The 72,089-nt window shown below is 35.9% G+C and overlaps 1 long non-coding RNA gene across 2 annotated transcripts; it reads right to left on the bottom strand.

The window, feature by feature from the left end:
• Window positions 1-34,170: 34,170 nt before the first annotated feature.
• Window positions 34,171-70,890, bottom strand: LOC143685950 (uncharacterized). 2 transcript variants are annotated; one of them, XR_013176817.1, is made up of 4 exons: window positions 70,760-70,890; window positions 58,585-58,695; window positions 58,392-58,500; window positions 34,171-34,398 (listed from the first exon to the last, which is right to left on the bottom strand). It is a non-coding gene; the product is annotated as an uncharacterized LOC143685950 (long non-coding RNA). The 2 variants fall into 2 exon arrangements; XR_013176818.1 differs by lacking the exon at window positions 34,171-34,398 and adding an exon at window positions 45,233-45,284.
• Window positions 70,891-72,089: the final 1,199 nt, after the last annotated feature.

Below are 72,089 nucleotides of genomic sequence, written 5' to 3'. Positions count from 1 at the left end.
TGGGTCCAACACCCAGGGAAATCTGACTAAATGCCCAGACGCCAGCAGAAGATAACGGATCACGCTCAGAAAATTGAAAATATGGCCCAGTCAAAGGAACAAACCAATAGTTCAAATGAGATACAGGAGCTGAGACAACTAATGCTGAAGATACGAACAGAAATGGAAAACCTCTTCAAAAACCAAATCGATAAATTGAGGGAGGACATGAGGAAGACATGGGCTGAACAAAAAGAAGAAAAAGAAAAACTGAAAAAACAAATCACAGAACTTATGGAAGTGAAAGATAAAGTAGAAAAGATGGAAAAAACAATGGATACCTACAATGGTAGATTTAAACAGACAGAAGATAGAATTAGTGATTTGGAGGATGGAACATCTGAATTCCAAAAAGAAACAGAAACTATCGGGAAAAGAATGGAAAAATTTGAACAGGGTATCAGGGAACTGAAGGACAATATGAAGCGCACAAATATATGTGTTGTGGGTGTCCCAGAAGGAGAAGAGAAGGGAAAAGGAGGAGAAAAACTAATGGAAGAAATTATCCTGAAAATTTCCCAACTCTTATGAAAGACCTAAAATTACAGATCCAAGAAGTGCAGCACACCCCAAAGAGGTTAGACCCAAATAGGCATTCTCCAAGACACTTACTAGTTAGAATGTCAGAGGTCAAAGAGAAAGAGAGGATCTTGAAAGCAGGAAGAGAAAAACAATCCATCACATACAAGGGAAACCCAATAAGACTATGTGTAGATTTCTCAGCAGAAACCATGGAAGCTAGAAGACAGTGGGATGATATATTTAAATTATTAAAAGAGAAAAACTGCCAACCAAGACTCCTATATCCAGCAAAATTGTCCTTCAAAAATGAGGGAGAAATTAAAACATTCTCAGACAAAAAGTCACTGAGAGAATTTGTGACCAAGAGACCAGCTCTGCAAGAAATACTAAAGGGAGCACTAGAGTCAGATACGAAAAGACAGAAGAGAGAGGTATGGAGAAGAGTGTAGAAAGAAGGAAAGTCAGATATGATATATATAATACAAAAGGCAAAATGGTAGAGGAAAATATTATCCAAACAGTAATAACACTAAATGTTAATGGACTGAATTCCCCAATCAAAAGACATAGACTGGCAGAATGGATTAAAAAACAGGATCCTTCTATATGCTATCTACAGGAAACACATCTTAGACCCAAAGTTAAACATAGCTTGAAAGTGAAAGGTTGGGAAAAGATATTTCATGCAAATAACAACCAGAAAAGAGCAGGAGTGGCTATACTAATATCCAACAAATTAGACTTCAAATGTAAAACATTTAAAAGAGACAAAGAAGGACACTATCTACTAATAAAAGAAACAATTAAACAAGAAGACATAACAATCATAAATATTTATGCACTGAACCAGAATGCCCCAAAATACATGAGGAATACACTGCAAACACTGAAAAGGGAAATAGACTCATATACCATAATAGTTGGAGACTTCAATTCACCACTGTCATCAATGGACAGAACATCTAGACAGAGGATCAATAAAGAAACAGAGAATCTGAATATTACTATAAATGAGCTAGACTGAACAGACATTTATAGGACATTACATTCCACAACAGCAGGATACACCTTTTTCTCAAGTGCTCATGGATCATTCTCAAAGATAGACCATATGCTGGGTCACAAAGCAAGTCTTAACAAATTTAAAAAGATTGAAATCATACACAACACTTTCTCGGATCATAAAGGAATGAAGTTGGAAATCAATAATAGGCGGAGTGCCAGAAAATTCACAAATACGTGGAGGCTCAACAACGCACTCTTAAACAACAAGTGGGTCAAAGAAGAAATTGCAAGAGAAATTAGTAAATACCTCGAGGTGAATGAAAATGAAAACACAACATATCAAAACCTATGGGACGCAGCAAAGGCAGTGCTAAGAGGGAAATTTATTGCCCTAAATGCGTATATCAGAAAAGAAGAAAAGGCAAAAATGCAGGAATTAACTATCCACTTGGAAGAACTGGAGAAAGAACAGCAAACTAATCCCAAAGCAAGCAAAAGGAAAGAAATAACAAATTCAGAGCAGAAATAAATGAAATTGAAAACATGAAAACAATAGAGAAAATCAATAAGACCAGAAGTTGGTTCTATGAGAAAATCAATAAGATTGATGGGCCCTTAGCAAGACTGACAAAAAGAAGAAGAGAGAGGAGGCAAATAAATAAGATCAGAAATGGAAGAGGAGACATAACTACCGACCTCACAGAAATAAAGGAGGTAATAACAGGATACTATGAACAACTTTACGCTAATGAATACAACAATTTAGAGGAAATGGACGGGCTCCTGGAAAGACATGAACAACCAACTTTGACTCAAGAAGAAATAGATGACCACAACAAACCAATCACAAGTAAAGAAATTGAATTAGTCATTCAAAAGCTTCCTAAAAAGAAAAGTCCAGGACCAGACAGCTTCATATCTGAATTCTATCAAACATTCCAGAAAGAATCAGTACCAATTCTCCTCAAACTCTTCAAAAAAATCGAAGTGGAGGGAAAACTACCTAATTCATTCTATGAAGCCAACATCACCCTCATACCAAAACCAGGCAAAGATATTACAAAAAAAGAAAACTACAGACCAATCTCTCTAATGAATATAGATGCAAAAATCCTCAATAAAATTCTAGCAAATCGTATCCAACAACACATTAAAAGAATTATACATCATGACCAAGTAGGATTCATCCCAGGTATGCAAGGATGGTTCAACATAAGAAAATCAATTAATGTAATACACCATATCAACAAATCAAAGCAGAAAAATCACATGATCATCTCAATTGATGCAGAGAAGGCATTTGACAAGATTCAACATCCTTTCTTGTTGAAAACACTTCAAAAGATAGGAATACAAGGGAACTTCCTTAAAATGATAGAGGGAATATATGAAAAACCCACAGCTAATATCATCCTCAATGGGGAAAAATTGCAAACCTTCCCCCTAAGATCAGGAACAAGACAAGGATGTCCACTATCACCACTATTATTCAACATTGTGTTGGAGGTTCTAGCCAGAGCAATTAGACAAGAAAAAGAAATACAAGGCATCAAAATTGGAAAGGAAGAAGTAAAACTATCACTGTTTGCAGACGATATGATACTATACGTCGAAAACCCGGAAAAATCCACAACAAAACTACTAGAGCTAATAAATGAGTACAGCAAAGTAGCAGGTTACAAGATCAACATTCAAAAATCTGTAGCATTTCTATACACTAGCAATGAACAAGCTGAGGGGGAAATCAAGAAACGAATCCCATTTACAATTGCAACTAAAAGAATAAAATACCTAGGAATAAATTTAACTAAAGAGACAAAAAACCTATAGAAAGAAAACTACAAAAAATTGTTAAAAGAAATCACAGAAGACCTAAATAGATGGTAGGGCATACCGTGTTCATGGATTGGAAGACTAAATATAGTTAAGATGTCAATCCCACCTAAATTGATTTACAGATTCAATGCAATACCAATCAAAATCCCAACAACTTATTCATCAGAAATAGAAAAACCAATAAGCAAATTTATCTGGAAGGGCAGGGTGCCCCGAATTGCTAAAAACATCTTGAGGAAAAAAAACGAAGCTGGAGGTCTCGTGCTGCCTGACTTTAAGGCATATTATGAAGCCACAGTGGTCAAAACAGCATGGTATTGGCATAAAGATAGATATATCAACCAATGGAATTGAATAGAGTGCTCAGTTATAGACCCTCTCATCTATGGACATTTGATCTTTGATAAGGCAGTCAAGCCAACTCACCTGGGACAGAACAGTCTCTTCCATAAGTGGTACCTAGAGAACTGGATATCCATATACAAAAGAATGAAAGAAGACCCATATCTCACACCCTATACAAAAGTTAACTCAAAATGGATCAAAGATCTAAACATTAGGTCTAAGACCATAAAACAGTTAGAGGAAAATGTAGGGAGGTATCTTATGAAACTTACAATTGTAGGCAGTTTTATGGACCTTAAACCTAAAGCAAGAGCACTGAAGAAGGAAATAAATAAATGGGAGCTCCTCAAAATTAAACACTTTTGTGCATCAAAGAACTTCATCAAGAAAGTAGAAAGACAGCCTACACAATGGGAATCAATATTTGGAAACGACGTATCAGATAAAGGTCTAGTATCCCGAATTTATAAAGAGATTGTTCAACTCAAGAACAAAAAGACAGCCAACCCAATTACAAAATGGGAAAAAGACTTGAACAGACACCTACCAGAAGAGGAAATACAAATGGCCAAAAGGCACATGAAGAGATGCTCAATGTCCCTGGCCATTAGAGAAATGCAAATCAAAACCACAATGAGATATCATCTCACACCCACCAGAATGGCAATTATCAACAAAACAGAAAATGACAAGTGCTGGAGAGGATGCGGAGAAAGAGGCACACTTATCCACTGTTGGTGGGAATTTCAAATGGTGCAACCACTGTGGAAGTCAGTTTGGTGGTTCCTCAAAAAGCTGAATATAGAATTGCCATACGACCCAGCAATACCATTGCTGGGTATCTACTCAAAGGACTTAAGGGCAAAGACACAAACGGACATTCGCACACCAATGTTTATAGCAGCGTTATTTACAATTGCAAAGAGATGGAAACAGCCAAAATGTCCATCAACAGAAGAATGGCTAAACAAACTGTGGTATATACATATGATGGAATATTATGCAGCTTTAAGACAGGATAAACTTATGAAGCATGTAATAACATGGATGGACCTAGAGAACATTATGCTGAGTGAGTCCAGCCAAAAACTAAAGGACAAATACTGTATGGTCCCACTGATGTGAACGGACATTCGAGAATAAACTTGGAATATGTCATTGGTAACAGAGTCCAGCAGGAGATAGAAACAGGGTAATATAATGGGTAATTGGAGCTGAAGGGATACAGACTGTGCAACAGGACTAGATACAAAAACTCAAAAATGGACAGCACAATAATACCTAATTGTAAAGTAATCATGTTAAAACACTGAATGAAGCTGCATCTGAGCTATAGGTTTTTTTTTTACTATTATTATTACTTTTATTTCTTTTCTCTATATTAACATTCTATATCTTTTTCGGTTGTGTTGCTAGTTCTTCTGAACCGATGCAAATGTACTAAGAAACGATGATCATGCATCTATGTGATGATGTTAAGAATTACTGATTGCATATGTAGAATGGTATGATTTCTAAATGCTGGGTTAATTTCTTTTTTTCCATTAATTAATAAAATATATATACATATATATAAAAAGAAATATCTCAAATCAGAGACCTAGAAAAGAGATCTAGAAAATTTAACCCAAAGTGAGCAGAAGGAAGGGAATAACAAAAATGACTGTAGAGATAAATTAAATAAAGGATAACAACAAAATAAACAATAGAAAAAAATCAGTGAAACCAAAAGTTGGTACTCTGTAAAGATCAATAAAATCCACAAACCTTTAGCAAGACTGACAAAGTAAAAAAGAGATGATACAATAATTAATATCAGAAATGAAAGGGAAAACATTACCACCAAACTCACAGAAATACAAGCAATCATAAGAGGGTACTATGAACAACTGAACATTAACAAATTAGAAAACCTAGATGAAATGAAGAAATTCCTAGAAACATACAAACTACTTATATTGTCTCAAGAAGAAACAGAAGATCTCAACAGGCCAATATGAAAGAGATTGAATCAGTAAACAAAAACCTCCCGACAAAGAAAAGTCCTAGATCACATGGCTTCTCCGGTGAATGCTGCCACATATTCCAAGAAGAATTAATGTCAATCCTGCTCAATCTCTTCCAAAAATTAAGAGTAGTGAACACATTCTAACTCATTCTATGAGGCCAACATCACCCTAATACCGAATACAGATAAGGATACCACAAGAAAACAAAATTACAGGTTAATATCTCTTGTGAGTAAATGTAAAATTCCTAGACAAAATACTTGCAGACCAAATCCAACAGTATATTAAAATAACTATGCCCTATGATAAAGTGGGATTTATTTCAGGTTTGCAAGAGTGGTTCAACATAAGAAAATCAATTGATCTAATACACTGCATTAATAAAATGAAGGGGGAAAAGCACATGATCATCTCATCTGACACAGAAAAAGTATTTGACAAAATCCAGCACCTCTCCTTGATACAAACACTTAGAAAACTAAGAATAGAAGGAAATTTCCTCAACATAATATGAAAAACCCACAGTTAACATCATACTCAGTGGTGAAAAACTGAAAGCTTTCCCTCTATGATCAGGAATAAGACAGGGATGGTCACTGACATCACTGTTATTCAACATTTTGCTAGAAGTTCTAGCTACAGTAGTAAGGCAAGTCAACATTTTGCTAGAAGTTTTAGCTACAGTAGTAAGTCAAGAAACAAGAAATAAAAGGTACCCACACTAGAGAGGAAGAAGTAAAACTTTCACTATTTGCAGATGATATGATCCTATATAGAAAGTCCTGAAAAATCTATAACAAAGCTACTATAGCTAATAAATGAGTTCCACAAAGTAGCAGAATACAAGATCAACACACAAAAATCAGTAATGTTTCTATACATTCATAGCAAGCAATCTAAGGAGGAAATCAAGAAAAAAATCCACTTACAATAGCAAGTAAAATAATAAAATATATAGGAATAAATCTAGCCAGAGATGTAAGATGTACAAAGAAATCTACAAAACATTGCTAAAAGAAATAAAAGAAGACCTAAATAAACGGAAGAACTTTTTGTGTTCATGGATTAAAAGACTACATATTGTTAAGATATCATATTCACCCGGACTGATTTAGAAATTCAACACAATCCCAATCCAGATTCCACCAACCTTCTTCGTAGAAATGGAAAAGTCAATCATGAAATTTATATGAACATGTAGGGGGCCCAAATAACCAAAACCATTTTGAAAAAAGAACTAAGTTGGAATGCTCGCACATCCCGATTTTAAAGCGTATTACAAAATGACACTAATAAGCCATGGTACTGGCACAAGTACAGGCTATGCCATATTGATCAACAGAAACAAACTGAGAGTTCAGAAAGAATCAATCACATCTATGGTAAGTTGATTTATGACAAGAGTGCCAATTCCATTATATGGGAAAGAATAGTTTCTCTAACAAATGGTTCTGGGAAAAGTGGATATCCATATGCAAAAGAACGAAGGTGAACCCTTATGTTACAACACATGCAAAAATTAACTCAAAATGAATCAGAGACCTAAATATAAGAAAAGAGAACTATAAAACTCCTGGAAGAAAACTAGGAAAGCATCTTCAAGACCTTGTGTTAGGCAACAGTTTCTTACACTTTACACTAAAAGCATCAGCAACAAAAGAAAAAAATGGATAAAAGCGACTTTGTAAAAATTAAATACTTTTGTGCATTAAAGGACTTTATCATAAAAGTAGAAAGATAATTACAGAATGGGATAAAATATGTGGAAACCACAGAATGGATAAAGGTTTAATATCTAGAATACATAAAGAAATCCTTCAACTCAACAACAAAAGACAACTCAATTAATAAATGGGCAAAAGAATTGAATAGACATTGGTCCAAAGAAGTTATATAAATAACCAATAAGCTATGAATAGATGCTCACATCATTAGCCATTAGGGAAATGCCAATCAAGACCATAGTGTGATACCATTTCATACCCTCTAGAATGACTATTATTCAAAAAAAAAAAAAAACCTAGAATAACAGGTGTTGAGAGGGTTGGAGATAAAGGAACAGTTGTTAATTGTCGGTGGGAACGTAAAATGGTGAAGTAGCTGTGGAAAAACATTTGGAAGTTCCTCAGAAATTGAAGTATATAATTATCATGTAACCTGCAATCCCAGTACTAGGTATACACCCAAAAGAAATGAAAGCAGGGATTCAAACAGACGTTTGCACATGGATGTTAATAGTGGCATTATTCACAGTTGCCAAAAGATGGAAGAAACCCAAGTGGCCATCAACAGATAAACAAAGTGTGGTATATACATACAATGGAATATTATTCAGCCCTGAGAAGGAATGAAGTCCTGATCGATGTGGCAATATGAATGAACCTTAGAAATATCATTTTGAGTTACATCAGTCAGACAAAAGGACAGTTACTGTATGATCCCACTGAAATGAAATATTTAGAAGACATTAATTCACAAAATCAGAAATTAGAATACAGTTTATCAGGGGCCCCGGTGGGAGTAGGGAATGGGGAGTCAATACTCAATCGGTACAGAGTTTCTGTTTGGGATGATGGAAAAGTTTTGTTAATGGATAGTGGTGATGGGAATATGACACTATTAATTTAAATGTGTTAAGTGGAAATTTTAGGTTAGATATATACTAGAAGAATAAAATTGTTTTAAAATAACATAGGAATGCATACACACAATAAATCTTATTGCTACTATGGACTATTATTCGATAGTATAATTATAATAATATTGTTTCATCAATTGTAACAATGATTATTAATTATGTTACCATAACACAAATTCTAAGTGTTAACAGGGAAAACTGTGTGTGGGGGACACATGTGAACTCTATTTTCTGCATAATTTTTCTGTAAGTTAAATAAAAACAAAACAAAACAAAACAAACTAAAAATCCTACAACAGTTCTCCATTCTTCAAATTGTTTTCCCAGAAGTCTCAGTGTCTGGAGAACCTATAGTATGTCTAGTGCTCGCCTGAGAAGCATCATAAATCAGAAGTACCTGGCTACTTTAGAGGGCAGTGCTCTGAACCATGGGTCAAGCAACGGTGGGGCATGGCAGCAAAATTTCATGTCCATCTGGAGCTTATATCTCCCCTTCCAGATCATGTTCTGGGGACTTAGACCTCAGTAATCTCTGCCTACTTCTAGGTCCTAAAAATAGGCCTCTTTCCTGGGTCTATCCCACTGTTTTTGGACACTTCTATGCTATATGAACTGCTAGGTGAAGGAATGGTCTGTGGGAGGCTGTTTGTAGGGGATGTGGATGAAGTTTATACACACACACCTGGGTATCCACAAACATGTGTACTAGTGCAAGACAGTGCTGGGGTTGGGAAGAGAAGTGGAGAGCAGCTCTCACTTTCTGCCGTGCAGTGGTATGGAACTCTGAGAAACTGAGAATTCTCGTTTCCAGTCTGGCCTTCCAGGTCATGACGAAGTCAAGTTGGGAAGATATATCTTATTTAATAGTTTGCTAGCTAGATTTATAGTTTTTAAAATACTTAAACATATGGCTTTGTCAGTCAGATTGCCAGACTTAGTGGATAAAAATGAAAGATACCCAGTTAAATTTGAACTTCTGGTGAGCAATGGGTAACGTTTTTGTACAAGTATATCCCATGCAATAGTTGAGACATACTTATACTAAAATAGCATTCCTTATTTATCTGAAATTCAAATTTTAACTGGTTGTCTGGTATTTTGTGTGACAACCCTAAGTATAAACCCAGTTTAGTCTGACTGGGTAGCATAACATTTTAGTCTGACTAAACCTGAACAGTTCAGCCACACAGCAAGGTGTCACGTGGGGATCATCTAATCAAGCTTGATGCTAGTTCAGAAATGTAATAACCAAGCTATTAAACTAACTTAATATTCTCAATTAAGAGGAAATAACAAAATATGTCTGTGGGACATGGGTAACACCTCTCTTTTATTTCCTTCCTCAACCCCCAGCTTCATCCCAGCCCTGAGTCTGCCTGGGCGAATCTTATCTTAGTACTGACAGCTTGTCGTGACTGTGTTTTCCTATACTGCAGAGATAAAACCCAGTAGGGCCATTCTCATTCACCCCAATAGAGAAGAATAAATCCTGGTACTTCCACGATGTAGAACAAGAAATTTCTCTATTTCTTCTTTCTCTCCCTTCTGCCTCTCACACTAACCAAGAAGGATATGGTTCTAATAATCTCCCACTGTTTTCTCCCAATATGAAACATCACATGTAAATTATGTAGTCATAACAGTACTACATAACAAACCAAAAAACTTAATGACTTATAATAATAAGATTTATTTGACTTACAAAAGTAAGATGATTCAGGCTGAGCTTGGCTGGGCAGTTCTGGTCTCTGCTGGCTCATATACATGTCTGGCATTTGGCTGGCTGGTGGCCAGGCAACAGGGGCCATGGACCATGTATTTCTCATTTTCCAGAAGTCCATCCTGGGTATGTTCTCATGGCAGTGACAAAGGCTCAAGAGCACAAGTGGAAACATGGATGATTTTATGAATTAACATCTTCTAAATATTTCATTTCAGTGGGATCATCACATGGCTAAGCTCAGAAGCAAGGAGCAGGGAACATATTCCACCTCTTAGAGAAAATGTAGTCAGGTGCCAAAGGGTATGGATATTGGAAAGGGTGAAGGGGCCACTAATGCAATTAATTTATCATACATAGTCCATGTGAAAATAATTAAAATTAATATTGATGACTAGCTTTTATTGAATACCTGAACTCAGGTCTCTTTGGCTCTGCTTTCATGTATTAAGTCAGTGTTCTCCCTTTACTAATGTGGAAAGAACCTCTCGACTCAACATAAGACTATTAGAACTATCCACATCTGAGGGACAACATATTCTCCATCTTACGCATCTTGGAAGCATCTGTGAAAAACTAGACTAGCACCTCTCTAAGGAAGGTCTAGCAGTCTATCTGCTTGAAACTGAACACAGTTTGAATTTTAATATTCATAAATTAACTTTCAGTCTGACCAGGCAACTGTGGCACTGCTTTTCACTAAGCCCATCAAATTATAAATCTATTTAACCATTTGTTTTTTTTACTAAACTTCTATTAAATACACAATATGCACTGCATAGATAATGTAACACAGAATGGAACGGAAAAGAAGGACTTCATCCATTCCTAATTTAATTGTAGCAACTTGATGATAACTAATGAAAAGACCAGAAGGTAATCATTTCCTCTCTTGAATGAAGAAGAGTTTTGCAGCTTGACTGCAACTGTCTGTGAATTTCAAGCTCCATTTGTTGAAACATGAAAACAGTAGATGTGACTCTTTTGGAATCACTAAGCAAAATTGTTTGGAAACTATTGGAGAAATTTATATTCATTTCACCATCTCATAATCATTATCTTTCATCATTCCTTATAACAAAACAAATATCCTGGATTTTATAAAATTAAGGCAGAATAAAATTGAATTATTAAGGATTTCTCTGATGTTTCTGGCAATTAACATTTAAATACAGACTTCAATTATCCATAGCACAAAACTGAGAAAAACAATTACATTTAATTAAATTTATAACTCACAGTGATTGAATATAAATTTAAAAAGGATTTGGCTACGAATTTTAGATTTACATATCAAATCACAATTTTAATATTTTCATTTTTTCTATATATATACAGAAATATATGAACTCACATTCTGGAATTATGTACCTAGTCTTAAAGAAATATATTATCAAACATATAAAATGTAGGAAGTTTTAGTGCAGTTACCTGAAGTGCAATATTGCCTCTGAAAATGTTATTTTTTTATTATTTTGAAAATGCTTATTTTTGAACATTTACTTTGAATTATGTGAATTGCCTCTTTATACCAACTAAGTATGCAGGATAATCAGAATAGTTTTCCCCCTTTAATTTGGCCACATAGATTAGAATCTAAAAAGTTTTGTAAAGAAAGTCTGTTATGAAATAATGAAAGAATCTTGGACTTAGTATCATGTGTCTCAGTTTTGAATTTCCAACAGTTACTAGCTGTATGACCTTGGGCAAATCTTATGAGAGCTTTGTGTTTGTCTGCGGTTTCATGAAACGATTGATAGAAAACAATGATACACTGCAAGAATTCAATAATTTTTTATCGAACAGCTGAAAGAAGAAGCATACAGCAAAACAATAAAAGATGTGGTTCCTATCTACATTTTGCTTTGGGAGCATCTTCTGGGTTTCACTGGCAATTGACTTTTACTGGATTCTGCCATAAAGAAGGTTTGTAGTCTCTCTATTATCCATCAACATGGATAAGCAATAAATATAATGGTGGTTAATAGCAAAAAGTATTTTGGAAAACCATGTCTCTAAAAATAATGAGACTATTCCATCAATCTTCTCTCTAAAATGTAAATGAGGGATTTTTTCTCAAACAGCTTTCATACAAATACCTTGTATTATTAGAAACAATGATTTTTACTCATGCTTCTGAATTTTTATGGGTCATAAACACTTTGAAAATCTTCTAAAACCTTTGATCCTATACTGCCCCCCTAAAATGTATTTCTACATATTTTATATTGATTTATTTACTTATAAAGACATGTAATAAGTTAAAACATAGGTCTATTAAAGATTTAGAAAATGTGCATACAATTTCAATAGGACTCATTAAGCTGTCTGAGGTGACAGACCTCTGAGGTCACAGTCAGATATTGACTCGTTCTACATTTCAACCAATTTGCTGGCTTGACTATAGGAGTAATTTGAAGTACAACTATTTTTTTTCCTTCTCCATTTATGCTATAATGGCATTCACAACCAACCAGAAACTCAATCAAGAAGAACAACATTCAAAGTTCATATTTATATACAATGGATAAACAATGATACGCTCTTTTAAACATCTTTTTAAAATTAAGAACATTTTTCCTAATCTAATAGAACCAAGGGGAGAGTGGCTCCAATGTCTAATACAAATAAAATGTACAGTGTGTGATTCCTAAACAGGGCTAATGGTTCTTACAAGAAGAACCACCACCCCTGTCCCTTCCTGTGGTAGACAATGTTGGATATTTACTCGAGAGCCGGCCTCTTTAGAATTATCTCCTACCATTAAGAAGGATAAAAATTCTAGAGACTTGGTTTCCTAGTTTTACCTATAGCTAGGGCACAGGCATGTGATCCAGTGCTGGCCAATGAATACTTACTTCTCCTTGAATAGTGTTAATGGAAGAATAAACTGCCTCCCTTCCTTCCTCTTTTTTGGATGTGGGTCTATAAGAATGACACTTGAGCTACTGCAGCTATTGTGTGGCCATGAGTTCAAGGTCAAGAGAAGCTGCCTGAGAGTCCAGAAAACTGTAAGTGTGGGCCATTTAAGAACCCTGATCTGCGTATCTACAGACTCCTTACTGTGCGAGAAAAATTAAGCTCTGCTTATAAATTCACTTTTAGGTAGGTATCCTATTACTTGAGGCCAAACATACCCTAATAAACTTCCTACCTCCTAAAGTTCTATAATTAGCTCACCACTGTACCCACGAAGAGGTAAAATACCTTTTTTATTTCATGAAAGACAATCATATCTCTGAAATGACAAATACCGTGGTAGAAACTATTGAATGTTAAGTAGTGAGACAAAGAGCTCCTATGATGACTTTCTTTGTGCTGGTTCCAAAATGGAAGTTTTTTCCTCTTTCCGTGTCAGGCTCCCCACCATTGCCCGACCCCTTCCCTTCCCAATCCCATTCCTTGGTAGGGGGATCAGTTAGAATGAAGGTCAGACCCTTCCGGTACAATAGCAAATGGCCAAGGGAGTGTCTGATTTGGAGATGGAGTGTTGTGTACTAGCCAAGTGAGATGAGGAGGCCAGACTGAGACAAAGTGGACTGAGTCCAAATGACTGAGATTTAGGAAAGGGGTGAAAGGTGTGGGCAGAGGGAGAGACAACATCAGATAATAAAAGCTCGAACTAGCAGCGCATAGCAGGTGAAATGTGGATGAACTCCGGATGAATTCGAAAGTCCTGATTTTTTGCGTGTTCCCCTAGTACATGGTGTGTGGCTATGCTGACTTTCTTTAAAAGCTTTATACAGGGCGGGCAATGGTGGCTCAGCAGGCAGAGTTCTCGCCTGCCATGCCGGAGATCCAGGCTCGATTCCCAGGGCCTGCCTATACAAAAAAAAAAAAAATGCTTTATACGGAAGGTGATGAAATCCTGACAGTAATTTATCTCAGAAAGGCCCCACAAAAACACCCAAACCAAAACAGTCACGCTATTGCCTACAAGGAAGTAAGAATAGGCTGTATTTTTCTATTTCATAAATCATTTAGAACTCATTGCAGTTCTCCACAAAGTCAAGAGGCTTTAAAAAGTTAATGAGAAATACATAAGAAAAACCCATGGTGTATTATTTTGGAATACCCTGTAATGTCCAGGGTTTGTTACACAGAGAAAAAGCCTATTTCAATGGATTTCATTTTTATTGCCCATGATATGCATTCAGGAAGCACCTTAAGCCTTCTAAGTTACTAAATATAAATTATTGTTAACTTAATTTGGCTGGCAAATAATATTGTTTCAGCACTAGAATTTTTAAAGCTTATTCTTCTATAATTGTGACCTCAAAAGCTTTCCATTCATTGTTGTAAATCCACAATACTAAAGAAATTAAACTCTGGTATACATTTTGGTCTTCTGGTCCACAGCCCATTTGATCCAAAGGACTGGATAATCAGTTTCATCCTTCATCATGACTCCTTGTGTCCACTTTTGCCCTGGATCCTTGTAAGTTCAATTTTATTTTAACTGTTGTTTAACTTCATGTGAAAATATATTTTTTCTACAACTGTACTAAAAATCCCTTGAAGGTAGAGACTGTGTTACATATTTCAGTATTATCTACAAGATGTGCTGTGTAATATCATTTCCTTCAGATGTCAATATGTATAATATGAATAAAAGAGTTTCTTTTTTTTTCCTAAAGTAGGAGACTTTAATTTAAAAAAAAGAAAGACAAATTTCTATACTGCATATCTCTTTAGAACATTTTAAATGCTAATACAACCTTGTGTATCTGTCAGCTGGGAACATGTATATAGAATTACCATCTGTGGTAGGTCCCAGATAAGCCATGTCCTTTAACCCTCATTCAGTATTGTTGGCTGGAGGCTTTTTGATTGTCCCCATGGAGATGTAACCCACCCAATTGTGGGTGGTCACTTTTGATTAGATGGCTTCCATGGAGTTGTGACTCCACCCATTCCAAATTGGTCTTGATAGGTTTATTGGAATTTTTTTAAAAGAAGCAGCATTTTGAAAAAAAGCTTGAGAGCCACAGATCCATGAGAGTCCATATAGCCGGGGACCTTCAGAGATGAAGAAAGAAAACACCCTAGGGGAGCTTCATGAAACCAGAAGCCTTACGAGAAAGCTAGCAGACTTCACCATGTGCCCTTCCAGCTGAGAGAGAAACTTCTTGAGCCAAGGTATCTTTCCCTGGATGCCTTAAATCGGACATTTCTATAGACTTGCTTTAATTTGGACAACTTCACAGCCTTAGAACTGTAAATTTGCAACTTAATAAATTCCCCTTTTTAAAGCCATTCAGTTTCTGGTATATTGCATTCTGGCAGCTAGCGAACTAGAATACTTATACATAAAATTGTGGGGAAGGTGGGGTTAAAATACACATTGAAAAATGCTGCTCTGTAGTACACAGCCTAGTATTATGAACAAGCATCTAGACAAAATATTCCTTTATTGGTTTTAAGAAAAACTTTTTGAGGGCTGATGCTAACTCATTTTTCCAATGTGGAAAAATAATTATACATTATAGTCAAGTTAAGTTATCTTTTTATAACAGATATCTTGATTTAGCAGTTTAAAGATATATTTAAATTTACAGCTTTATAAAGATGAAAAATTTGTTGAAAATAGCTGAATCTACATTTAATCACGCATTACTGAAAATTTATGTAAGATATTTATGCACAAAATTCTGAAGGGTAACTAGTAAACATTGGGACATTTACTTTCAACATGGCAGAGTAATGTATATCATCCAAAATTCTTGATGCAAGAAAACTAGAAAATCTGAATATCATATTGAAAACTGATTAAAGGCATTTGAATGATCCCAGGGAAGCAAAGATTTAGAGAGTTAATATCTTGGTGAAAAGGGAATGCAGATATGTGTGTCCCATATTCAATCGTGCTTGTCTCAGCAAGGTTGTTGAGAGGCCAAATAACTAAGTAGAACTTTTTGTAATCTCATGGTGTTCAGGAGACAAAAAATTGGATTGGCGTTCAGGACTTGCAAGGAGGAGCTTTTTAGTTGGGACTTCTGAAGGGATAAACCTCTGAATAATGGCAATCCAGAACAGGCCAGCCCTCAGAAAGGCTGAAGCTCAACTTTGAATCAGTTCAATCCCTGAATGGTAAAAGCAACCAGCCTTTCACCTAATGACCTGGCAACAGCAAAATTAAATATTTTTTGAAGGAAAGTAACCACACCCAGCACCTCAAACTACCTCTGCAATTTTTCATAAATAATGTCAGGTATGCAACCCAAAATAACAAGGCATACAAGAGAGAAGAGGTGTGTCAGAATTAGACAACAGAAGCAGACCCATAGGAGATCCAGATACTGGAGTTATCAGACATATGCTTGAGAAAGCTAGGATTAAAATGTTCAAAAGAACTGAAATATACAAAAGAATCAAATTGAGATACTAGAAAAAAATGAGAAGAAACTGTTTAGATTTCTATTCACTAATTCAAAAATATTTCTTGACTACTTAATATGAGCAAAAAAGAACAAAGGGAAGAAAAGAATGAAAAAGACACTGAAAGAGAAACAAATCCTTGCCCTTTGGTTCTTATTCTGGCAGAGAGGGAGGATAAACAATAAATGTAATAAGTAAATAAATAAGATAGTTGGATGTAATAAGTACAATGAAGAAAAGAAATAGAGCAGATATGCAGTTGAGGCTGATGGAGCTGGAGTGAGTGGGCACTATTTTAAACAGGGGTCATGGAGGGGGCCTCATTTAGAAGGTGACATTTTGAATATAAAGTCTTAAAGGAGAAAAGCCCGGCTAATGTCTGGGGAGAAAGCATTCCATGCAGGGAGAAGAACCAGTACGAAGGTCCTAAGGCAGGAAAATTAATTGGTGAATTCGAGAAACAGCAAAACTAGTAAGCAGTATAGATGGAATGGCATAAGCTAGAGGGAGAAGAGTGTGACAAGGAACAGGAAACAGGGTCTTAGATTTATATGGAATCTCATTGTCCAAAATGACTTTCATTTTACTCTAAATATATAGGAATCATTAGAGGTCTGAGCAGAGAAGGCTGTAATCTAAGGATCCCTCTGGCTGCTTTATTGAAAGGACAACAATGACAAATGTAAGGGTCAACAATAGAAGCGAGGAAACCAGTTGGGGACTATTACAGAAAAACAGGACAGAGGTTAACATGGTTCAGATAGTGTTGCAATCAGAACTGGTAAGGAGAGATGATTGAATTCTGCATATTTTTAAAATTAAGAGCAAATAGGAATTCTTTATGCATTGAATGTTGAGCATATAAGAGTAATTATTAATAACATTCTCAAAAAAACCTAGTTTGGACAATATTTATATGGTCACTTTTGTTAAATCCAAATGAAACCTCTCTAGGTTAGAGTGTCTTTTTTTTTTTCCTGTATGTTTGTTTTTAGTGTACTGCTTGGTTCTCTATTTGAATTATTTATTTGGTGTCTTACCACCAGCACTCATAAGAAAGATTAGTCTGTATATATGGATACATGTGTGAGAATTTTGAGAGGAGTATTGTACTTCAAAAAAACTTGGGATGAATCTGATCTTTATGATGCTTTGGAAAAGTTTAAACAACATAGGAATGATATAGTCAATAAAGATTTTAAAAAAATAATTCATCCTAGAATCTCTTTCTTTCTGGTATTCTTTAAAGAAATAGTTTTCTTAGATTTTTGGGCTTGGTTAATTTTCTCACTTTCTGTGGCTCATTTTAATAATTTATGCATTTTATGAAGATTTCATTCACATATTTGGTTGTATAGTAAACACTTTTTACCTGGCTTTTCTTCTATAATCTTTCAATTTTTTTAATATTCATTGTTATTGCTCTACTCTAAATCCAAATGTTATATATTTATTGCTTTTTTCCTTGATTAGATAACTCAGGAGTTTATCTTACATTATTTTCTTTCTTTGGTGGAGGGAGAAGGTCATATAACAAGTTCTAGATTTATTAGCAAATCTTCTATCTTTTAATTTACCCATTTAGATTTATTAATGGATTCTTCTGCTTTTTTTAGTTTATTTTCTGAGTGTTCCACGTATTTTTGGAAATTTTCATTTATTGGAGTCTATGGTGTGTTATTTGATAAATAAGGAATCTTGAGAGTTATAGCTATATAAATTGATTTTATTTTATTTAATGCTTTTGCTTTAAATTTATATTTGTTGAATATAAGTGTCATGACTCCTGATTTTGTTTCCTTTTTTTGTTCTACATTTCCTGATATATTCTTGTACATTCTTTCACTTTCAAATGCTCTGAGCTATTTTGTCTTAAAACTGACTCTTATAGATAATTCAGCTAGGTTTTATTATTTTACTCCATTTTAGAATCCATTCTTTTTGATAGTTTATTACATCTAGAAAAATTATCATAAGAGGTGTTTCTTCTCCTCTAGACTTACTTTCTATTTTAAACCTGTCTTGTTGTCTCTCTCTTTTTTTTTTTAACCTTTTGTAATATAATCATTTTCATCTCTGGAATGTGTGTGTGTTTATTTAACTCTTTTAATTTGGGAAGTACATAATTTGTTTTGAGTTCTATATGATGATTAGCTTTTTAGCTTTAACTATTAACTTAAGAGCTTAAACTTATATTTCTCAATTTTCAACTTAGAAATGAAACTATTTCTATTGAAATTATCCCAATTACCCTATCTGTCTCAACAGGTTCTTGCTACCTATGGGATTTACTGGAATTTTTTTTTTCTCAGTTCATTACAAGGGAATTTTTATTCAATCATTTTATAGTTTTATATAAAAGGGTATGTTATCTTATATTTTTATTTAATCTTATTTATATTTGAATGGATTAAATATTTACATTCAGTATCCATTTATTCAGTCAACATTTATTGAGGTTTTCCAGGGTACTAGACATCATGGTGGGCAGTGTCATACGATGGAGAACGTAAAGATATGGTTTCAGCCCTCACCAGGGGAGAAAATGATACAAACTATATGCATAAATCAATAAAGTAATCATAGTCCATGGAATAAACAAAATCCTTTTTGGAGAGTATTGGAGAAAGGCTACTTTAGACAAAGTGAGCAGAGAAGAATTTTCAGAGGAGGTAGAATTTAAGTTAAAAGATTAAAAAGCCCACCACCTTAAAAAGATCAAGGAGAGTAACATTCCAGGCAGATAACAGTATGTATAGTGGCTCTGAGAATGAGAAAGAACTTGGCATGCCTAAGAAACTCGAAGAGGCCCGGGTGGTGTACACAAGGGAAAAAGAACATCAAGTGGGGCTGAGATTTACATGCTTCCCTGCTCTGAACTTTCCAGTCTTTTTTAATTCTGGAAAATGCTTAGCTACTTTCTCTTCATTTATTCTATTTTGCTTATTCTCTCAATTATTTCCTTTAAGAAATCCAATTTGTGTTATGTTAGATCTGCACACTAAGATGATGTTAAAATTCAGACTCCACTCTAAGGCATGGTGCACTGATTTTTTTTTCCCCCCACGAGTAAACATACAACTTCCTCACAGCTTCCCAGGACAATTGATGGTGATTTTTAAGTTTCCTTTTCATAGTCAGGGAATATTAGGGCTCTTGTGCCTAGAGTAGGATCTTGCCTTTGTCATCTGTGTATGTGTATTTCAACTGAAAATATTGAATATTTAGCAATTATGGATAAGAACTATTAAGGGTCCAAGATCTTTACCCTACTTGCAAGCTAACGCGTTAGCCTACCAGTTACAAGTTTGCTAACAAAAGACATGAGATTTTTGTCACAGGCAAAGGATTTTATTACTCATTGGAAATAAAGCAGCATGAGCTTCATGCTCACATCAATTCCCCTTGTCCCTCATGTGCATGGAGGCAATGCGGAGGGGCTTAGGTGGCAGTTGCATAAGCAGTGATTTTTGTGCCACAGCTGAGGAACCTTGAGTTTAGGTAACTTGAATCTCTTATAATGGACAGTAAACAAACCTAAATAACCTTTGCTCCAGAAGGAGAAATTATTTTTGTTATACTGAACAGTAAGCAAAACTGCTCCCTGATCCAGGGGGAGACAGTATCTCTAACTTCCAAGGATGTAACAGTGAGCAAAGGGCCTTGGAAAGAAAGTACAGAACAGCAAGGCAATTAGTGCCCCTGCTCACAATGCATGCAGAGACCCAGGTGAATCATGGAATTTGATCTCCTAACAATTCTTATGCAAGACTTTGCTTTCCTCCAACATGGTGTACTTGTTAGGGTATTTAGGCTAAAGCTAATACTGGGTTTTCTGCTTTGCTCGTAAGTTCCTGGAATGGTTGTATGTTGCTGAAAACTCTATGTATGCTTTTCTCTTAGCAGCTGTACTTTGCATACACTATAGACTGTTACTTCATGCTTAATATCATGTGAAATACTATAGAGTTCAGCTTTATAAATATTTGTTTAATAAATCAATTCCTATCTGTTCATACAGGATATTGTGCATACTTATTTTTAAAATCACTATAATGAAAATATAAGCATTAATAACTATTTGGCTACCAACTGTAATTTGAGAAATCAACATTTATTAATCAACAGTTTCCAGAAGCATTCCAGGAGACATTCCTTCAAAGCATTAAGCTTTTTATTTCACTTCATCAAATAGCCAAATTCCAATGAGTTTCACACAGTTTGACTCTTTAACATTTTGTCAATTTTAAACTAAAAACTTAACAAAACGCAGAAAGAACCTATGGATTTACTTCTCATTTCAAGTGGGAAAGCAAATGGATTTTCTATAGTCTTGGAGACCCTCACTCCATAGAAATTGGCTTTGGGAATATCAGTACACACAAGTGGAGTTTAGTGATAAAGATTACTCAATGGGTTTAAGAATGCTCTCCTTGAAGACTAATCTATTTCCCCAAGAAATGAAGCAACAGGCATTGTATAAATGTATCAGTATCATAAAAGAACAAAAGGAACTCACATTTAGTCTTTTATCAGTCATCTGGACTGTCCTAGGGAGGGTTGTTGCTCACTTCTGAACTGTGATAATAAAATAGTTGACAGACAATGGTAGGTTTTACAAGTTACAATCAAGAATAGAAACAATAGCATTTAGGCTAAAGTTACAGTATACTTTCATACATTTTTTGAGATTTTATTTTCTTGATAAAAGAAGTCAAAAAGTTGATCCACTTCCAAACATACATGGAAAAGAGTGCAGGGGTGGGTGAGATGGTGAGAAACTTAACTACTGGAGGGTGGGTAATGTATGCACATATACCAATGCCATCCTAGAAACTGGGAAATCAAACTTTAAAAAAAATGCAAAACTTTTTTCATATGTGAAAAAAATACAATCTTTCAGAGAAAATAAAATGTAATAAGTAATGTAATAAGCATCTAAATGACTGAGACATGAAATGAAAACCTTTCCTGGTTCCTTATCAAGTAAGCAAGAAACTGAGGAGTTGCCATAATTCAGGACATTAGCTGAGCATACTCATAAATGGCAACTGATTTGAAAGTTCATAAGGATCACTTCAGGGAACATTTAAGATTTAGGGTGAAGAGCACATCAGTAGACAGGACCCCTACATTTCCAAGTATTATTTTATATAATATTATTCAACGTATTTTGAACATTATTCTCAAATCACATATTAATAATAAGATATTGCCTGGTTAACATGTGATGAGACTGCTCTAACAGAGGTCAGAAATTTTAAGTTTCTTTCCCTTAACTCCTATTCTTGCTTTATAAAGAAAAAATAAAATGTTTTATCTGTTGCCTGCTCTACTTCTAGATTTAAATAGAATGTTCTTCCTTTAGCCCCCCAAATCTCATTTTCTGCTTGAAAGAAGTATACCTCACTTTGATTCAGGTCATGTGTCATCTACCACATGAAGCTTTTTCTGACCTCCTCATGTTGATTTTCATCCTCTAATTTGGACACTTTTCCTACCCCAGCAAAGAATCCTTTACAGAGCAGATACAGCCTGAACTTACTCCTTTCTCCATTTCTTTCTTCCTCCCTCCTTCCCTTCCTTTTTTTAAAAGTAACTTTGTCTCCGCAAAGTAAATTACGGCTGTCCCATCCACCTTTGCTTCCCTAGTGAGACTCCAAAATGCCCGGTACATAGAAGGTTGTTGAATTTAACAGTGCTGTCCAATGGAAAACCTGGATATCTGCAGCTGTGCAGCCATCCAGCTGTGGCTTAAATGGTCCCCAGATTATGTTTCATGTGTTGCAAGAACTTCTAGGCTTGGACACTACCTGACTTGTTATGGCTCCTTCACCTCTCCACTTTCCTAAGGACAACATTTCCTGGTTCTAGACAACTTTGAGAGGAAGATAAACAGCTCTGGAAACTAAGGATACCATTAATTCTTTCATTCATGTACTCAACATGTATTTATTGAGTTCTTACTATGTGAAAGAACTATTTTAGACATTGAGAATACAGTAGAGACAGATACACACATTTTCTGACTTCAAGGAGTTTCTATTCTAGGAAGGATGTAAAAACTTAGGTAAATCAATTTATAACATAATGCCAGCTAGTGATAGGTACTATGAAAAAAATTAATTATTTAAGGATATAGAAAATATTGAGGAAGTTTTCTCTGATGAGGTGGTGTTTGAGCAGAGGTCTGAATAAAGTGAGGAGAGAGCTGTGCAAATATATGAGAAAAGGTGCTTCGAGCAGAGGGATCAAAGAGAGCAAAGGCCTGGAGGTGGGGTACTTGGCAAGTTAACAACCAGGAAGGAGAGCAGGGTGACGATGGCAGAGTGGGTGGGGGGCAGGCAGTGGGAGAAATATTGAGAGGCAACCAGAGGGCAGATCACAGAGGGCCCTGCGCTCATGATGAGAACTTTGGACTTTGTTCTAACTAAAACTGGAAGCTCATGAAGGATTTTTGACTAATAGTTGACATGTTTAGATTTGTTTTAAATGTCTCACCTTGGTGGCTATACGGTAAATGGATTCTAAGGGGGAGATGAGCAGAAGAATGGAGAGAAGTCTCTGAGAGAGAAGTTTCTATTCACAATAGCAGAGAGGGGTTTGGGTTGAAAACCTGAAGGGCCTTAGGTAAATAAGAAGACATTTACACTTAGAACCATCTGAGGACTCCCTCAGAGATGCAGGACGTGACCTGCCAAAGGTCTCTCATATTCCACAACAGTATGATTCAGGAATAAATTAATCTGTGATCATTCTGAGATTCAGACAGCATAGCAACAAACTACTTATCCTTAATAAGGTGAAGAGTAAACAAACACAAATCAATAGGAGGCAATGCAGATACTCCTGACAGTAAATAATGTTTTTTTGCATGGGCAGGCACTGGAATCGAACCCGGGTCTCCGGCATGGCAGGTGAGAATTTTACCACTGTCACACCACCCAAATAATACTTTTTAAAAGGATTTTAATCCAGCAAATGGAAGGCAGTTTGAGAACATGTGTTTTCTGTCTAATAAAATACCAGAAACATGGATTCAGAGTTGAGACAGGATAAAAATTTCCTATTGTCATGTGGTCATGTGATTTCTTGGATAACGTGTGTGGCTGGATTTTGTTTGTTTTTTTATGGTTTGTTTTCAGAATGAGGGAAGTTTTATAATCTAGGCACGTGTATCGGAAACTGACTTGTATCCAACATGGGGTAGTAAAATCAGGTAGTTACGAATATAAATCTAGCACCTTCATTTACAATCGACATGATCTTAAGAAAGTCACTTGATGTCTCTATTCCCAATTACTCAAATGTAAAACAAGAATTACAGTAACAGCCCTGCTCACACAAGGAATTTTGTGAGGATCGAATGCGATGATGTAGCTGAAAGCTTCCTCTACTGTAAAGACCCATTTGATACCAGTCATTATTACCACCTCCATCATTATAATTAATTCTAAAATCAATCATATTAATGAGTATAATAAAAAAGTAACTGATGCAAATCATCAGAATAAATCAGCCAAGGTAACCAGAGACACTTTACTCTTTGGTTTCTTTGGAGAATGGATTTTAGAAGGTATATTTTTAGAAGAGAACTCTGTAAATGAAAGAACTTGGATGAAAATCATGCTTGCCTTTGACGAACACTACTGGGTAGGTAATGAGTGCTGGTCACCAGGCTACATAAATAGTGACCACAGGAAAAAAAAAAGTAAGGATGAGTGCTGTCTGGTGAAAAGGTTGGGATGATACATAAATGAACACCATAAAAGCAAGTTGGTGGGTGCCGTAAGGAAAGGACAGATGTGAGATATATAACATATTCCATTGAATTGTGGCTAACTGCAGATACTTTAACACACTGTAAGTCATATACTCAGATGTTATCTTCATAACTGACATAAAATCATCAAGATTTTTTAGTCCTCTCTCCTGACACCTGTGGGTTATTGAATAATAGACCCCATAATTTTCTTTCAAGGACCCCAAGTTAGGTCTGTGTCCTAAAACCATAAATTAGTGAGGAACTATTAGGATACAAAGGAATAATGAAAAGAACCGAAAATAGATAGACAGTATGTGAAAATGGATAGTAGCTTGAATACATATAATGAATAAATCTAAAAAGCTACATATTTTCCATTTGTCCACAACCTTATACCTTAAAGATTTTCTTTTTCTATAGCTGAAATTCAGATCTTGCATTCAGTTCTAAATGCCTACTGTATTAGTTTACTAAGCAGCCAGAATGCAATATACCAGGAATAGAACAGTTTTTTTTTTTTTTTTTTACCAGCCGAATTAATGACTGTTACTATATCTTTTTTTTTTTAATTTTTTATTAATCAAAAAAAAGAAAAGAAATTAACACAACATTTAGAAATCATTCCATTCTACAAATGCACTCAGTAATTCTTAGTATCATCACATAGATGTATGATCATCATTTCTTAGTACATTTGCATCGATTTAGGAAAAGAACTAGCAAAACAGCAGAAAAAAATATAGAATGTTAATATAGAGAAGAGAATTAAAATAATAATACTAATAATATATATATGTATATATAAAGGAAAAAGAAAAAAAACAAAAACAAAAGATACAAACACACAAACAAACAAACAAAAAACCATATTTCAGGTGCAGCTTCATTCAGTGTTCCAACATAGTTACATTACACTTAGGTATTATTGTGTTGTCCATTTTTGAGTTTTTGTATCTAGTCCTGTTGCACAGTCTGTATCCCTTCAGCTCCAATTACCCATTATCTTACCCTGTTTCTAACTCCTGCTGGTCTCTGCTACCAATGATATATTCCAAGCTGATTCTCAAATGTCGGTTCACATCAGTGGGACCTTACAGTATTTGTCCTTTAGTTTTGGGCTAGACTCACTCAGCATAATGTTCTCTAGGTCCATCCATGTTATTACATGCTTCATAAGTTTAGTCTGTCTTAAAGCTGCATAATATTCCATCGTAGGTATACGCCACAGTTTGTTTAGCCACTCGTCTGTTGATGAACATTTTGGCTGTTTCCATCTCTTTGCAATTGTAGATAATGCTGCTATAAACACTGGTGTGCAAATGTCCATCTGTGTCTTTGCCCTTAAGTCCCTTGCGTAGATACTTAGCAGTGGTATTGCTGGGTCGTAATCCATTCTGCCATTCTATGTCTTTTGATTGGGAAATACAGTTCATTAACTTTTAGTATTATTACTGTTTGGATAATATTTTCCTCTACCATTTTGGCTTTTGTATTATATATATCATATCTGATTTTCCTTCTTTCTACACTTTACTCCATACCTCTCTCTTCTGTCTTTTCGTATCTGACTCTAGTGCTCCCTTTAGTATTTCTTGCAGAGCTGGTCTCTTGGTCACAAATTCTCTCAGTGACTTTTTGTCTATAAATGTTTTAATTTCTCCTTCATTTTTGAAGGACAATTTTGCTGGATATAGGAGTCTTGGTTGGCAGTTTTTCTCTTTTAGTAATTTAAATATATCATCCCACTGTCTTCTAGCTTCCATGGTTTCTGCTGAGAAATCTACACATAGTCTTATTGGGTTTCCCTTGTATGTGACAGATTGTTTTTCTCTTGCTGCTTTCAAGATCCTCTCTTTCTCTTTGACCTCTGACATTCTAACTAGTAAGTGTCTTGGAGAACGCCTATTTGGGTCTATTTTCTTTGGGGTGCGCTGCACTTCTTGGATCTGTAAATTTAGGTCTTTCATAAGAGTTGGGAAATTTTCAGTGATAATTTCTTCCATTAGTTTTTCTCCTCCTTTTCCCTTCTCTTCTCCTTCTGGGACACCCACAACACGTATATTTGTGCGCTTCATATTGTCATTCAGTTCCCTGATCCCCTGCTCAAGTTTTTCCATTCTTTTCCCTATAGTTTCTGTTTCTTTTTGGAATTCAGATGTTCCATCCTCCAGTTCACTAATTGTAGCTTCTGCCTCTTTAGATCTACCATTGTAGGTATCCATTGTTTTTTCCATTTTTTCTTCTTTGTCCTTCACTCCCATAAGTTCTGTGATTTGTTTTTTCAGATTTTCTATTTCTTCTTTTTGTTCAGCCCATGTCTTCTTCATGTCCTCCCTCAATTTATTGATTTGGTTTTTGAAGAATATTTCCATTTCTGTTCGTATATTCAGCATTAGTTGTCTCAGCTCCTGTATCTCATTTGAACTATTGGTTTGTTCCTTTGACTGGGTCATATCTTCAATTTTCCGAGCGTCATCCATTATTTTCTGCTGGTGTCTGGGCATTTGATCAGATTTCCCTGGGTGTGTTACACAGCTGGTTGAAAGCTTTTTCTGTGAAATCTCTGGGCTCTGTTTTTCTTTTCCTGCCCAGTAGGTGGCGCTCGTGGCGCTCGTCTGTCTGCACCGCAGTCGGCCCGGGAAACCGCGCGTGGAGGTGGGGGTCGCTGGCCGCCGCGGCTTGGGAGAGTGCTGGTCCTAATTGCCCAGCTGGCCCGAAACGCCAAGCGTGACGGGAGGGCCCCGCTATCCAATGTTCCCAGTCAGGCCGGTGAGCCATGTGCGTGGAGGGGACCCCAGTCGCCAGCCGCCCCGGCCGGGAAAACGCGCGCCCCTCGGGTAGCTCACCGCAGCAGATTCTCCCTGCCCGTTCAGCTGTTCCAGAATGGGGTACGCTGTCTTTTTGGTCTCTGTCGTGACTCCGGGAGCTGTTTCGTATTGTTTCTGTTTCTTTAGTTGCTTTTCTGGAGGAGGAACTAAGACCCGCGCGTCTTACTAAGCCGCCATCTTCTCCGGAAGTCAGAACAGTTTTTTAAAGGGAATTTATTACACTACAAGTTTACAGTTCTAGTGCTGAGAAAATGTCCAAACTAAGGCACCAACAATAGGCTACCTTCACTCAAGAAAGGTTGATGCTGTCTAAAACACCTCTGTTGACTGGGAAGTCATATGGTTGGCATCTGCTGGTCTCTTGCTCCTGGTACTTTCAGCTCTGTTTCCTGCAGAGGTTCCTCACTTGGCATCTGTGTGCCTTCCACTTAGCTTCTCTGGGACACAACTCTGGGTTCTGGCTTACTTAGCATATTATGGAAAGGCACATGGTGACATCTACTGGCCTTGCATATCCAAATATCTGGGTCTTGTGTTGGCTCTGTCAGCTCTGAAGCAACTGTTTTCCAAGCATCTTCATCAGCTTTCAACTTTCTACAAAACATGACCTCTTTTAAAGGACTACAGTAAACTAATTGAGACTCACCTGGAATGGGTGGGATCACATCACCCTCTAATCAAAAGGTCACATCCACAGTTGGGTGTGCCACATCTCCTTGGAGATAATCGATTCAAAAGTTTCCAACCTACAATATTGAATCAGGATTAAAAGAAACAGCTGCCCCCCACAAGATTGGATCAGGAGTAAGACATGGCTTTTCTGGGGTACATAAGAGCTTCAAAACTGGCACATTTGGATCTTTGGACCCCCAAAAGACATGTCCTTTCCATGTACAAAATATATACATTCCATCATGATATCATAAAGCCTTAAACTATTTCAGTAACAATACAAATACCATACGAAGTCAAAAACCATACAAAACCTCATCAAAGTTAGTTACAGGCATGGTCTTTTCTAAGGCAGAAAATTCTACTCCAGCTGTGGATCTGTGAAACTCAGAAGGAGTTATCTGCTGCCAATATACAAAGGAGGGACTGTCATAGGAACATGTTCCCACTGCCATGGGGAGAAATTGAAAGGTAAACAGGGGTCACCAGAGAAATTGAAAGATAAGCAGTTCTGAAAACCTACAGGGCAAACTCTACTAGATTTCAAAGTCTGAGAGTCATTTAACCTCAGGCCTTTAGAAAGTAGCAGTCCTACCCTTTCCAAGGGCCTTTGCAGCAGCCTTGCTCTCTCTCCAAATGCTGAGTTGAGCAGCAAACCGGGGCGCATTGGGGGACCACTTTTTTCTCAGCTCTATCCTTTTCAAACATTGGGGCAGTACCTGGGATCTCTGTCAGTTCCAGAGATCTCAACCCCTCCATAATGCCCAATTCCTGGCTTATGTGCTTTACCCTCTCCGAGGCCTGAGACAGTACCACTCTTCCTGAGCAATAAAGAGGAAGGCCTGACCTCTGCATCCGGGGCAAACTTACCTTCTCCACATGTATGGAGGGTCTACCCTCCTGGACCAAGATTTCCCGGCTCCAGACCTTAGCTTCTATGTTTCTGTTTCTGAAGCCATTTTTCCTTCAGTTTGTCCCTTTTCATCCAGACTTGCAGTGGGTCTGTTCTACAGTCAATTTTCCATGCAGTACACAAGGATCAAAGCCATTAGACAACAGAACCTCCCACAAATCCTTTCTGGATAATCCCATCTCCAATCCTCGCTTGTCCTGTAATGGCTGACTGCTCCCAGGTTTGGTTAAATTCTCATGTGAGGCCTTATCCACAGGGGTCTCACCTTCTGGAAGCCCGGAGTTTTCCAGACCACCAATCTGTTTTCTTTGTATGCAAGAGTTCAGTTCTCAACTTATTTCTGTCCTCTCGCAATTTGCTATAAGCTTCAAGGAACAGACAGACTGCATTTTCCACATTTAGTTTGGAAATTTCTACTGCTAAATATCCAAGTTCATTGTCCTCATATTCTGCCTTCCATCCACAAGAAAGCCTTCTTTCCACTTGCAATGACATGTTCATCGTTTCTGTTTAAAGCCTTATCAGAAGTATCCCTTGGGTCCACAGGTTTACCAATAGTCTCTTCAAAGCATTCTAGGCATTGTCTATCAAGATCCTCACATCTCCTCCAGAAACTTCCCCTTATCCATTTAAAAACTGTTCCAACATTTTTGGTATTTGAAAACTGCAGCAGCACCCTACTCTCAGTACCAAAATCTGCATGAGTTTGTTAATGCTGCCAGAAAGCAATATACCAGAAATGGAATGGCTTTTAAAAAGGGAATTTAATGAGTTACAAATTTATAGCTCTAATACCAAGAAGATGTCCAAATTAAGGCTCCAACAAGAGGTTACCTTCCCTCCAGAAAGACTGATGCTGTCTGAATACCTCTGTCAGCTGGGAAGACATGTGGCTGGCATCTGTTGGTCCCTTGCTCCTGTCCTCCATTGCTGTCAGCCTCTGTTTCCTGTGGGGGTTCCTCACTTGGCATCTGTGTGCCTTCACTTAGCTTTTCTGGGACACAACTCTCTGGGTTCTGGCTTGCTAAGCATCTCATGGGAAGGCACATGGTGATGTCTGCTGGGATCTGCATCTCTAAATATCTAGGTCTTGTCTTGGCTCTGTCAGCTCCAAAGCAACTGTTCTCCAAACATCTGCATCTGCTCTGAGCTCTCACCAAAATATTTCCTCATTTAAAGGAATCCAGTAAACTAATCAAGACCCACTGGAATGGGTGGAGTCACATCTCCATCTAATTATAAGATCACAGTCACATTTGGGTGTGCCACATCTCTGTGGGAATAATCCAATCAAAATTTCCCCCTACAGTCTTGAATCAGGATTATGAGAAATGACTGCACCCACAAGATTGGATCATGATTAAAACATGGCTTTTCTGGGGTACATAATAGATTCAAACTGGTGTACCTACTAAGTTCAACTTTTGTTGAGAGAGAAGAGAGCCTTGAGTTGAAAGTGAGTGATGAGTTGGAGACCCTCTGCTTTCCTCAACAGAAAATACATTAATAGTTTCTGAGTTCCAAACTTCCTGTTTTAATTTTTAAATTTTAAATATAGGGTGCATGGGTAGTTCAGTGGTTAGAATGCTTGCCTTTCATGTGGGGACCCGTGTTTGATTTCTGGACCATGCCCCCCCCCCCTCAAAAAAAAATATATATATATATTTATAAAGATGAGTCCCTATGAATTCAAATTTTTCTTTATTTTCACTAATTTGATCTTTGGATATAAAAATCAAGAGGAAACCCAGAGACCATTCCTTTCATCATGTTTCTGAACCACTAGGCACAAAGTGGGCATCCTTGGCTCAGCAGAAATCTCATTTAACAAGGCATCTACTTCAAACAGACAAAATGTCAAAAATTTCTTTTGGATCCATGCATACCAAATTATACTTTCTCTACTTTGATGCACAGATTAGCTTGTCTAAGGCAGTAACGCTTCATTCACTCACTTAGTTTTCTTCTTCAAGTTTTCAGGCTGTGATGGTGATACTCTTTTGTCCAAGTCATGTAAGGTGAAAATCATGATAGTCTTTTCAAGGCCATGGGTTAAATGCTGTCTTTCAGAGTGAGCTAAAATCTAGCACCTAGAGATTGCTCTGGTATATTTTTGTACCATTTTAAATACAACAATAGCAAGGAGGGGACTTTGGGACTTGTTTTCTAGACTTGGCCTTTTGCTCATCAGTTCCCGAGTCCTTGAACCATCGTAACCACCATAGTTAGACATAAAAATTCCAAACACCAACATCACGAACAAGGAACTTTTCTTAATTTATCACTGCCAGGCACAATTTGACTTTGTCCATAAATCTCCAGCATCCTTAACACATCAGAATAGAAAAAAAAAATTCTGACTCTTATAGGAAGATATTCTGCATGACTATGTTTTTATTCTGACTATAGGACTTAAAAACAGCTTTCTTTTTTCCTTTCCCAACTATTAAATTTACATTCAAGCTCTAGAAACTGGATTTTCATACTGCTTAAAAGTCTATAACTTTAATAACGTGCTGAGCATTACCACTGTCTCACTTTCCTTCTTGTAATTTTCATCTTTATTCCCTTATTTTCCATACATGAGCAGATTCAACCTTTGGGTCTTTTAATGGACCAGTAAATCTAGCTTGTACTGATGTTAAATTTGAAAGTTAAGATGAAGGTGGTATAGAATAGTACTTATATTCAAATGAGAGCCTTCTCAGAGAGCAACCATAGCAAAAACAACTTTGTTTTATAGAATTTTTACTAAATAGTTCATTTTAAACCAGATGTTTTTGTAAATGAATTATTTTAAATACATCATGAGGACTTGTGTTTTAATTGAATACTTTCATAAAACAGAGGGCAAAAACCCTATATTTATTTATTTTAAATTCCCAGCACCTGTGATTCTAAGAGTATAACGTATAAAAAGACACTTCCCCTCCTTCTCTTAAAAATTACCCAAATCCACAAGACCAATGAACAGACATAGTCTACCTTCAGTGAAACTAGGAGATATTCATAAACCAGAAAGACAATGAAGGTAGATCATTTATCCATCTTCTTTGTACTAAGAGGAAAAAATGTCAAAATGTAGTTCTTGCAGAGATGGGGGTTGCTGTAGGGCAGTAGGAAAAAAGAATGAGGAATTTGAGGTACCAGGTACTTCTGAAGACTCCGATGTGGGTGGGGCTAAAAACAGGGAGATTCATTTTAAAGGTTCCTACCTGGAAGTCAAGCTGCCAGGTAACTTCCTTTTCTTCACCACAGGTTGCTCCAAAGTGGTTCTAGGCATGGAGATGTCAGGCCCAGAGGAAGGAGAGTTGAGGAGTTGTACTTAAACAAAGGAATGGGGTGAAAAAGCTTTCATTCTGAAAGCTGAGACACCTAGCAATAAATTATAATTAATGGCGTGGGATGCTTTTCACCCAATGGTCTGTTAATGAGATATTAGTGTAGTTCTCCTTCAGGAAATTGCTTTAATGTGTTAGAAATGCTCAGGATTTTTTGTGCCAAGGGAAAAAATTGCACCTGGACAATGTGAAACAGGCAAGGATGACTTAATTCACAGCTGCCATGGTAGGGGAGAGTGTAGAACTGGGCTCAGTTGAAACAAAAGACAGCAAGCTTTTGAAAGGTTGGGGGTAAGTTTGAGTATGGGAGATGGCTAATCACTGGGGTGGGTGAGAGATATACTGAGGTTACATTTAAGCCACTTGGTTCAGAAAGTTTTTCACTGCTGTCTGTAGGCCACTTAGAGCATGCAAGGGCCTGCAGAGAGGAAGGAGAGACAAGAAGCCACCTAGTTAGGCACCTTTCAGTTGCCTGGATAGCTTAAGAGCCAGGTGAGAGGAGGACAGGGTCCTGGAGTCAGGGAGAAGTAAATGGTTGTTATGGTGACCACATTGCCTTGCCTGGCAGGTCAGTAAGCACTCATGTCTAGCTTGGGGTAGATATCCTATCTTTCATTCCAAATGAATACTTGGCTTTCTTAAGTGAATAATTTTTTTTTTTCATTTGAGAAAAATACAAGGCACACAAATAAAAATCTACTTTTAGTCCAAATTTTTTCAGAGGATGAGTCTGAAAGCCTACCAGAAGGGATTATTTGATGAAATTCAGTTTTTTAGTCATAATCATCACTGTTCAGAGAATTTTTTTTTTTTTTAACATGGACAGGCACCAGGAATTGAACCTGGGTCTCGGGCATGCCAGGCAAGAACTCTGCCACTGAACCACTGTCACACCGCCTCAGAAAATTTAGTGTATTTTATTTTTTTTGCATAGGTAGGCTCCTGAAATTGAACCTGGGTCTCCGGCATGGCAGGCGAGAACTCTGCCACTGAGCCAGCGTTGTCTGCCCCGCTCAGAGAATTTTTGAATGGCACTGTTTGCTTCAACCAGGCTACAAATATTTACTGAACGCTTATTCTGTATCAGGCACAGCATATGCACATTCTAAAAAGAAAAAAGAAAACAAGGCCAGAGAAAGAAGAGAAGACTCCTTTCTGGGAATATTTAGACCACAGCTATAGATGTTAGCTGAATTTGCTTAAAATCATCTTCTTTTGATCAATTTATCTTTACAAATTTCAGACTGATATTTTCTAGGTTAGCAGACGAGCTTTTTATTAACCTATTTAAAATGTTTTATCTGAATGTGATTTCAAGCAATCATACTAGCCAGATGATATTTTTTGTTTGTTATTATTTTATCAAAAAAACACAATCATACCTCTTTCTGTGTAAATGTCTGTGTTTCCATGACCTTCAGTATAAGAAAATTGGATTATGAACCAGATGTAATATCTGTAAGAGTTCCTTTTAAAGTAATCCATAAGATGCTGCACTGGAAATGCCTTAGTGTGTGGTGAGTCCTTAAATACTTTCTTCAGTATCCACTCTGAATTTTTCAGATCGTAATAAATTCTGATGGCTTATTATTTATTTCTTGATTGAGAAAAATAAGCAAGAAGAAGATAACTGATTCAAAGAGCAAATCTTTCATTCAAGTCTGGAAATATGTTGTGGCAAGGATAACTCAGAAAACCTGACATGTCACAGGAAAGAGGTTATTTAGCACAGCCTCACAATGCCAAACAAATGTCGAAAGTTGCTGCGCTAAAATGTTAAATTGTCAGATGAAAGGTTTTGCTGTATGTATTTTAACCATAGGCAAAGCAAACGCATCCTAAATCACTGAATGATAGCATCATCTTTATACAATTAATTAAAAGCTAAAGAGAGATAGTGTCAACAGTTGATGGGCAGGAAATTTGTTATAATTTTGCAGTGGGCACTAAGATATCAGCTATAAAGTGAATCAGAGTAATTTTTGGTCTGAATTGACTCTAAAAATGCCTACCATATGATAATTTCTAAATCATGTCATTTCCTCCTCTTCCCTTCCCTGCCCTTTGCACACACCTCCCCCCCCCCAACCCAAACAGACAAACAAATGACAAGCACTGTAAACACTGAAATGATGAATCTGGAATCTGATCTTGCCTGGATGCAAAGAAAACTTGAAATCATTCTCTAACCCCAGCGTGATCGTCAGATTGGCAACATTCACACCCCCCAAGAACTAGTTGAAAGGTTCTCAACATCCCCTGGAAATTGAAGTCCCCATCCCAGACCTGAATCAGAAGCTCAGACAGTGTGGCCCAGCCATCTGTTTAACAAGCCCTCTCGGTGATTCTGGTGGCTGCTAGAGCTTGAGAACCATCATCTAGGAAACCTGAGAATGGGGAAAATACAGAGGAAGAATATGATTGAGCATTCTTCCCAAGGAGAAGTCTGGGTCATAAGGTTTGCAACTCTTAGAATATCCATCTTCATGGCCTCAATAATTTATAACCTATCCATAATTAACTTTATTGATTATAATTTGGCCATCCTGGATAATTGATATCTTTCTTGTCAGTGATTTTTTCATAGAATGTACAGAGTCTCGGATATAACGGATGTGAAAGAACTCATTTAATTTTTAACTCCTTCTAGTTATATTGTTTTTATACCTTTGTATAGTAGCTGCATGTATCTTTAATAATGGCTTACTTAGCTTTTCATTCTAAACAAAGGAAATTGCCCATATTTTACCCATCACTGGTGTTGAATCTATGTAGGAGTTTGGTTCTAAAACTGCTGTATTAGATTCCAAAGTAATATAGTAAGATGAAAAGTTAAACCTAAAATTTACCTTTAGAGATTCTTTAATCGGAAAGTGAAACTGTGAAGTTCAAAACTCCTTTCCCAAATATGCCCAGCACAGCCAGTTATGCCACTAGTATCAGGGAAAGTAGTTTCTGCAGTTTTGATTGGATATTGAATGATGCATTTGGCTGTAGGCCCTATATATAAACAAAATATAATTAAATACAGTTCTTAGATACTCAGACTAGGAAAGAATGGGGAACTTGACGCCAAACTTTCTTCACCAACAAAGAAACTAGGCCATTTATGTTTCCATCATGCTTGTTTCAGGGAATACATTTATTTAATGGCTGCATCAGAGTAATTGCCCACACAATTATTTTTCTTTTTCTCTTTCTCTCCCCTTTTAAACTGTGTGTGCAGTTTAACTCAAGTAAATGAAACGCCTATACATAATATTTTAGCCATATTATTTTGACCGCATGCCATACAAGAATAAAATCTTTTAAAAGCAGGTTAAAAAATGTTTTAAAACCTGAATTCAAGGAACACTTGTGTTATTCCCACTTTGAACAACATGATTAGCTCTGTGATTTGGGAAAGTATTAGGCCACAGTTTTGTTTTGTTTTTTTCATTTATATTCTAAAAATGGATTTTGAGAACTGATTTAGAAGTTATTACCCTGTGTGTGTGTGTAAAAGACCTCTCCCATTGTAGAATGGTTATTTTCTGCAAGTTGAATAATGTTTTACTCATTAGTGATTGGAGTTGGAGTGAAATCATATTCAGGTAAATTTTTTTGCTTTGCTTATTAAATGGAGAGGGACCATGGCAGGGAAAATTCAAATGAATGATACTTTATGTCTAACCTCCTATTTTTAATGAAAAATGAAAAAGATAATCATCTGGATGTATTAATTCATGACATTAAGCTTTCTGATATCTGTAAATTTCTAGATAATTTGCTATATATTTTCAACTGAATACTTGGTGTTCTGGAGATCTCCTTGAATGGAATTAAATCAGATTTCATTTGTGTTAGTATTTGTTTTGGAACAGTTTCAAACGTACAGGACAGTTGCAAAAATACTACAACCCTCATACTGAGAATCCCAATATACTCCCACCCTTTTAATTCCCAGATCCACCAAGTTTAACATTTTGCCACATTAGCTGTATCATTCTCTCCTCCACCCCATCTATCCTCTAGCTTCTGAATATTTGAGATAGTTGGGAGATGGTGTTACACATTACATTCATTTAATACATAATAATTCCATGTGTATTTCCTAAGAAAAAGGATACTCACTTATTAAATGTAGTTATCAAATTCAAGAAATTTAATTATATAAAGCCTATATCTATATTCCAATGTTTCTTATGTCCCAATAATATCCTTTTGAGACTTTTCTCCTCCATTCTTAGATCCCATCCAGTATCATGTATTGAAATCTAATCGTTATTATCTATTTAGTTTCTCTGTTTTTTTAAAAGCAATGAAAACATATATTATATAAATCTTCCCTTCCCTACCCTCCCCAGCATGCCATTCAGTGGGATTAACACATTCACTATGCTACAGTACCCTCATCATCACCTATTACCAGAACTTCCCCTTGACCCCAAACAGAAACCATATACCCATTTTACATGAACTCCCCACTGCCCCTGCCCCCTACTGTAATTTGTACTCTACTTTCTGTCTTGGTGAGTTTGCATGTTCTCTGACACATTCTTTGCGGTAACTATGGGACTTTGCTTTGCTACCAACTATTTAATTTTCCTAGACTGATGAAAGCAGATACCATGAAATGGGTTGGCTTATGATGGGAATTTGTTAGCTTACAGTCTGAGACTGGGAAAATGTCCAAAACAAATCATCATCAAGGCAATGCTTTCTTCCTGAAGACAGCTGCTGGAGATCCTTGTATCCTTGCCACACTGCAAGGCACACTTCAGCACCTGCTGGTCTCTCCCTTCTTCCCTGGGTTTCATCGTCTTCAGCTTCTTGCTTCTGTGGCCTTCTCCCCCTATCTCTGCGTTCATCCCATTTACAAAGGACTCCAATAGTAAGTTTAAGACCTCTCCTGAATGAGGTGGTCATGTCACATCTTAACTGAAGTAGCTTCACCCAAAGGTCCTACTCAGAATGAGTTTACTTACACAAGAATGGAGTGGATTTAGGAACATATTTTTCTGGAGTACATACAGTTTCAAACCACCACACTAACTTCAGATCAAGTGTATAGACACTGTATTCCCACACCTCTCCACCCTGCCCATAGTCATGTAACTCTTGTCAAAAATTACATATGTATACATTATGAGTCCCAAACCACTGATTCATCATTACATTTTGTGCATTTGCCTTTCGGATCGTGTAGAAAGTAAAAAGTAGGAGTTATAAACCCAAAATACAATAATTGTAATGTTTATTAACTCATGCCATATCTTTACTGGAGATTTTTATTTTTCCATGTGGCTTCAGTTAACTGTCTAGTGCCCTTTCCCTTCAACCTGAAGCAATCTCTTTAGCATTTCTTCTACCACCAGAATAGTGGTGACAAACTCCCTCAGCTTTTGTTTATCTGGGCATGTATTAATCCCTCCCTCATTTTTGAAGAACAGTTTTGCCAGATATAGAATCCTTGGTTAGACTTTTTTTACTGTTGATACTTTAAATATGTTTTCCTGCTGCCTTCTTGCTCCCATGGTTTCCAATATGAAAATAGATTTAATCTTACTGATGCTCCCTTGTAAGTGATGTGCTGCTTTTCTCCTGTGGCTTTCAGAATTTTCTCTGTAGCAATGTCATTTAACAGGTTGATTATAATAGGCTATAGTATGGGTCTATTATGGGTTTATCCTAGTGGAGTTTATGGAGCATACTGGCTGCTGATATTCAGATCTTTTGTTAAATATGAGAGATTTTCAGCCACTATTAGAATAGCTTACCTTTAACTTTCTTTTTCCTTCTTCTGGGACTCCACAAAGTATATATTGGTATGCATTATGGTGTACCACAGGTTCCTAAGGCTTTGTTCACTCTTCTTCATTCTTTCTTTTTCAGCTCTTCAGACTGGATGATTTCAATTGTCTTATCTTTACGTTCACTGATTGTTTTTTCTGGTGGCTCCAATCTCCTATTGAGCCCTTCTAGGGAATTTTTAAATTGTTTTATTGTATTCTTCAACACTGTTTGGTTTCTTTTCATAATTTCCATCTCTTTATGTTCTCTGTGTTCAATTATTGTTTCCCTAATTTTCTTTAGTTCTTTTTCCCATACTTTCCGTAGCTCTTTAACCAAAAGGACTACTTTTGAAAGTCTTTGTCTGGTATGTCTCAGGTCTGGGCCTCCTCATTGATCGTATCTAATGATTTGATCTCCTTTGTCCAGGGTTTCGCTTCTCCTTTCTTTGTATGTTTTGTAATCTCTCATTGAAACCTTGATATTTTGACATTTTAATGTGTTATCACTGTATTTAAACTCTGAGGCATGTGCTCTTTAGGTCTGTATCCATCTACTTTGTTACGACTCAGCTTTTCTTAAATGTCAGGAGCTAACAAAAAAAAAAGAAAAAGAGAAAACAGTTTTCCCACTGCTTGCAGACTGATCTGTGTGAGTGCTCTTCTTAGGAGCTCATTCATATAATGAGTTTGGAGAACAGCTTGAAACCAAGCCATCCTGATCCTTTCTACAGCACATGCAACTTGTCTTGGGCATGGTCATATGGCCTTCAGAATTTCCCCATTTACACAGATATGAATGTATCCTTTTCTCTAGGAAGTAATTTCCTCATGGTCCCAGGTACTGCGCTGTACATCCTGCAGCCACCAATTCTTTCCCTAGGCAATAAGACTTGGCCGATCTCCCACAATATTCTGTAGGAGAGCTCTGTGAACTGCTTCCTACATGCATGGCCAGTACTGTGATGGCAAGTCCTGAGGCCACCACCAGATAAGCTTGGCAGACATATATGCTGCCAGTATGTGCTTGAGGGTTACTGTGTTCCCTCTGGAATTGGGACAGGAACCAGCACTGGGAGCATGGGTTGATTCCATGCCAAGCTGTTATGGGGTGGGGAGGGGCCAACTAGTGCATCACAAGATCCCACTGCTTTTAAGTGAGCTTTTTCTGCATTCAGTGCTTGCCCTGATACTGCACGTCTTTAACTGTTTAATGGAGATTTGAGGAAGATGTTTCTGGTTGTTCTTGATGTTTGTTCTTAGCTTCTGTGGAAGGATAGACTAGATTTCACTTCTAGGTATTCAATAAATATGTCATGAAATGAAAGATATTATACTAAGTTCTGTATTAAGGTGCTACCCAAGACATAAATAGACCCCTAAATTATTGGAATATGAATTCTAGCAGTGTAAAAACAACATCAGTAATAACCAAATGGGTTAATTTTTAATTTAAATAATGCCACAAGAATGATTTAAGAATATATTCAACTTTTCAGACACACAAGATTGAGAGGGCAGTCCCTGCCACATATCCTCATGTACTCTATACTTATGTTATTAGAATATTATCCAGAATATTCCAATCACCCATTTATTTGTATTTCTGTCTCCCCCACTAAATTGAATGTCCTTCAAAGCAGTATCAAAGTCCTATTCATTTTTTCCTTCTCATCCTTTTCCAGTTTGTATAGTAATTATTGGTTGGTGCTGAGAATATTATGCTAGCAAATATTGAGGAACACACAAAAGAAGGAAAGAAAAATGAAAGAAGAAACAATCCTATCCTCATATCTACAATACAATCAATTCTTACATACACCAAAAGTACTCTCATTTTAAGAAACTCATAATATGTTTCTGCTTCTTAGTAGCCTAATCCGTGTTCTTAATTTGTTTAATGTTAATGGAAATAGCAAAAATTTCAGAGATTGGGAATGATGGCCAGATCTTCCTAGCCAAAGGCAAAGGGAAGACAGAATCAGAGTGTAAGCTGAGTCTGGAAGGATTCGTATCTGTTTTTCACTCCTTGCATCCTAGGTCTTGTGTTATTTTCTCTTTTTCTATTATCTTTCTTATTTTGGGGGGCATGGGCAGGCACCGGAAGTGGAACCCAGCTTTCCAGCATGCCTGCTGAGCCACCAAGGCCACACTATCTGTCTTTTAAAAAAAAAAAAAAAAAAAAAATTGAGTTCAGAGGACCAGAGAGAGGATTACAGGGAAATTAGGAAGGAAGAGAATAGTAGGAGAGAGAAGGAGTAAAATAAAAATTAAAAAAAAAATAGAAATAGAAACATAAAAAGATGGGCCAGTTGAAGAATCTGAAAGGAAGGAATCTAAAGAGTTCATAGAGATGACCAAAGAAACCAAAGCTGCTCCTTGAAATAACTAATTAAATTGAAAAAACTATAGTAGTACTCATCCAGAAAATAGCAGAAAAGTTTTTAAAAATAAAAAATTAAAGGAGGACACATAAAAAAGAAGAGGATATTTTAAATTCAGTCTTGAGCATACTATAGGCAACTTTATCATAATACACATGAGAATTTAGGAAAAAAATGGATTTAAATTGGCAAAATTAGCTTAAGTAATAAGCTTGAATAAGTCGGTTCTAATAGAACTGGTAATCAAAGTCTTTAAGGCAAAGACCAGATAGTTTTACAGGTGAATTTTACTAAACTTTTAAGAAACTGAAAATCCCTACCATATGTAAATTCCTTCAGTGAATAAAGAAAGAGGGACTACCAACTAGCTTATTTTATTAAGCCAATAGAAACCAGATAAAATAATTTATCAAAAGCAGTGTAAGGAATGTATAGATCAATTATAGTTATAAACTGTGTGGATGTAAAATTCCTAAATACAATATAAGCAAATTAAATTTAGGATTGCATTAACAGAAAAAGAAAAAAAAATCCTGACAAACGAGATTCCAAACAATATAAAGATTATTAATTTTTAGAAAATCTATTTTTATATTAATATCACATTAACAGTTGAAAATAAAAGTAAGTTTGATTATTTAAGTAGATGCAGAACAATAATTCAATAAAGACTCAAATAGGATAGAAATAGGAAAAACTTTCACTGTTTAACCTGATAAATGGTTTTGTGGGAAAAAAGGATAGCAAATATAAACCAAATGGTAAAACTTTAAGGACTTTTTATTAATTCAGGAATAAGGCAAATATATCTATCATCTCTTAACTATTCAGTATTTTACTATATGTTTTAGTCAATGTAATAAGATAAGATACAAAATAAAAAAGTGGAAATAATGGAAAGACATACAATTTTCCTTATTTTCAAAGGATGAAGTTGTCTATATAAAATCAAGAGATTTGTAGACAAATTATTATGAATAACAGCAAGTTTTTCAGATACTAGACCTACATACAAAAAACTAAGTGCATTACTAATTCCAAAAATGTGTTGTGGTTTTAAAAATTTTCATTCACAATAATAATATAAATTTTAAAAACACATAGGAACAGATCTCATAAAGGATTAGAATGTGGAAAAAATTACAAAATACTGCTGAAAGGAATAAATATAATGAAAGATACTATGTGCATAGATAGGAAGACTCAATAGTATAATGGTATGAATTATCTCATAATTATCCTATAACTTTGAGCTATTCTAATAAAAATACCAAAAGGATATTTGTGGAACTTGACTCATAAAAATTATGAAGAAAGAAGAGTTATAGGAAATTGATATAAAGATTATTATAAATTTATAGAAATTAAGAAAGTTTTATAAGTGATATAGAGATGAACAATAGGCTAAGAGCAATGGTGCAGAAAAACACACATACATATCTGGAACTTTGATATATGACAGCAGTAGTATCACAAATATTTGAAAATAATGGGATACTCAAAAAATTGTCCTCGGACAATTTGTTATTTACATGGAAAATATTTTGAATGAGATTACTACTGAATAACACATATAAAAACATAAATATGAAAAGTAAAATATTATATATTTTGGAAAAATATAGCAAAATTCCTTATTAATATTTTTGTTAAGAAATGTTTTCTTAACATTTCTTAACAAAAAGGAAAAAAAATCACATATGAAAATATTCAAATTTTTAAATAAATTCCCCACATTTCCTGTACAGAAAACACTATAAACAATTTGTAAACATAAGTCAAAAATTAGAAAAAAGGATATTTGCAAAGCTTATAATCAAAGCATATGTCTGAAGAATATACAGCTAATTTCTAAAGCTCAGTAAGAAAAAGTCAACCCAGCAGAAAAATGGGCAAAACAGAGGAGAAGAAAATATAATTGTCTCTTGGCCCACAAGCCAAACTCAAAGAGAGATCATTTCACAAGTGATTTGGGAAATGCAAATTAAAACCACAGTGAGAAAACCTTTCATTCCTACCATATTGAGAAAAATTGAATCTTTGACTCTTCTAGACATTGGTAAGGATACAGCGTAACAACAGCTCTTTATAAACTGCTTGTTGGGACAGACATTTTCACAACCACTTTGGGGAACAGTTTGGCAACATTGACTAAATTTCAAAATGTGCATACGCTCATATTCAACAAGCTTGCAATAGAATACTAAACAGAAGTGAAAGTGAGTGAATGAGAACTATCTGCATCTCCAAGGATGACCCTCACATATATTAAGTGAAAACAATATAATGTGTTTAGTAACACAAATCTATGTAGCAAAAATAAGGAAATACATGAGACTAGAACGATCAAAAGGGGAGATGACATGTGAAAACCCCTGTCACCATCATAATCCTTTGCCTTCAATCTAATTTCCCTCCAAATAATTCTAAACAACATAGCCAAATTAATATTCCTGAAACTGCTCCCTCTCTTATCTAAAGCACCCCATAATTCCCCTGTGAATCGCAGTAATGTCCAAACCACTGGACTATAAACTCACTGGGCAGAGATAGTCAATATCTCTCTGTGTTCTCAACCCCCAGAACCATTCCTTATACACAGTCATGCAGCAAATGTACAAGGATAGAATAGCCTTGAATGACTGTATTTTGCTTGAACTATTCAGTTTGCAAGTTCTTATAAAAGTAAACCTAACTTTGAATCTTATCAAATAATCCAAGTGGTTGGGAAGATATTAAGGTTATATCTAACACATTTAGATACAGAATATGAAGAGAGGGTAAAAGTATAATAAAAATTCAATGAGTGTGTACTCTCACACAATGTATCTTAGCAATAAAGTACTAAAAGAGTAGCTAGAGAATTGCCACAGGGAAATAAATAGAATGAAACATTCTATTTGAATAGCTACAGCAGGCGAAATGTATTAATTATGACATCAATTAAAATGCTCTCTCTTGGAAAGAATGTTTTATCAACTTGGGAGAAAAGTTTTTTCTCCTCCAGTAGTCTAAAGTAATTTGTACTCTATTAATGGGTTATAAACTTTGAATAGATTCTTCTCCAGAATGAGACAGACTTGTGGAGAAGGTAGCCTGGATCTTCCAGGTATGTGGGAATTCCATGCCAAAGCCAGGAGCATCTTGACTTTTCCTCTTTAATCTCTATTATTTCCTAAATATCCTTCTTGCTGCCTCCTCTTAAATGCTTCCCAAATTCTCCTAAAAGTTTATCATTGGGGAAATTAGAGTCCTAAAGATTTGCAGACTATTTTGCTTTCTCATCGCTCACATCCTTCCCTTGAGGCATGAACCCAGAGCCTTCTATCTCTTTGAGTGGGCAGAACTAAATTCGGGAAAGCACAGAGAGAAATATCACAGATCTGTATATTAAAATATTATTCTTTCAAAATAGAAAGAGCATTAGCCAGACATGAATTTGACTACCAGCTCAAGTGATGTGGACAATTTGCCATAAGCAGTAGTTCTCACAAATCACTATACATTAGGGACCACCCAAATGACTTCATCCAGGGAGCTTAAAAAATATGCTATTACTTGACTCAGAACAATTAAATTAGAATGTCTGGGGAGTAGAGACCAGAAAATAAGTTTGTTTAAAACACTCAGGTGATTCAGGGGCACAAAGGTAGAATTCTTGCTTGCCATGCGGGAGACCCAGGTTCAATTCCCATCCACCCAATTCCCTCAAAACAAAAAGCAAAGAAAGGAAGAAAACAAACAAAAATTCAACAAATGGTTCTGCAATAATGGGATAAAAACATGGAAAAAGAATGAAGTGCAAACCCGGCAATATAGTGTATAAAAGAAAAAAAACCCAACACTCAGGTGATTCTAATGTGCAGACAAGGTTGAGAATTACCACCTTTGAACTGTGCTACTCAAAGGATGGTAACCCAGAGTGGCAGCTTTAACACCTTGGACATCATTAGAAATGCAGGCTTTGGGGCCACACCTGTGGAATCAGAATCTCTGCTGATTCCACAGAAGATTCTTACGCATAGTCAAAATTGAGAACCTTCCCCATTAAGAAAGATGATGAAGGTGAGTTGTAGGCTATATCCTCCTCGAGATTAGTTTAGAATCATGTATTAGGGTGAGACCAAAATGGAAAAAGGATAGGATCCACATAATATTTAGTGATCAGAGATACAACACAGCACAAAAATGCTCCTGAATTAAACAGACTAAGTCTCTCTTGGATGCCACATTCTACCTTATAGATATTTTCATGTATCTAATGTTCTTCCATTATCTAGCTATGAACTGCTAGGCTTAAACCGTGAAGACAGCCAAGATAAGATGGCTCCAATATCCCAGCTGTCACTTAGTAATTATGCATTCCATCTTATAATAATGATTTCTTACATTTTGTACCACAGTATACATTGCTTTGTCTACATTATCTCTTTTAAACCTTAATATATCACTTAATAGAAAACAAGGTTCTGACAATCAGCATGACTCAGGTTCTCTGTCACCCAGTAGTTGGTAAGAATCAAAATGGGATTTATACCACATTTCTGAACCCAATTACAGGGCTCCCCACCATCCAATATACCCAGATATTTATGAATTTGGCTAGGTTCAGTTAATTCCTCAGATTGTGTTCCCTTTTTATGAAATGAAAAACTCTTAAGTAAACAGTCTTCGGCTGTAGTTGCTCATACAAAATACAGATATTTACTGAAACCTTGCTTAATAAAGCTGGTAAAAATAAATAAGCATTTATTATATTATATAAAAGGTTCTGGACAAGATAGCCTTTCTGTCTGTTTTGGACAGCATGGGGGGATTTGAGGGAGAAAGGATTTGTCATGGTAAGAACAGGGGCAGCCCAAAATAAATAGACAATATGATTTATACCTTGGAAGAATCTCAAAATTTGAATGGAGACCTAGCCACAAGCATGTGGAAAGAAGACCTGATAATATTTCAAAACATATTAAACAATGCCAATTAATACTATTAAAAATGTCACTAAGATATAACTGGCAATAGGACAATAAGATCTAAGGGTTTTACCAACAGTTGGGTGTACTCCCATAAAATGTTACTTTTTTTTCTTCAGGGAAAAAAAATCTAGCTCTGTACATTCTGCAAAAGAGAAAAAAGAAAGAAATGTGCATTGCCAGGTTGAGATCTCATTAGAATACCATTTGCTAAACCACTTTGTATAAATTATTAACCTTAGGCTACAGCTTTGAGCTTTTTCCACACAGAATATTGTATGTTCAATTTTTTTTTCAGTTCATTCACTTCAATTATATACCCCTTTTCTTTTTAAATTCACTGCTTTTGACAACTTTATATATCACTTGATTATTAGACTAGCATAGAGCATGCAGTAGAAAGCTATTATGCTCTATATCATTTGTTAATTTCTACTGTGCAGCTTGAGTAAATCCAAATCCGTCTAGCCTTAGGAATCTTCTTGGTTCTCAGCGCTACACAGGCACTTTAATAAAAATATAAAACCTTCTAGGTTTTTAGAATGCCGGTATGTCAGAAGATAATGTGCTGTCTAAAAGTGCCTTATATCACCTAGCAGCTTAATTTTTTTTTAAGTGCTATAATTTTATAAACCAGAATGTTTTATGATCTAAGATGGCAACTTTAATATTTGAAATGTTACTTTACCTATGAGAAGTCTGATCTCTTGTGATGTGTTACCTCTTATTGCAGTGCTTCAAACTGTGTGTGGTGAGGGACTACATTTTCAGTTTTGATTTAGCATCTTGTGAGTCAAGTACTTTTAATTGCTTTCCTATATGATAAAGGTTTGTTTCAATTCCACAAATAATTCATGAGGGCTCATGAATATACATATCCTATCTTATGTAGCATAACATCATTAATCACCTTTCTTTCCTCAGTATAGGATAATCGATTAAATAAAATGGAATTTAGAATGAATAATGGATTATAAAGAAAAGGATTTAGAGAAAATAACTTCTATCTTCCTTGGCTGTTTTAGAAATAGATTCTAATTTTCAAAAGATAAGGTCAATATTCTAACATTGGCAAACTATATTATTAATCATTGTTTTTACCAGCTATGTGCTTTGTTTACATAACAGAATAAAGATACAAAATGAACTAATATGTGAGCCTAGAAGCAAATGAATGCATTTATTAAAAATGTTATTGTTTATGCATCTGCTTTTTAAAAATCATATCTGTCTTGCTATTATATCCACCAAAAATTAACATATACGTTTAAATTTCTAAAATGCATTATAGAACTCACAATTTACCTTCCAGAGTTGAGAATAATATCTGTACTGACACTTGTCATTACATCACAGAGCCCTTCCTTAGGTTTCTTCGGTTTAAAATTGGAATTACTTTTAGTGAAAAAATATTCTACATAGAAAAAATGTAATTTGGATTTCTTTCATATTCTCATTAGCTGTTCAGAAGTTAATAACAGTAAAATTTATTTTAATTATTTTGCTTACCATCAGTCTTAGACACCAATCTGAATGTGCATAATGACACATAAACACGTTTAAAAGCACTGTCCTAAGGTCCTAATATACTATACATATCTTAACAATAAGGGGGTTTTGAAATATATTTTAATCTTCTTTCCAGAGCTAATAATTACATGAAGTTTATTTCCTGTTCATTGGTGACCCTCATTTATTTCCTTCATTGAAAAACATTGCATGCATACTCCTGTTTTGAGGTAGGATAATACAGTTGGGTTATTTATAAGAAAACTCAATACTAGTTCGCCTTTCTTAGTAATTGGCCAATTTAAAACTATGCGACTCAGGAGCTATCTCATGTGTGTTTCTTCCAGCAACAAGAGGAATTTGCCAACTAACATCAGTCATTTGGCCTTTCTATTCATTTTTACCAAACCAAGGAAACTCTTCCAATTATGAACTGTATCCGCCTGCAATGGCTAATAAGAAGTTTGAAGCAAAATTGGTGCCTGAGGATTTTACAAGGCTAAATCTCTCTGGAACCTCCAAAGAAGTAGATAAATTGGGGCATGTGAACTCTTTTGTTTTTATATATATAACTAGTGAAATAAGGGCCCTTTGGAGATGCTTACATGCACAGCTTTCTTTCACTTTCTCCCTCCCTTCCTTTCAATCTTTCACTTATAAATTTCTTGAGAAGGTATCAAAGGATTACACATAGGAAGTTATTACTTAATTAAGGTCTTTAGAATTTTTATTTTTAAGCAGGGTTTTTTTTCTGTTCTCCGGAATCCTTGATGTCTTAAGATACATGTTATGATCAGGCAAAGAGTTCCCATTTTAGATAGACTTCAATATTGTGGCTTGTCAGAGAATTTTAAAAATCTGTGGTGAATCTATGCATTGTGCACTAGAGCTTCTAATACGTATATAAGGGTGAAATCAAGCCTTGACAAATGCATTTAAAAATAAAAAGAAAGGGCACAGAAATCTAGGATCTTTATTTCGGAATGTGAGTGGTACACATTGGAAAAGAATGAAATTAAATGGAAATTTTGGGTGTATGAGTGGGAGAAGAGGAATAAATTTATATCTTCTAAAGTTTTATGCTTCAGAATAAACATTCAAAACTAGGCACACCAGTTTAGAAAAAAACATAGCAAAACCACTGTTGAACTCAGAAATGGACAAAAAACAGAATATTCATATATTCAAAGGTAATAAGAAATTATTAAATATACATAATAGAACTTAAGAACTAAAGGGAATTTAAGGATTATTTGGCCTATATTTTGCTTCTTGGAACACATCTGCAGAGTTTTGATATTTAATTTGAAAAACACTGGTTTAAAAAAGCTTAACAGGATATTTTTATTTGGTTTGTTTAAACTGAAGGACTCCTCAGAACCTGGAACGGGCTCATAAGCCTTGTGTGTTAGCAAGACTAAGTAGCAATTAGTTGAGGATGGGCAACTCTTTTAGGGAACACCCGTAAGTCCTTTGAAGTTTGGCTCCCACATCATATAATTTTTATTGTTATTAATCAAATCTAAATTTGTTTATATATATATAAAATGTCCATGGTACAGAAATTAAGAAAACAGCAGTAACATGTCCACTATCAGACAAAAACTTAATGTCAGAACTGGGACTAGATAATACTGCTGAATACCAGTTCTGTGCTGATCTTATTAAATGAGTTGCTAGAAGTATTACATGAGTATGTTAAGAAGTTAGCATTAAAGATATATTGCTTTGTGACACCATTAGTTGAAGAACATGCTTTCTGTTCAGTGATTCCCTATGGTGACTACTTGAATATGAGAAGGAGAGGGATGAAGGAGAGTGTATTATTGGATGTCTTATTCACATAATTACAGTCAATAGAAATATTTTAGAATTCAACTCCACAGTTTCTCTCAGGCTTTTTGCAGTAGGAAAAGTTTGTGTCCTTTTGTTTATCAGTGAAAGGTCTACTAAGGAGAAATAATTTTATAGTAATCTTCCAATTAAGTCTGAAACGAACCCTGCAGGCACACAGCGACACATTAGATTGCAATAAATGCTTTCTATAGTTTAACAAGCTTCTTCAAGGTTCCTGGAAGGTGTTTTCTTTTGATGACATAATTTGCATTGCACTATCTACTCAGAGTCATTCTTAAATCACAGTTTAATTCTAAGACTTCTTGGAGCATTCCAGCAACTTTCATGCAAACTCCTTGGAATTTTTTCTGACCATGCTACTTAACAACTTCTGCAGACAAGTAAACTAAGGATCACTCAGTGTTCATGATATGGCATGTTGTAACTTGAAGATATTTTTAAAAAATGAATTTTATTGTTGTTTTAGCTGTGTCACTATGCTTTCCCAAAACTGCACTGATATTCTGGACCATGATTTTTAATACTAATATCTAGGAATTTAAGAATTGGTCATTGATATAGAAAAATTAGAAATTGGATTTCTCTCCTTCACCACAAACTAAGAGCATACTTATTACATATGTAACAAGTGAAATTCAAATATTATTACACTTACCAAACTATGGTTTGATCGGTACTTTACACTTCGTGGAATGTTAAAACAATCATCTATAAGTTTAGTTCCATTTTGCAGCTGAAGGAATTAAGACATCATAGAATGGAATTGCTTAGGAATATTCAGCCAGTGAGTGGCTTAGTTGGAATGCAACCTTCCAACTCTGAGTTCTTTCTGTGTTGAACTTCTATTTGAAACTCCATGCAATTTAATAATGCAGTTTCATAAATTACTCAAAATGGCTAACAATTTCTTCAAACTGTAAGGTCCAGAAAGGATTAGCTGAATGGTCTACACCACCCTCATCACCCTGTCTGGCCCGAAGGCCTTTATTTATTGACTTAATATGCCTTTGCTGCCACTTATTTTGGAATGTGAGTAGAGTGGGAATGTGGTACACATGGAAAAGAACAAAATGGAATGGAAATTTGGGGTTATGAGGGGGAGAAGAAGAGGAATACATTTATATCTTCTACAGTTTTATGCTTCAGAATAAACAGATTCAAAACTAGGCACAACAAAGGAAGTAGGAGGAACATCGCCTTCTGGCAATAACAGAGTTTTGAGTACTGGAAAGATCCTTACATTTTAAGAAAAAAGAAAACTGGACAAAATGTATGAATCCACAGTTTTTAGACATTGGGCAATACATGGCATGGCACTGTGATCCTTGAAAGAAAGGAGACTCATGTGGCTGCCTTGCTATCCTCGCCCCTAATGCATACACACTCCAGCATTCCTAACAGAGGCACTTACTAGGTTGTGGAACAAGGAAGGGAATGTAAGTAAAGCAAACCGATCTAACTGAGTTGAGGACACAGAGATTTAGAAGGAAGAGTAACATAGAACAGGGACATCACCCTACAAATAGCATCAATAATCTGCATAGGAGTTATCTTAGGGCTTTGGCTGAGTACCAAGCATAGGGTAAACAATCACAAGGCCATGTGAGGCAAAGCAAAGAAAAACTACTGGAGGAGAATAACTTCGGATGGACTATCAGCTGAAAAGTTCATAGAGCTTACACAGACTTGGGGCTATTCAAGTCCTCACCTGTCAAAAGACCTCACTGGACAATGAGGCAACTTAGTTGACAGAAAGATCAGGCCGAAGGAGCAAAACGAGCTCTGGAACAGAGACTTCTCCAGACCTAACAGAGCCTAAGAAAACAGCATTAAAAGAATGTAACTGCTAGTCACTTAACTGTCTGATAAAATTAATTTAAACACTCTTTAGAAAACAAAATCCACACACCTAATGTAATATTTACAAAGTACAACTTTCAACTAAAACCAAAAGAGTATACATGCAAATCAGTAGGAAAATGGGACAATAAGCAACAGAAAAAACAGTAATTAGAAACAGACAATTGACAAAAACAAGAAAAAGTGGACAAAAATGGGACTAAATGAAAACAAATAAGATGTTAGAACTAAACTCAATTACATCAAAAGAAATATTTTAAATGTTAAAGATCTAAAGACTCCAATTATTAGTCAGCAATTGGACATAAAAAGCAAAATCCAACTACTTTCTTTCTTCAATAAATTTTAAGCACACTGGCACAAATAGGTAAAAGTTAAAGAAAGAAGTGTAAGGAAGAAAAAACATACTAAAAATTTAATACGAGTTTTCCAGTATTTTCCCAACAAAGTGTTACTTTGCCAATAAGGAGAGAAAAACCAATGTAAGAAAGCTGGTAGTTATATTAACAAAAATAGATCTCAGGACAAGGAGTATTTCCAGGGGCAAAATGGGATTATTGTATAACAATGAAAGTTTCAACATCTCAAGAGTACTTAACAATCCTAAATGCATACAGATCCAAAATTAGAGCTTCAAATACATTAAGAATTTACAGACATTATAGATAAATACTAAGTGGGAGAATGCTGCATTCTCTCTCCTTAATTGAATGAACAAGTGGAAAATTAGTAAGTATACAGAAGTTAAACATAACATTATCATTTATAGAACAGTACATACAACAATAGTGATTAAGCCATTCTTTCTCAAGCATACATGAAATATTCATCAAGGAAGAGCATGTTCAGAGATAAAACAAGTCACAATACATTTATCAGGATTGAAAACATATGCTCTCTGACCAAATGGAATTAAATTATAAATCAATAGTAAAAAGATATCTTGAAAATCAACAAATATTTGGAATTTAAGCAAAGGTCAAAGAAGAAACCACAAACGATATTAGAAAATGAATGATAATGAAAGCACAACATCAATATTTATGAGATGTTGCTAATATTGTGTGAAGAGGGAAATGTATAACTTTTTAATGCTTCTACTAAAATGATGGAATGACTTCCATTTCCAGGGACGTGGAATAGATATACTTTTCCCTATTCTTTCCATTAAGTTAAACTAAAGTTCCTGGACATTATATATATAACAAACATAAGAAGAATATGGCAAGTGGAGATAAGAAGGTAGAAGGTTAGGGTATCTGAGACCCAAGGAAAGACATATTGATGAGTTTTCTGGGTTCTCTTTGTCTCATATATCCCAGAATTGATGCTGATGAAGCCGGCAACTTGAAATACCAAAGAACACAGGCAATAAAAAGCAAATTATAAGCCTGCACTCTAAAACCAAAGGTCCAGGAAATGGTAATCTAGCAAACAGAAAACTTTTAGATAATAACCATTCTCCTCAAGCTAAACACCACCTCCACCCCAACAGACACGTGCGTGCACGCACGTGTGCGCACGCACACACACGCACATGCACAAAACTGTGGCCAAACCATCAACACCAGCGAAAGTCAAGTGGGTAGCTCAGACTTCTACCTGTGCAAGGCTGTAAAGAGATACCCTAATAGCCCCTTCCAGGCTGGTGTCAGAGAAGACCAATTAGGAAGCTGATACTTTAATCCCTGCTGGCTGGTCATGAGGTCCTCACCACTCAGTATCCAGAGAAGACCATGTGAGAAGCCAGTGCTTCTACCCCTAATCAGCAGTAAGAAGACACTCCTCTCCCTTCCAGATGGCGTGCTATCATAAGAGACCTGCAGAGAGTCAGGACTTTCACCATAGCACAACGCTAACAAGACCACCCCAGCCAGGGGGTCAGCGGGGACCACATGTGTGGCTGAGACTCACATCCCAGCCCAGTACTACTGAGGAGTTCTCCACCCCCACCTCCAACTCAGGTGTCAACAGAGGTCCAATGGCAGACCTGAACTTCTATCTCCACCTGGTGATAATGAGGTGACCTTCAACCCCCTTTTTCCCTACTGGAGAGATATCAGAGTAAGTCAGTTAAAAGAGGTTTCGATATGATCCACTGACTCATAATGTAATATGAGAATGAGAAAGTTCCAATCAAAATCACTCATAACAAGAATCAGGAAGATATTAAATGGAATGGAAAAAAAAAAAGGCAGTCATTGTCTACCAATACTGACATGACAGAGATATTAGAATTATTTGGCAAAGATTTTAAAGCAGTCATCATGATAATGCTTCACTGAGCAATTGCAAACATACCTCAAATAATTGATAAAAATAGAATGCCACAGCAAAGAAATAGAAAGTCTAAATAAAGAAAGAGAGGCTATAAAGAAGAACCAAGTGGAAAATTTCAAAATCAAAAATAAAATAACAACAACAAAAAAGCCTAGTGGATAGGCTCAACAGCAGAATAGAGGGGACAGAGTAAAGAATCAGTAAACTGGGAGACAGAAAAAGAAAAAAATCCCCCAATCTGAATAACAGAGAAAATAGTCAGAAAAAACAATGAACAGAGCCTTAGGGAACTATCAGACTACAACAAAAAATCTAGCATTTATGTTACCAGTCTGGGAAAATGAGGAGAGGGAGGGTTGGACTGAAACAATACTCAGGAGAATGCCGAAAACTTCTCAAATTTGGAAAATTCTATAAATCTATCAATTTAAGAAGTTAAGCAAACCCCAAACAAGAATACACCTCCAAATAAAACAAAACCAAACCAAGAACCTTAGAAGACATAACATAAAATTTGAAAAGCTAAAGAAAAAGAAAAAAATTTGAAAGCAGCTTGAGAAAAATGACACCTAAACTATGAGGAGAAAAAACAATTCCAATGACAGTGGATTTCCCATCATAAACCACGGAGACCAGAAGGAAGTGGCACCTACTTTTTCAAGTGTTGAAAGAAAACTGCTGCCAACTCAAAGTCCTATACAAAGCAAAAATATCCTTCAGCAATAAAGGAGAAATCAAGACAATCTTAGATGAAAGAAACATAAGATAATTGGTTACCAGCAGATCTATCCTAAAAGAATCTACAAGGGAAATTCTCTGAACAGAAATGAAATGGTAACATAAGGAAACTTGGAACATCAGCAAGTAAGAAAGAACATTTTAAGAAAAAATATGGGTAAATACAAAAGGCCTTCTTTCTCCTCTTGAGTTTCCTGTCATGTTTCATCATTGAAGTGAAATTATAGTACTGGGGCGGGCAATGGTGGCTCAGTGGCAGAGTTCTCACCTGTCATGCTGGAGACCCAGGTTCGGTGCCTGGTGTCTGCCCATGTTAACAACAACAAAAAAATTATAGCTTTGAACATATATAGAAAAAATATTTAAAATAAATATATTACAAATGGGGGAGGATAAAGGGACATAAAGAGAATTCAGGTTTTTATACCTCACTTGAAGAAATAAAATGATGGTACCAGTAGACTGAATGACATGCATAAATAAAGTAGCATCTAGAGCAACCACTGCAAAAGCTATACAAAGACTACATCAAAAACACTATAGATAAATCAAAACGGTATCTGAAAATGCTCAAGTAACCCACAAGAATTCAGGAAAAGAAGAATAGAACAATAGAAAATTAAAATAAAATGGCAACAAAGATTAGAGAGGAGATAAATGAAATAAAGTATAAAAAACAGAATGAACACAACCAAAAGTTGATTCTTTGTAAAGAGCAACAAAATGACATTTAGCTAGATTGATAAGGAAAAAAGAGAAAGAACACTAATGACTAAAATTAGAAATGAAAAGGGGACTATGACTACCAACTCCACTGAAATAAAAAGAACTATAAGGGGATTTTATGAGCAACTCTATGCCAATAAATCAGGTAACCTAGATGAAATGAACAAATTCCTAGAAACACACAAACTACCTACTCTGACTCGATAAAAAATAGATCTCAACAAACCAATTACTACTAAAAAATGAATCAGTAATAAAAAACCTCCCAACAAATAAAAGCCAAGGACTAGATGGCTTGACAGGGAAATTCTACTAAATATTTCAAGAAGACTTAGCTCCAATTCTGTACAAACTCTTCCAAAAGATTGAAGAGGAAGAAATACTCCTTAACTCATTCCATGAGGCCCTCATACCAAAGCCAGAGAAGGATAACACAAGAAAAGAAAACTACAGACCAATATCTCTTATGACTATAGATGCAAAAATCCTAAACAAAATACTAGCAAACCAAAATCAAAGGCATATTAAAGGAATTATAGATCACAATCAAATGGGATTTATCCCAGGTATGTAACATAAGAAGGTAGATTAATATAATACACCTAACAAACAGAATGGAAGAAAAAAAAGAAAATTATATTGCTCAGAAAAGGCATTTGACAAAATCTAGCACTCTTTGATAAAAGCACTTAGAAAACTAGGAATAGAAGGAAAGTTTCTCAACATGAAATAGGACATGTATGAGAAGTATGCAGCTAATATAATACTTAATGGTAAAAGACTGAAAGCCTTCCTTCTAAGATCAGGAACAAAACAAGGATTCTTACTGTCACCCTGGTTATTCAACTTTGTACTGGAAGGTCTAACAAGAAAAAGAAATAAAAGGCATTCAAATAGGGAAAGAAGTAAAACTTTCCCAATTACTGATAACATGTTCTTATATAGAAAGAATCCTGAAAAAACCACAACAAAGTTCCTGTAGCTAATAAATGGATTTGGCAAAGGCACAGGTCAAATCAAAATCGGTAGTGTTTCTAAACACTACTTATGAACAATCAGAAGAAAAAAATTCATTCACAATAGCAACTGAAGGGATCAAATATCTAGGAATAAATCCAGCCAAAGATATAGATAACTTGTACACAGAAAACTATAAAACATTACTGAAAGTAATCAAAGAAGATCTAAATAAATGGAATAGCATTCTGTATGGGTATAGGGCCTTGAATGGCCAAAATCATCTTGAAAAAGAACCAAACTGGCAAAATCACATTTTCAGATTTTAAGACATTACAAAACCAAAGTAATCAAAACAACATAGCACTGGCACAAGGACAGACATATAGACTAAGGGAATCAAGTTGACAGTTGAGAGAGAAATCAACTCTTAACATTTAGGGCCAACTGATTTTTGACAAGTGGGCAAAGATCACTCAATAGGGAAATGTTATTCTCTTCAGAAAATGGTGCTGGGAAAACTGGATCTCCATTTCCAAAATGGTGAGGGTAGACCTGTACCTCATATCATATACAAAAAAAACTCCAAAACACCAAATGGATCAAAAACCTAACTATAAGAGCCAGAACTATCAAACTCCTAGGATAAAACTTAGGGAAGCTTCTCCAGGACCCTGGGTTAAACAATGTTTTCTGAGACTTTATACCAAAAGCATGAGCAACAAATAAACAAATAAATAAATGCGACCTCATCAAAATTTAAAAATGTTGTTCCTCAAAGCACTTTATCATGAAGGTAAAAAGACAACCTACACAATGGAAGAAAGTATGTAGAAACCACATATGTTTAATATCCAGAATATATAAAGAAATCCTTCAAGTCAACAACAAAAGAGGAAAAGAAAAACAATGAAAATGGGGCAAAAGACTTGAATAGCAGTTTCTCCAAAAAGTATATTCAAATGGCCAGAAAGCACATGAAAACATGTTTCACATCATTAGTCATTATGGAAATGAAAATCAAAACCACAATGAGATACCATTCTCTACCCACTGGAATGTCTACTATTAAACAACAGAAAATTGCAAGTGGTGGAGAAGATATGGAGATATGGGAACACTCAATCATCGTTTGCAGGGATGTAAAATGGTTTAGCCACTATGGAAGATGATTTGCAGTTCCTCAGAAAGTTAAGTACAGGATTACTATATGATCCAGACATGCCACTTCTCAGTATATAATCAAAAGAATTGAAAGCAGGAACTCATATTTGCACACCAACATTTGTGGTGGCATTATTCACAATTGCCAATAAATGGAACCCAAGTGTCTATCTGATGAATGGATAAACAAAATGTGATATGTACACACAATGGAATATTAGCCCTGAAAAGAAATGAAGTTATGATACATACGACAACATGGACAAACCTCGAAGAACATCATGTTGAGTGATGTAAGCCAGTCACAAAAGGACAAATATTGTATGATCTCACTGATAGGTAACAATTAGAATAAATAAACTCATAGAGTCATAATCTAGAATATAGATTACTAGGGGATAGGTTGGGGGATAGGAAATAGAAAGTTAAGTCAACACATACAGAGTTTCTATTTGGGACAATGGAAATATTTTGGTAGTGGATAGTGGTGATGGTGGCGCAGCATTGTTAATGTAATTGACAGCACTGGATTATACATACAAAAGTGGTTAAAGGGGGGGAATTTTAGGATGTACACATTTTGCTAGAATAATTTCCTTTTAATTCCATGGAACTGCACAACACAGCAAACCCCAAGTTATAATATGAAACATATTTAATAGTACACTTATAAAAAGATGCTTCATCAATTGTAACAAATTGACACCAATGCAAGGTGGATGGTATATGGGAACCCTGTATTTTATGCATAGTTTTTCTGGAAACCCACAACTTCTCTAATAAAAATAAACAAAATGTAATGGCAGAGTTAAGCATTAATATATCAATTAAATTATATGCAAATGGTCTAAGTATGCCAATTAAAAAGAAATCAGAGTTGATCAAAAATCAAAACCCAACTACACGATGTCTATAAGAAATTTATTGCAGATATAATGACATAGGTTGAAGTTAAAAGGATGAAAAAGGATATATTGCACAAACATTAGTCAAAGGAAAGCAGAGTACATAATATCAGATAAAGTAAACTTCACAGTAAATAAAATCACCAGACACAGAGAGGGATGTTATATAATGATAAATATATCAATCCACCAAAATGACATAGCAAGTCTTTATGTCTATGCATCAAACCACAGAGCTGCAAAGTATGTGAGGCACAATCTGATAGAACTGACAGGCAACATACCCATATCCGCAATTATATTCGGGGACTTCAACATCTCTTAACATTTAGTGTTGAAACTGGAAAGAAAGTGAGCAAGAATACAGAATAACTCACCACCGCCACCAACCACCAGACTCAAACCAGTATTTATGAAACACTCCACCTAACGACTGTACAAGATGCACTCTTTTCAAGATAGAAAATATCCCGGGCCATAAAAGGAAACTTAACAAATGTAAAATAATTGATCTCATACAAAATGTTTTCTCCAACCACAATGAATGCAAACTAAAAATCAATAACTGAAAGAGAATATCTGCTAACACTTGGGAACTAAACAACATATTTCTATTCCATGAATTCAAGAGTAAGTCTCAAGGGAAATAAAAAAAATACTTTGAACTGAATAAAAATGAAAATAAAGCATATCAAAATTTGTGGAGCACAGCTAAAATAGGGCTGAGAGGGAAACTTACAGCACTTAATGCCTTAGAAAAGAGGAAAGTCTTAAATAAGTAGTCTAAAGCTCCCACCCTCAAAGCTCTAGATAAAGAAAAATAAAGCCAAAGCAAGCAGAAGGAAGGATTTAATAAATATAGGAGCAAAACCAAAGAATTACAAACAGAAAAACAATAATGAGCATCAATGAAACAATGATCAGTTTCTTTGAAAATATCAAACTTCCAGAAGGACTGACAAAGACAAATGGGAGTAGACATAAATTACCAGTACCAGGAATTAAACTGAAAATACCACTACAGACCCTGCATTACCTCAAAAGTATAACAAGAGAATACTATGAACAACTCTATACACATCAATTGGATGACTTAGATGAAATGAATTCCCCAAAACCCAAACTATCACAACTCATTCAGTGTGAAACAGACAATTTGAATGATCTGTGGAATGAGTTGCTATATATGGACATATCCTGGGAACACAGGCTCAGGCAAAACAAAAACTTTCAGCAATGGACGTTTTCTTACTCACATGGCAGAAAGGGTCCAAAAGCATGAAGGAAGAGGTCCCACTGGGGCTAGTCTCCCGGTGAGGCCAATCACTTAGTTGGTGGATAGCAGCTCCATGTGCCCCACTTGACCTAGAAAAGAAACAAATCTGTGTTGCCCAAGGGCGGTATTTATATACTCCAGAGAGAAGGGGCCCTGCCTTGAGAGTTCCTGACCTGAAGAACAGCTGGAACTGCTTGTTCCGGTTTCAGGTTTAAGGTACGGCCAAGTCCTTTCCATTAGACTTATCATCTCACCAGCACTGAGGAATACAAACATTGAAACACCTGCACAGAATAGAAATGGAGAGGTTGGGGGTTAATTGAGGGCTGGGATATGGCTGCTAGGGATGTCCATGACTTCCCCAGCATAGTCCTACAGCTATTATGGAAATTGAATTCCTAATTTAAAAACTAATAACAAAGAAATCAACACACCTAGATGATTTCATTGGAGAAGTCTATCAAACATGTAAAGAATTAACTGTGATTCTACATAATCTCTTTCTAGAAATAGAAGAGGAACAAATTCTTTCCAATTCATTTTATGTAACTAATATCTTGATTCCAAAACCAGAAAAAACAGTAAAAAACAAAAAGAAAAGTACGTACATATATCCCTCAGGAAACAGATGCAAATGCCCACAATAAAATATTAGCAAATTGTATTCAGCAATACATAGAAAGAATTACATACCATGACCAAGTGAGGTTTATTCTAATGATGTAAGGACTTTTCAATATTCAAAAATTACTCAGTATAATCTACCTTATTAAAGCGTTATTGTAGGGGGAAAGGGGTTGAGGGAAAATCACGTGATCATATCAATCAAGGCAGAAAAAGCTTTTGACAAAATTTAACATATTATCATGATAAAGACTCTCAAAAATATAGAAATTGAGAGGAACTTCCTCAACTTGATAAAGCACACCTAAGAAAGACTACAGTTAATATTGTATTTCATAGCGAAAGACCAAGACCATAGATCGTGAAGAAGGCAAGGATATTCCCTCTTCCAGTTTGCTCTAATTCTCTCTTCAGTTCTGTTATTCAACTTGCGCGTGTGTGTGTGTACACACATCTTAATTTCAGCCATAATATTTTTCATTTGAGGAAGTTATATTGTGCTTCTCTTTCATATCTGCCTCGTTATTTCTATACTCCTCTGTTCTTTGCTCATGTTTTCAACTCATTTTATTTTTATAAAGTTTGAAAAACGTTTATAGTCTGTATCTGGTAATACTACTATGTATACTACATGGGGGGTCCAATTATTCCATTTTTTCCCTGAAAACTCTCCATCTGTGACTTATTTTCTATGTAAATGGTAATCTATTCATTATGGTCTCACATTTGGTCTATCTTAATATATAGAATCTTAGTCGGTTTGGATTGAGTATGTACTAATCCAGAGAGGATTTGCATTTACTTCCCTAGTAGCTCTGAGCTGCTGTCAATGTGAAAGCACCTTAAATTAATTTCTCACCTTAGAGATTCCTGGACCATGTAGGTAGTAAAAATGTAACCCCCAGATCCACATGACAGCAGGATTGTGATTGTGAATTTGCAAAAAAAAAGTCCATCTGTCCATCCAAGTTGAGGTCTAAGATTGACAAATTCCCTTGTTACTTCCCTCTGCCAGTAGATTATTTTCCCAAGTCCATCTTTTCACTTAAGGTATATAGAACTTAAGCTTTTCTTTTTAGGAACAACTGCTGGTTTATTCAACCTGTCTCCAACTCCCTGTCTTAATAAAAGCCATGTTTCCCATTGAAGCATGAGGACATCAAAATCTTAAGCTTCCAAGAATCAACAGATATTCCCAGGGCAGCCTATGGCTCTGCTGATGCCACTTATATTCCACATGTATTTTCCTTAATTTTATTTAAGTTCATCTGTGTATTTAAAGGAGGCTTCCAGAATTTCTGAATGTTTGCAGCAGTACAATTTTCTAGAACATATAGTGTCAAAGTCTCCAAAAAATATCTAGTCTGCTTTAGATTTCCAGGGTCTATAATTCCATATTATTTCATATAATCTATTATTGTAAAATTCATATTTCTTTCTTGGTGTATTGTAATTTCTGCATTGTCCTTTCTCCTATTAGACTGTGAAATAATTCAAGTGATGGAATTTAAAATATCTTTCCCTATCTATTGACGTTTTCAGTGAAGATGATGGGAAAGTTGTGTGAACTCATGGTTCTCCTAGAAACCCTAGCTAAGGGATGGCTAGGATCTCATAATTCTTGCATCTCTCATATCACAGGGATGAGTACAAATCCACATCGAGCCTGCAGCCTGTCTTCTCCTTTCTAATTACTACAATAGTTTGTGTGAAAGCTCCAGAAACATTGCTGTATTCAGTGAGAAAAAGTAATACTGTGCATGCCATACAATTCCAGCTGCAGAATGTGGAAAGAGTAGGTGTCTGTTTTCCAGGTAAATTTCATTTCTGCCTGACTTGTTCAGCCCCATCCCACCTACCCCACTTCCCCCACTCCAATCAACTTAATCATTTACACTTGGTAAGTCTGGTGGCAATCATGTGAGAAGATAGGAACGCCAACCATTTACACACAGAATAATGAAATAATAGCTGTTCTGGTAGGATAACTAGAGATTGTGAGGATCTTAAAGAAAGCCAAACCTGGGAATAGTCAGCAAGATTTAAGTCAATCAGCCCCAGGGATTGTCATGTACTCTTTGGTAATTAATAAAACCTTTGAATTCTTAATTTAAAAATTATTTGAAATCTTAGATTTTGAAACGTAATATTGTTTATCAGTCTTTCTCTGTCATATGCATTGATTTTCAGATCCTGCCATTGGCTATCAGGAGGCATAATTTGATTGAAATGGAAAGAAAAGCATAATTTTTTGTACCTCATATCTATCTACAATCTTCTAAGCATTTTACATATTTTGCTTTAATATCTTCACAGCTCTGTCAGTGGCTATTTTAGTTTCCTGGGTCACTCAAGCAAAGACCAATGGGAATTTATTTGCTTACACTTGTGAGGCTAAATTAAAGCCAATTCAAGGAATCACCAAGGTGTGCTTTATCAAGTTGGGCTGTCTTCCCAAAGACTGGTGTTCCAGAACTGGTTGCCGACAATTCTTGATCCTTGCCTGTCACATGGCAAAGCACTGGCAATGTCTCGTGATCCTTCCCTTCTCTCCTGGGTTCCGTTGATGTTCAGCATCTTGCTTCCTGCAGCTTTTTCTATCTCTTTCTCTGAATTTCATTCTGTTTATAAAGGACTCCAGTAATAAACATTGAGACTCGCCTTGGTTGGACTGGGCCACACCTTGACTGAAGTCACCTCATCAAAGATTCCTACTTACAATGAGTTCATACCCATAGGAATAGATTGGATTTAAGAATATGTTTTTCCGGAGTATACACAGCTCCAAATCACCACAGTATATTACAAGGAGGGAAAAGCAAAAAAATACGAGATGAAATGTAACATTCTAGGATCCCACAACTTACACTTGATACTGAATATGACTCCTGGACTCTTTGATGCCAGGTTCATAATTCCATTACACCATTATGCAGACTCCTACTTGGTGGTTTATGAACACTCTCTGGTCTGAACTGAGACCTCAGTTCTGTATCCTTCTAATCAGCTTCATGTAGAACCACGTTTGAAACCCCAGGCAGAAATCCAGGAAACTTAACAAAAAAGACCCAAAAAAGCAACAAAAACCGCCAGATTCTTGCTAAAACCAGCTGCTCATCAGAATTCCTTCCTTCGCTATTACTAAATTGTGCCCTTTCTGAGTTTGCCTTACAGGCCGCCAAACTTAGCTGCAGTCATACTCAGCAGCGGACATCTGTGCAGATACCACATATTGTGTCCTTGCCCCTTGAACAACCTCTGAGACACGAGGGAAAACAGTCACTTCCCTTGGAACCAAGAACCAAGATGACCGGGAAGAGGAATTGTCAGAAGCAAATAAAATGCAAGTGGACTCTCAAAGGGAAAAGGAGGTATGGCTTGCTGGTATTTTCCTACCAAATACAGACAGTCCTATGAACAACCAGTTAGAATATGCCAACGCGAATCCTCCTCACTGTCCCCACCTCCCTGAGACTCCATCCTATGTCTCCCTCAGTTCTTGGATTGGGGAGACAGATTTGAGCTTGTCTCCTATCTCCTTGATGGTCAATCTTGCAATAAATATCCTTCTTTTCTTAAAATCCCAGTGTCACCATATTGGCCTCTGTGCGCATCAGGCGGTGAGCCCTTTCTTAGTAACACGTGGAGAATCGCAGGTAACAAAGTCTACATCATTTTTTATTTCTGCCTACCTCCTATGTCCCTCTCTTTTTCCTTTATAGAAGACCATGATAAATTAATAATTCTCCTTCCAAACAGTTGTTTATATTCATATAATAATATACAAATCCAAAATATACATATGGAGATCATTATTTTTTTTTCTTAAAATGAGTTCCAATACAAACTTTCTGCATTCTACTTTTCTCACTCAACAATACCTCATGGAAATTCCTTCAGGTCAACAGGTATAATTGATTTATTTCTTTTAATGACTGCAGAGTACTTCATGGTGTGAACAAAGCACTTTTTTCAATTATTTCCATTATGACCAATGTGCTAATTAAATCCATGTGTCAAATCCATATATAAAAATATATATATATTTGAATACTTATGTTTTTATTTCTGTAGATACAGTCCCTGTAGGGGGAATTGATAGCTCAAATAATAAATGCATTTTTAATCTTAATAGATGCTACCTAATTGCTTTTCTAAAAAGCTGTAAACTGTTCCCATCTTCTTTCCTCCTCTAAGGGTCTCCTTTACCAACATCCCTTCTGGCAATAAGTGCTATTATTGTTTAAACGTGTGGCTATCCAGTGGCGGCTATGTGATAATTCAGTGTTACTTTAATTTTCATTTCCTTGATATGTGTGAATTTGAGCATACATTTCTTAACGTTGGATTTTGCTTTTAAGGAATTTGTTTTGTCATATCCCTTGACCATTTTTTTCTATTGGATTAATTGCCTTTTTCTTGTCACTATTTAAGAATTTTGCATTTTGCTAAGAAGAAAATAAGACTACCAAGGCTTACATACGCCCAAACATATATACATGGAGTCATTCCCAAAATCAGTTCTTCATAGATCTTTGGGAAATCATTTTTATACAGAGCACATTTTTAACAAAAATATAGGATTGGCTTCTTCTTCAGTAATTAAATGCTTTCTTAACCCAACTCTGCAGGCTTCATGCTTAGACTCTGAAGTCACAGCTCACATGCCTACCAGTCTGTGGTTTGTTGTTTAGGAACTGTTAAGTATGTATTATGCAAAAGTATTTTATTGCTTGCAAAATTCTTTTTCAACTTTATAAATGGCAAACCTTTTCCAATGATTTTTAAATCCATTTCTAAATCGATTGGTTGTTGATTGCCTTGATTTATAGCTCCTTTTGCTATAAAAAGCTTTTAAATATTTTGTAGGCAGAAGTATTTATCTTTTCTTTGTAGATTCTGCTTTCTCTTGGTTAAGCAAGTCCCTTCCACACACACATCAAGGTATTAAACATGCCTCCCACATTGTTGTGTTGCCTTTATTTCATAGGTAATTTTATTTTATATATGGTATAATATTAAAGGATAATTTAACTTTTTCCAGAGTAAGTTGGGTATAACACAATTATATGAATAATTCATTCTTTTACAAATTGAATTCAAAACCAGTATTAGCGTATAGTAAATTCTCATATATGTTTTGTGCCTGTTTCTTTCTTTCTTCTACATCCTGTTTTACTCATTATGTGTCTGTTTTTATATTACGGACATTGGTCAGATTACAGAGGATATATCATAGCCATATTCTTATATCTTTAAGGCAAGTTCCCCCTTTGCTATTTTCACTATTTTTCTATTCTCTCTTCTTACACATTTTACCTTCCATATGAACTTCAAAAACCATTTATAAAATGTGACTTAAGCCCCTGTTACTATTCCAATTGGAATTGCATTAAATGTTATATTAATTTTGGGAGAATAGGTGTTTTATGATAGTAAATCCTTCCTTAAAGAGCATAGTATGCATTTCCATTTGTTCAGATTTCATTTTATATTCTACAATAAGATTTTATTGTTTTTCTCATATAGTTCCAGTTTCTTTCTTATTAAATTTATTTCTAGGTATGTGATAGAGCTTTGTCCTATGGTGAATGGACTATGGTTCCCATTTCCATTTTTAGATTTGCATTTACTTTGGTTCTGATATGTACATGTTTCTATTTGATGAGCTTATGGGTCAATACACTTTCTCCTTTGTGAAATATATGACAGACAAACAGAAATCAAAGTGTACTTTTGCTTTTAAAGCTGGACAAGACATTCTAAAAGTATTTTAAATTTTCCCGCAAAAGAACAAACCCCACAATTTTAACTTGCCAGTACAAGTGTGAGAATTTTTATCATGTATATTTCACAAAATTTTTTTGCATAATCATACACACACAGAGAAATATATATAAACACATGCTACTTTTACTATACCAATTTGTAATATGCTATTTCATTTAAAAATAATAAACATTTTTCCTTGCCAATAACCATAGTTCTTTATCATGAGTTTTAAATGGTAGTTTAGTTTGAAATTTTTAATAATGTAAGGAACATTGTGAATAAAATACCTGGGCGCACATTGGCTGCCCACTTTTCCAAGTATTTCTCTAGGATAACTTTAAAGAAGCAGAATTCCTGGATCAAAAGGTATGCAATAGGGTGGGCCACAGAGGCTCAGCAGGCAGAGCTCTCACCTGCCATTCTGGAGACCTGGGTTTGATTCCTGGTGCCTGCCCATACGAAAAAAAAAAAGGTATACAAAAACATTCATAGGTAAATTTACTGCATGATTTCTTTGCTTGTGCATATCCACTACTTCTGTCCTTCCTGGGCACAAAAGCAGCTATATTTCCCAGCCTCTCGCGTGTAGATGGAGCCATGTGATGAGTTTTGGTCAATGGGCTGTGAGCAAATGGTGTGTGTCATTTCTGGTGACTGAAAACCTTCCATCTGACCCTCCATTTTCTTTCTTTATTCATATCACAAAGACACTGAAGTAAAAGGGTGGAGATGGCAAGGTGATGAGCATCAATCTGTATCCTTGAGTCACTGTTTGGTAGGGAGCTACTTTGGATAGCTGTTGGAACCTGGGAGATTTTGCAATCAGTGATTACTTGCCTAAAGTTACACAGCCTGTAAACTGATGTGTCGTGATACAACTCAGGCAGTTTTACTGCAGAACCCATCCTGTGAATACTCATATTATACTATCTCTTATTATGGCTTTGATGTTTAGACTATCTTTTAGAAATATAATCCCAGTATATAGTCCCATCACTAGTTCTTGAGACTGTTCATCTCACTGTTCATTCCAACTCTGAAAATAGATAATGCACTGAAATCTTTGTCAGGCTAATGTGGTCAAGTTAAAATTAATTTCCCTTTAATTTGCATTTAAAAAAAATCAGCTGTGGCTGAATACCATAGAATTTATAATTCCTGTTTTGAGGATTGCAAGTTCATACATTTTGAGTATAATTTTATTGTGTTTGTATATTCCTGTTTCATAATAGCTGTTTATTTAATAAGGAATAGCAACTTACTATTGTATTATCCTGCCATCCAAATTGTAAAAGCATTATCTAGTTTGTGTCTATTCTTTTATCTCCTTTTTTATTCCTCAAAGAGAAATCATCTAGCAAATTTCTATCTTTACAGTTGACTATGGTTTCATGTTTCAAAAACCTTGCATCACCCCAAAATTATAAAGCAGGCAACTAATAGTTTCTCCAAAACAGAATATCAAGATCAAATTTTATTTTTTTTCCCCAAATTACTAGTGATTTTTATTCTAACACATTTGTTTTCTTTCCTGGATAATTCCATTTTGGGGAGTCTGTTTCTGCTTCATGGCTTTATTTCTGTTTTGGCACATCATGTTAAACAACTAGTTTGAGCTCAGATATAGAAAGTGAGACCATCGAGTTTGAAACTCAGAAGCCTTTAGGGAGGATGTTAGAAGCAGTCAGAGGAGTTAAGAGCATTCTAAAGAAGGAGTCTTGCTTTCACTTTCTCAGCACAGCCTGGCAATGTTGCAACCCCCTTAGAAAGGCCCTGTGCCCACTGCTGCACTGAAATGGGCTAATGACATCTGGCCTCCGAGACACCAGGTACCCAGGAGATCTGGATGCTGCTCCAGTTTCTCTGCACACGGATGTTTCTGAAGCTGAACGCAGAGTTATCGATTTGGCATAGGAGGGATTTTAAGAGAATGACAAAGACGACATCCATCCACTGGCACTTTTTTCCTATTTTCAGTTCTGTAATGACTCTTTGATGATCATAAATCCCAGTTCTCCAGTGAAAGTTTCCACATTGTCATCTATGTTTTTGAATATATTAATCACAAATATTTTAAAGTGCATTTCTGAAAACCCTAATTTTTGTATAACCTTCATAACTTGTGATACTTTTTTCTATCATCTCTTTTTTTCTTGGTCCTTTCTAATTGTATATTTGATTTTTTTTTAAAAAAATGGTGTCATGGTTAGGGACAGGTGTCAACTTGGCCAAGTTGTGGTACCTGTTCATCTGATTGGGCAAGCGCTGGCCTGTCTGTTGCAATGAGGACATTTCATAGGATTAGGTCATGATCACGTCAGCTACATCCACAGCTGATTCCATTTGTAATCAGCCAAAGGGGAGTGTCTTCTGCAATTAGTGATGCTAAATGCAATCATGGGAAGCCTTTTAAGGAGGACTCAGAGGAGACAGGTTTCATTCCTGCTTTGGCTGGTGAGCCTCTCCTGTGGAGTTCGTCCAGGCCATCCATTGGAGTCATCAGCTTCGCAGCCTGTCCTGCGGATTTTGGACCCTGTGTTCCTACCGTCACTTGAGACACTTTCATAAATTTTATATTTGCAAGTGTTCCTTGTTGATTCTGTTTCTCTAGAGAACCCTAACTAATACAAATGAATATTTTGTAATAACCCCAGATTAGCCTATACCTTCTGCTGAAAAATTAAAGTTAGGGCAAAGAAACTTAATCCAAGTAGGATTTGAGATATTTTGATGCTGGATTTTAGCATTTCTCAGGTCTATTTATATATTTTTTGAATTTTCCTTTCTCCTGAGGTACAGTCCTTTTGAGGTATCCATTGAAGTCTTGAGATGTAGAGCATGGTCCCTTCTCCTTGGCAAGTTGTAAACTCCAATTTTTTATCTCCTGAGAACTATGAGACTACCAAAAGTCCAATTAGGTCTTCATTCTCTTGGCTGCCATTTTTCCCTTGGCTTATCTCTGCCCTCTTTGCTTCTGAATCATAAATGTTCCAAGGAAAAAGCAGCTCAGACTAGCAGGCTCTCTTCTCTACACTTCCATTCTCTGTGGAATTTTGGCCTTACAAATCCTTGCTGTAGGTAACCCTGAAGTAAAATTTCTATCTCAGTCCCATGGGACTGCCAAAAGCTCTGCACATCTTTTGTGTCTGTTAGTAGTCATGTCCTGCTTAGCTTTCAGTCTCTATCCTGTGCTAATCAAAAATTGATGAATGTTTTGAGAGAAAAAGCCCCAGAATGTCTGACTCAACCACAGTAAAATTTCCATCTGTCCATGATTTTGGTTGCTCAAGTCCTGACTATCTTTGTGGTTCTTTGAAGTCTTCAAAAAGTTTTATTATATTTACTTATTTGTTAAACCCACACTGTCTAGTTGTTCTCTGCAGAAAATTTAGTCTGCTATAAGCTATTTTACCATTATCATAAATGAAACTCTGACATTTAAAACAGAATTTCCAACAAATCTTATGAACAAGGCTACGGCATTCAGAAATGATTAAAGTACTGCTTTCTTCTTTTATAGTAAGGGTCAGATTTGGAGGATTGGCTTCAAGGTTTATGTACTTTAAATCCAGACAGGAATAGGAAGGAGAAATATAGGATCTTTTCTGGCAAATTGGTTGTGGAAAGGGGAAAAATAGCTGGAGAGAGGGAGGCAAAGGAAACCATGAGAGGTTTCTTGTGATTTCCACTGTCAGGTCTTTGGGAACTACTGAGAGTAGGGAACTCCTGACAATTCCCCATTAGGAACTTTGAGAGAAGAGAGGACCTTGTAAGAGCCTTATCACAGTAAGGTTAACTGGGAAGGAAGCGCTTCTAAGAAGAGAGATGTACAGACATACATCTTTTTCTAGCAGCCCCTTGCTTCCCTATTATATACATGAGAACCTAAAGTAGCCAAAGAGCTTGACAGAGGGGAATATATTCATTGCAAAGAGAACTATGTAATTAGGGCAGAAGAAGAGATTTCTCAGGCCAGAAATAATTGGGAGTCAACGTAGGAATATAGTTCAATAGTTCCTGACAGAGTCAGGATCAGGTCAGGAGGCCCTATAAACATTGCTTAATGAGCACGGACTACTGCAGACTTTATCTGTGAATAAAAGTGAACCAAGTTCAATGCCCCAAAGATAAGAGGGTATTGGGATATTGCTACATACCCAAACACCGACCCAAGTCAGAAGTCTCTCCCACCAGTACCATCAAAATGGGTCAACCAGAACCATCCCACATACATAAATAGAGACCATTTTTGGAAGAGGAGTAGAGAGAGAGGGAAGATTTACTAAAAAACTGCACATTGTTAGCCAAAGAAGAACTTAAGTGTTACCTAGAGGAACTGTTAAAATGACCAGTGCAGGCTATGTTTTAAATCATACTGACACTTAATTAAAAGTCCTATCTACCAACTAGTGGATGGAGGCTCAAGAGGAAGACCAGAGGAACTACAAATTTCCTGATTGTTTGAACATGATAGGTCCACAGGAACAGTGCACAAACAAATGAACGAATGAAAGAGGCTAAATGTTCTCATTAGAGAAGATGACACAGAAAGATTGAGCTAGGTTTAGGGCGGAGAGAAGAAAAAATGCAGAAAACTCTTTTCACAGTTTTGTGGATTTTTTGAAATCTTCTTCAAGATCAAGCTGGTCTGTTTAGTTTGCTCTTATCACTTGATTGAGTCTTGGGCCTCCCTACTCCACCTGGGGGGACTGGAAGTCCATAAGTGTATTTAGCTTATAATTGGGCCCAATGTACACTGCATAGTCCCAATTTGGGGCTAGTCTCCGTGTACTCAGCATCATTAGATTATGGCAGAAAATGTTCCCTGATGTTCTTATTAATAAGTAGCCGCCTATGGTATTCCTCTAGTGTATGTTTAGAATTCAGGATCTACTACTTAAGATGATGTCTTTAGATATTTTGAAATGTAACAATGTTTCCAGTTTTTAAACAAAGTCATTTATCTGGGTGGAAGCAAACATTGAAATGATGACTAGGAGACACCACCCCCCACCCCCTCACTCTCAGTGAAATGCTTGTAATACTGCCCCTAATTGTCAGCAGGAGATCAGAAGCTTTTTTACCATAGATCTGACTTATGTGATGTGTGAGCAGACTAGACACAGAAAATGCAGCAGCAACTGATTCCATCTGACTGAGAAAGCCACAGCAGCAAGTAAAAGTCCTGGACCAGGCGAAAACAAAGTAGGTCAGAGTTTCCTTTGAAGGCCTGTGCATTCTGCAGCATTTCTAACTATCTCTCTCAAATGTATGCAGCTCTGTAGGAAGAAATCTCCTGCTGTGCCTGAGTGGGTTGCTTAATAAATGTGATTTGGATTTGTTTTCCTTAGAATCATTTTGAAAGTTCTTCTTTTCATTTTTTTCCCTCAACACAATGCATATTTTAAGGAATCAGCTAGTGAGAGTTATGTATTAATTGTTTAGGGCTTAGGGAGTTCGGTATTTTTCTTATAACTTTAAAAAAATCAGCTACAAAGGCCAAGGATATGGAAAGGAGGATGCAATTGCTAAGACCCCTATCAATATGGTTCAGTCCATTAGGACTCGATAGTATTCAGACAAAGAAAAATGCCATTAAAGCAAAAGGACCAGAATACACAATGATACTAATAGCAAATCTGCTGTAAATCACATCATGGTGACTGATTACAGTGGAAGTGCTGTGCAAGCCTAGAGAAGTGCAAGAAAATATTCAATCATAGCAATGCACTTGTGCCAGGAACTGCACGATCTCTTTCAACATGGTATTGTCATAAGGAAAACTAATGTTCTTGTGGCCAAAGAGATGTAAGGACCCTGGCCAGGACAGTGGTCATCTTTTATTATGGAGCTCAGTGTCATAACCTACTCGCCATTGTGTAGTTTGATTCTACACATGACTATGATGCTCACTTAAGCACTGGGTTATGTTGCTCTAAGGAATTCACTCACATGAATGCACCGGTCAGCTATGAGGAATACTTTTTCTTTCTTTGTTTCCTTCCTTCCTTCCTTCTTACTTTTTCCTTCTGTCTGTCTGTACTTCTATCTTCCTTTCTTCCTTTTATCTTTGGAATAGGTGATATGGATACACTGTAAAAAATTTACGACACAAAAGTTTATATAATGTGAAGAAGTAATAGTGGTTTAACAAATGGACTCTGGAATCAGATAAACAGCCTAGGTTCAAACCCCAAGGATTCTCCTGAAAGCTATGTAACATGAAAGAGTTAACCAACTTCTCTGTGCTTCAGTTTCCTAATTTTTATAATGGTGACAATAGGGACACTTTGCCACATGGCTATTGTTTTTAAGTATTAAATGAATTCATATGGAGGTATATGCTTAGAAAAATGCCTGGAAGCTTACAGAGCTATTAGTTGCTACCAATAGATGATCTTTATTTAAGGAAATTTACCCTTTATTTGTCATGTAAATATTTTTCATATAAAAATTTTCAGAAAATTGTTTTATTTTTACACAGTTGTATTTGATAACTTTTGTCAAATGTGTGGGTTTTATACAATACATTGAAAGCGCTGCCCTAGAGTGACAACATAAGGCAATTCTTTTGAATTTTTTAAAAAAGTTTACTTTTTTGCTTTTCATTAGTTTATTCATAGAGCCACATGGAATTTATGGTAAGGAGTGAGGAAATACTGGCCAAAGGATTCCCTTTTGAATGTGCCAACACCATATTTTGAATGACTTATCTGTGTCCACTGCTCTGAAATAGCACCTTCGCCAAATAGTAAATTTTCATCGATATTTAAGTCTATGTATGGGCTATATTCTATTCCATTTGCTATGCTTATCCTTTCAGATACCATTATCCCATAAACAGTGCAGCTTTTATAGACAATTTTGCAGGATGATTGGAGGAGGGTGTTTACATCACACATCTCAGCACTAATCACTTCTTTATTGGACATGCATCTTTACCCTATGTCCGTCTTTGACGTGTTGCCACAGGGCTGTGTGGTAAGGGGTTTCTTTGACTCTTCTTCCAAAGAGACCATCCTGATGGCTTTTTTTCTCCATCTCGGATTTCTCATGAGAAACATTAAATTCTTTCCCCTTTATTTAACTATGTGGTTTTTCCTCTTCCTCTGGTATCTTATTGTAAAGTTTCTATCCATTATCAAATCACGTTCCTTTCAAAGGTAAATCTTCCCATATTAGGAATTCTCATCTGAACAGCTAAGAATATAAAAAATGATTCTTACCCTGTTTGCCCCAGGGAAAATACTTTCTTCACCAAGAAGTGGGTGAGGATTACAAT

The sequence above is a fragment of the Tamandua tetradactyla genome, chromosome 6 (assembly GCF_023851605.1).
Source record: "Tamandua tetradactyla isolate mTamTet1 chromosome 6, mTamTet1.pri, whole genome shotgun sequence".
Lineage (NCBI taxonomy): Eukaryota > Metazoa > Chordata > Mammalia > Pilosa > Myrmecophagidae > Tamandua > Tamandua tetradactyla.
Note: the sequence above shows the minus strand (reverse complement) of the source record. Positions and strands in the feature narration are given on the sequence as shown.